The 72,089-nt window shown below is 38.9% G+C and overlaps 2 protein-coding genes across 2 annotated transcripts in view; one reads left to right on the forward strand and one right to left on the reverse strand.

Moving 5' to 3' along the window:
* Positions 1-20,974: 20,974 nt before the first annotated feature.
* KLHL42 (kelch like family member 42) lies at positions 20,975-49,616 on the reverse strand. The gene is made up of 3 exons (XM_043969057.1): positions 48,545-49,616; positions 36,221-36,414; positions 20,975-23,540 (listed from the first exon to the last, which is right to left on the reverse strand). Exons 1-3 carry the CDS (start codon positions 49,408-49,410, stop codon positions 23,089-23,091), a joined length of 1,512 nt encoding a protein of 503 aa, XP_043824992.1. The 5' UTR covers positions 49,411-49,616; the 3' UTR covers positions 20,975-23,088.
* A 17,492-nt stretch (positions 49,617-67,108) lies between these two features.
* Positions 67,109-72,089, forward strand: part of MANSC4 (MANSC domain containing 4) — a 9,484-nt gene continuing 4,503 nt past the window's right edge. Inside the window, exons 1-2 of the mRNA XM_043965152.1 lie at positions 67,109-67,403; positions 70,677-70,811. Coding sequence (XP_043821087.1) covers positions 67,172-67,403; positions 70,677-70,811 — 367 coding nt within the window. The 5' untranslated portion in view covers positions 67,109-67,171. The remainder of the gene's footprint in view (positions 67,404-70,676; positions 70,812-72,089) is intronic.

The raw sequence follows: 72,089 nt of genomic DNA on the forward strand, positions 1-72,089 counted from the left end.
TGGGTTCCGGAGGCTGGTGCCTTTTTCACTGACCCTGGACAAATCACTTAATCTCTCTTCACCTCAGTTTCCTCATCTGTAACATAGTATCTCCCTCCCATGGTTGTTGTGAGAATAAAATGAGATAATTGTAAAGTTCTTAGTGCATTTCAGTTGTGTCTAACTCTTCATGACTCCATTTGGAGGTTCTTGTGGCCAAGATACTAGAGTGGTTTGCCATTTCCTTCTCCACCTCCTTTTTCACATGAAGAAACTGAGGCAAACAGGGTTAAGTAATCACAGAGCTGGTGTGTCTGAGGGCAGATTTGTACTCAGAAAGAGGATTCTTCCCAGCTCCAGGCCCAGCATTCTATCCACTAAGGCACTTGGCTGCTCTATTTAAATGTTAGCTATTATTATTATTTCCACATTTCTACCAGTGATGTTTCACTGCCACCAGCTTGTATTCTTTTCAATTCCAGAGAAAGTAGAAAGATACCTAGGAGTCCTTCTAGGAAACTTAAGTCCATGTATATGTGAACCACATGTGCCCCTTTTCTGTCTGACCTCCCAAATCTGATTTTAAGCATTTATATATTTATTTTAAGTCTTGAGGGATCTATTCTCCCTTTTAAAGGACAGTAAAAGGGTAGATAGCCCCGATATAAGAATTGGTCAGGAATCAATTAATCGTTGATAATTCCTGGCAACCCAGAACAAGTCAAGGAATACATGCCTTATCAGAGACATCAATGCCAGAACTAAGTGTAGCAGATATAGCCCATGCACATCTTGATTATTGTCATCAGTTCTGGGAACTGAATTTTAGGAAGGACACTGATAAACTAGAAAGGACAGGAAGAACGAGGCTGTCATGTAAGAATCAGCTGAAGGATGTTTAGTCTGAAGAAGAGAAGACTCCAAACAACATGAGAGTTTGTCAAGTATTTGAAAGACTGACATATGGAAGAAGGATTAAATTTGTTTTTCTTGGCCATGGAAGGCAAAACTAGGTGCAGAGTGTGAAAGTTACAGAGACACATTTAGGACTGGTATGGAGGAGGGGGAAATCTTCCTAATGATTAAAGCTGTCCCAAAGTAGAGTGGGCTACCTTGGGGCATTGTGGGAAGCCTATCTCTCAGTGAGAATCTACATACAAGCACAGGTTAGAGGAGCACTTCATACAGGGGATTGTTTTTCAAGTATGAGTTGGACTAGATTGTTTCTGAGGTCCTTTCTAACTCTAAAATCTTATGATTCTGGGACATTTTACACCTTATATAGGGAATTCCACACATAGTCACTTGGGCACACCTTCCATATTTCTATGTTGACACACACAAACATGAAATTTATACATATATACATATGCAAATATATGTAAATAAACATAGCCATACATCAATTTCTAGCTCCATTCTGAGCTAAGTAACTTTTTGTTACTCAGTTGTTTGATTTCTACAAAAAAGAAATTACTTCCTACCTCTCTTGTCATGAATAAAGCATATTATTCATTTGTAAGTATGGTCTAATGAAAAGAACACTGGACCTGAGTCAGGAGAATCTTGACACAAATATTTACTATCTGGGAGAGCGAATGCACATCACTTAATTTCTTCAAGCATCAGTTTCCTCATTGGTAAAAGGGAAATAATATAATATTTCTGATATGTACCTCATAATGTTGTTATAAGGACAGAACTTTGCAGATCTTAAGTGTGTTATTATTTTATCTTACTCTAACCTTGTTTGTCTTTATTCTGGTATAAGGGGAAAAAAGACTAACTGGCTTCCCTGGATTCCTTTAAAACTCAGCAAAATCCTCCCCTTGTGTAAGAGCCTTTCCTGATCCCCCTGAATGTTAGTGTCTTCCCTCTGTTGATTATCTCCAATTTATCCTATATATATCTTGTTTGTACAAAGTTGTTTGCATGTTATTTCCCACATCAGAGGGTTCACTCCCTGAGGACAGAAACTAGTTGTTTGTTTGAGGGTCTTTTTGTGTCTTTCTTGGTATTCCCAGCACCTAGCATAGTGCCTGGCATGAGAAGGTACTTAGTTGATTGATTAATTGTTCCTCTCACATATAGTGAGTGCTTTAGATGTTTAAAAATAAATAAAACTCCTCAGATTTGCCTATACCTTCTTTTTTGTTTGTTTGTTTTGGTTTGGTTTTTTGTGAGGCAATTGGGGTTAAGTGACTTGCCCAGGGTCACACAGCCAGTAAGTGTTAAGTGTCTGAGGCCGGATTTGAACTCAGGTACTCCTGACTCCAGGGCCGGTGCTCTATCCACTGCGCCATCTAGCTGCCCCCTTGCCTATACCTTCTTACCTGGTTGAAGATAATGTGACCTCTATTATGCTAATAATACCCTAGAAAGAATTTAGGTCCCTCAACTCTGTTGCTGTGAATCTCCTTTGCATGAGGGTAGACCATTCCCTCCTTCCTCAAGAAGGAATCCTAATTTTAAGGACATTGACACTTTGTAGCATGTCTAAAGGGGAGTGACAAGAAAGCATTTGAAATCCTTTTTTAAGGACTGATTGAGGGAAATAGGGATAGTGAGGCTAAGGAAGAATGACTTAGAGGGCACATGATAGCTATCTTCAAGTATGTGAAGACTTGTCATATAGAAACCATGTTTGACCTCTAGGTAGAAAACTAGGACAAAAAGGTGGAAGTTAAGGGGAGTGGATTTTAGTTTAATATAATGAAAACCTTCCTAATACTTATAGCTGTCAGAAAGTGAAACGCTCTACTTTTTGACATAGTGAGTTCTCCATCAGTGGAAATTTTTTAACAGAGGTCGACTGTTATAGAGGATGATGTAGAAAGAAATGCTTAATGAATGCTTATTGATTAACTGATTGAACTAACAAACATCTGAGATTCCTTCCAATTCTGTGATTGTTTATGTGCTATATTTCCCCAAAAGATTATCTTTTTTAATCAAGAAACTATTTTTTCTTTCTTTGATTTTTCTCTTAGCTAATTTCCAATCCTTTGAAATTCAAAGCCTGTGTAAATCCTACTTTGAATCAAATACAAAGATTATTAACCAGCCTAGCAGATTTCCTGCTTACTTCTGAACCCAGCCCTGTCCAGGGGAAGGGGAAGGGGAATAAGCATTACTAAGCATCTGCTATGTGACAAGCACTGTGCTAAGCACTCTACATATTATTTCATTTGATCTTAATCCAAAGTCTTATTCAAACTGGGTTTGATCTTAGGGGCTGACCAAATAAAGGTAATTCTTTCTCTTTACCTCATTTCCCCCAACTGGGTGCTCCAGGAAAAGACCAAAAGTTACCCATGTCATGTATTTCATATCTCAGTTTCCCCAAATAGGGATAATAGGGTCCCTAACTCTTAGTAGCCAAGATACTATGCATAAAGGTATAGATTTTGTTTCACATACACATATGCACAGTCTCTGTCTCTCTCTGTTTCTCTGTCTCTGTCTCTCTCACACACGCACACACACCACAGAAAATCTATAATATGCAAAGTATTACCCAGAGTCCATGAACAAATACAAAAATATTTAATGTATTTTTCAGTACTTAATGTACCAAATTACCCATTAGACTCCTTTAGCAAGGAAAACTTAGAAGGAAGTTTAGAGGTTCTCAAATCTTAATTCCTTCACTTTGGAAAGGACACTGAGACCCAGAGAAGTTTGCCAAAATTTGCTCCAAATTCACATAACTAGTAGGGAACCTGGGGAGGAGGTTGAATTTATAATCTAGAAGGGAAAACAAAGATCTCGGAAAAGCCTTGAGCCCTGCCCTCACCACCAGAAGCAACTCTAAATTGGGCCTTAGAAAAGAGTTCTCTTCATTATCTGCCTCCTCTACCAGTTTTAACTTTAACTCTCAGTGTTTAAATTTCATTATATTCTTATACTCATTAGACAGCTATACTCTTTTTGTTGTTGTTGTTGTTGTGAGGCAATTGGGGTTAGTCCCTGGGCAAGTCACCCAGGGTCACACAGCTAGTAAGTGTTAAGTGCCTAAGGCCGGATTTGAACTCAGGTCCTCTTGAATCCAGGGCTGGTGCTCTATCCACTGTACCACCTAGCTGCACCAGACAGCTATACTCTTGACTACTTCCTCTGGGACTTTGCCTCTCCCTACCAACTTCAATCTCTCCTTCTTGACTGGTTTCTTCCTCTCTACTGTTCCCACAGACTGCTTTCCTCTGGATTTCTCCAAGATTTTTCTGATATTGACATAATTTAAATAAGTCAAAAGTTTTCCCTTTGAGATATCTATTGTATATGTCTTGCATTAAATAGCTTATTTACATGTCTTCCCCATTAGAATGTATACTTCCTGAGACCAGGGACTGTTTTTCACCTCAAACGTAAACTTTGTACCTAGGTTTTATCTTGCTGTGGAATTTTCCTTATTTACTTATTCATCTGTTGGTTGGTTGATTCTAGGTTCATTTATTTATTTATTTGGGTTATGCAAACAAATATCTATTTATTTATATTTACTTATTTTATTATCACAAATCATAAATAAACATTTATTGGAAGAGAGAGATTTAGGCTCATTTGGCTCTCTTTCTCCAAACAGGAATGCTTAGTTAGTAACAAATTGTTTCTGACAGACATTAAGTAAAAATACAGAGGACCAATTTTCTTCCACAAGATACCAAAAAGCCAACTTTCCCCAATCCCATACTCCTCCATTTCTATTAATGCCACTCCTAGTTTCTCATCTTTGACTCCTTTTCCTCCACTCCTTTCATGATGTCTCCCAGACTTATGCCTTCCTGTTCAGACTCACTACCACCTAGTCCACACCCTTATGAATTTCCCGCAGCTGCTAATATGCCTTCCCTAACTTTCATCCACTTTTATCGACTATATGTGTGTGTGTGCATACATAAATACATACATACACACACACACACACACACAGAGGAGATATATATATATATATATATATATATATATACACGTGTGTGTATGTGTATATATCTCCTCTGTGTGTGTGTATCTCAGATGTTACCTATTTACATGTTGTCTTTCCCATGCGAATTTATACTCCTTGACAGCAGAAGCTGTTTTTGTCTTTCTTTGTATCCCCAGGATTTTGCAGTGTCTGCCACATAGTGAGTGCTTAATAAATGCTTGTTGATTGGTTGATACCTATGGAAACTCTATGTGGGGGCAGCCGGGTGGTGCAGTAGATAGAATGCCGACTCTGGAGTCAGGAGTACCTGAGTTCAGATCCGGCCTCAGACACTTACCACTTACTAGCTGTGTGACCCTGGGCAAGTCACTTAACCCCAATTGCCTCACCAAAAAAAAAAAAAAAAAAAGGAAGAAAAAAAAAAAGAAACTCTATGTGTCCGAATCCTCCTAGAAGCCTGTGCCCTCCTCAGTCCCATCCCAACCAAAAAGGACAGGAATCGAAAAGCCTGGCCCTGGCTTTGCCTCCTATACAGGTTAGAGCAGGATTTCCTCTTCTAGTCCCAGACCCTCACTCCTTCCTTGTTCTAACTCTCTCCTTTGAAAGTATGAGGGTCCAGAAGGAATGTGGATGGGAAATGCTCAGACACCAGCACCAAACCATGCTAGAGATTATAAATGCTCCATCTAGAAAGAAAAGGTTGTGGACATGATTTTCAGATTTTCAGCCTTTTTATGAGATCTACCAGACTGTTAATAAGAAAAGTAAAATCAAAGCTGGCTCAATATTGCCCCCAGGTGATTGTTATAAATATCCAATGCCAGAGGAAAAAAGGATTCCATAATTTACCACCAGAGGAGTTCTACCTTTGCATTTTAAATTGCACATGATGAAATGCACTTATCTGAGGTCAACCACAAATGTTTATAGGAAAAGACAATAAAGATGAAAGTCAGCCAAAAGATAATCAGAGAATAGATTGTTAAAGGTCTGCTTGAGTCAGCAAACATGTAATTTCAAGGGAAAGAAAGTTAGAGAAATACAAGCAGAGCTTCTCCAAAATCCTTCCAAACACAGCCAGAATTCCTTTGTTTTACATTAGGAGTCCGAAGCTAGCGGGCAACCTTTATATCCCCAAACACCACTGTCTTCTCAGCTTTTCACAACTACCATGGTCTCAAAAAAGCCTCTTCTTCCTCCTTCCCAACTTCTCAACCATTCTCATGCTGGTCTGAGTAAATCCTTCACAGTCTCAAGGTCTTGGCTAAGAGACTGAGCAACAAATCCAAGTCTCCTTGAGTTTAGCTAATCCTTCAGGTCTGGGGGAAAGAGGGACCTGATCCAGAGATTGTTATATGAGGACTACTGTAATCGATTCCTTCCTCATCGGTCTTTCTGTCTCCCTACATCAATTTCACTCACTGCAGGATTAATCTTAATACTTCCTTCTACCATGCTACTCCCCTACTCAAGCACCTACAACAGTACCCTATTTCCTATAGCATTAACTCTAAATGCCACTGCCTTGCTTTCAAATATTTCCATAATCTGGCCCCACCTTATCTTTCCAACCTCATTTTTTGCTACTTATCAATGTCAAGACCAGTTGAACCAGTCTCCCTCCTGTCTGCTCTAAGCCCCAAACATATTTCGACCTACATGTTTAACTCATGCTATTTACTTCCCCCAAATTGGCAAGTCCTCTGTCCTCTTCCTTTATCTATCTCATACTCATCCTTCACAACAAATCTCACCTCTTTTGTGAAGCTTTCACTGACTATCCCACTTTATATTCCTGCCCCTTCTCTAACTCCACATAGATTTATCATCTATAATGACTAATTAGCATGTTTGATATTGTCATGTTCTCTAATTTTTCATACTACACAATTTGGTTTTCTGTTATAAAAGTATATGTAATACTGTCATAGTTCACTATTATTCACTAATGATCTTGTGTTATATGACTTGTTTGCCCAGCTAGAGAATTTATTCATGGGCAGAACCTATTTTATATTCAATTTTGGGAGAGAAGAACGTGAAAGGGGATTGAAAGAAATGGGAGAAAGAGAAAAATCTGTGTTCAAATGCAAGGTATAGAGAAAAGAAGAGCTGCAACAGAGAGGAAACAGGTTATTTCATTTATAAGATCACAAGTGTCAGGCATACCTCCTTTCTTTTACCACCTTATTTGCAAAAATTTGTAATGAAAGCAAAGAGAGAAAAGAATACAAGAGGACTGTATATAGGGAAATGAGTAATTAACAATCAAACCGAATGTGAATGGGATAAACTCACCCATAAAAAAAGAAGAGGATAATAGAATGGATTAGTAAACAATAAACATTTATTAAATACCTACTATGTGCAGGGCACTATGCTGGGGGGAGTAACATGAAAAGAAACAAAAAGGCAAAAGATAATCTCTGTCCTCAAAAATTTATATTCAATAAAGGCCCCCTAAAGAAAGAAAAAGTAGGGCAGCTAGGTGGCACAACTGATAAAGTACTGGCCCTAGATTCAGGAGGACCTGAGTTCAAATCTGGCCTCAGACACACTAGCTATGTGACCTTGGGCAAGTCACTTAACCCTCATTGCCCCACAAAAAAAAAAGAAAGAAAGAAAAAGTAATTGAAAATTAAATAATATAAATCTAAAGAATTGGTAGGTCAAAGAACAAAGTATAAAACAATAGAAAAGTTTAACAAAGAAAATTATAATAATAAGACACCATAATAAAATTTATGTGATTCAACTAAAGCAATTCTGAGGGAGAAACTTCATATCTCTAAATGCTTTCATCAATAAAAGAAAGAATAAATAAGTAAATTAGGCATGCAATTAAAATAACATGAATAACAACTCATCAAAAATCCCACACAAAGTAACAAAATGAAAACTCTAAGAAATTTTAAAGGGGTAATTAAATTTAAAAGCAAGACCATTGCATTGATAAATAAAACCAGGAGCTGGTCTTATAAAGAGAAAAATTAATACAATAGATAAAGAGTTAGCTAATCTGATCTAAAGAAAGAAGAAAAAAGAAAAAAAGAAAGAAGAAAATGAAATAAAGGAAATGATCAGAAACTTCTGCCTAATTACATGCTAACAAAACATAACTTATAGGAAATAGATGAATATTTATAAAAGTATAAGATAATACATTCAAAGAATAATTAGTTCCAATGTTACATAAATAGATGGCAGAAAGATCTTCTAATTTATTTTTATCATACAAATATGGTCTTAAAATCTAAATCAGGAAGAACAAATCAGATCAATTATCCCTAATGAGTAGTGATATTAAAAAACTGTAAATAAAATACAGGCAATTAGACCACAACAACATATTAGAAAGATTTTACACTATGACTAGATTGGGTTTATAACAGGAATGCAGGTTTGGTAAAGCTCAAGAAAGACTATAAATATAAATGTAATAAACCATGTTAATAATATAAATAATAAAAGCCATATGATTAGATCAATAAATACTGAAAAGATTTTTGACAAAACCCCACACCTGCTTCTATTAAAAACTCCAGAAATAGGAATCAATTGACTTTTTCTCATTATAGTAAATAATATCTATCTAAATCCAAAAGCAACCATTATATATAATAAAGAAAAGTTAAAGGTCTTTCCAGCAAATCAGAGATAAAACATGAATGTCCATTATCACCACTACTATTTAGCACAGTATTAGAAATGCTAGTTATAGGGATAAGACAAGGGGGAAAAACTGAGGGGATAAACAGAGGCAGAGGAAACAAATTATCATTTTTTGCAGATGATTCAATGGTTTGCTTAAAGAACCTTAAGAGAGTCAATTTAAAAAAATTGAAATAACCAATAACCTCAGCAAAGTTGCAGGTTATAAAATAAAGCCATATAAATCATCAGAATTTTTATACATAAGAAACTCAGCAGAAATAGATAAATTCAATTCAAAATAACTACAGAAGCTATAAAATACATGAGAGTATATCTACTAATATTCACCCAGGGACTGTATGAATCCAACTATAAAATACTCTTGGTGAACAGATTTTAAGAAACATTAGTTGCTCAGTGGTAAATCTGAACTAATATAATTTAAATGACAATACTATTTAAATTAATTTATTCATTCCATATTATACCAATCAAACTACCAAAGGAATATTTTATGAAGCTAAAAAAAAATACTGGAATTCTATGGAAGAACAAAGGATCAAGAATCTTCGGAAAAATAATTTTTAAAAAATGAGAAAGAAGGGGAGTCCCTCAGGGGAATCTAATGCAAAAACTACAAAGCAGTAGTCATTAAACAATTTGGAAATGGTTTAAAAAAAAGACAGTTCGATCCATGAAACATCTTAGACACACAACATTCAATAAACCTAAACACCCAGTTACTGGTGAACTGATGCAATATATCACAAAAACTCCTGGGAAAAAAATGACAGCAGCCTGCCAAAAATTAGGTTTCAACTAACACTTCACACCATATTCCAAGATATGCTCAAAATGGATTCTATTACCTTTGTATAAAAGGTCACATAATAAACAAATTAGAGGAGAAAAAAATAAAATACTTTCCAGTTATATGGATAGGGGAAGAGTTCATGACTAAACAAGTGATAGAAAGGACCACACAAGATAAAATGGAAAACTTTGATTATATAAAATTCAAACGTTTTTCACAAACCAATCAAATATAGTTGAAATCATAAGGGAAATTGGTAAGTAGAACAAATCTTTGCCACAAGTTTCTCTAGAAAAAGGTCTCATTTCCAAGATATACAAGAAACCATAAGGAAATGATTCAAATTTATAAGAATAAAGGCTACTTTCCAATAGATAAATGGACAGAGTACATGAACAGTTTTCAAAGAGAAAAATCTAAGCTACCAACAACATATGAAAAATGCTCCAAATCACTAATAATTAGAGAAATGAAAATAAAAGCACTTTGAGGTTCAATGTCACCCCCCAACAGACTGTCAAACATGACAAATGAGGAAAGTGGCAAATATTGGAGGGGCAGTTACAAAGAAGTTTAACAGGTACATTAGTGCTCCGTTGGTGAAGTTGTGAATTGTTCAACCATTCTGAAAAAGCATGTTGGAACTAGACCCTAAAAATTATTACAATGTTTATACCCTTTAACTCAGCTATACCACTACTAGGCCTATATTCCAAAGAAATAAAAGAAAAAAGAAAAGAGCTTAAATGTACAAAAATATTCAAAGCAATTCTTTTCATAATACCCCCCAAATTTGAAACTAATGAAGTATCCTCCTATTGGGGAATAACTAAGCAAATTATGGTATATGAATGTAATGGAATATTATTATGCCAGAAGAAATAATGTAGTGGACAGTTTCAGAGGAAACTGAAAAGACTGCTATGAACAAAGCAAAGCAAGCGGAACTAGGAGACCAATTTTTAAAATAATATTATTATTGAGAAAAACAACTTTAAAAGACTTTGGAACTTTGATCGACACAATGATAAATTGCAAGTCCAAAATTAAAATACCACTCATTTTCCACAAGAGAGTCAACAAGACAAGTCAATTAACATTTATTAAGCTCTACTAAGAGTCAGGCACTATTCTGGAGATAGAGAAAAGCAAAAACAGTCCCTGTTCTCAAAGAACTCATACAATCTAATGAAGGAGAAAACATGCAAATAAAAATGTACAAACAAGATAAGTACAGGATAAATTGGAGATAATCTCAGAATGAAAGCATTAGTATGAAGAAGGATCAGGAAATGTTTCTTGCAGCAGGTGGAATTTCAATTTTAATTTTTAATTTTTTAACTTTTTTCTTGAGAGTATTTTATTTGATTTTTCCAATTACATGTAAAGGTTGTTCTCAACATTCAGTTTTGTAAGATTTTGAGATCCAAATTTTTCTCCCTTCTTCCCTTCCCTCCCCTCTCCCCAAGACAGCAAGCAATTAGATATATGTTTTATATATTTATAATCATATTATACATATTTCCATATTAATCATGTTGTAAAAGAAGAATAGGAACAAAAGGGAAAAAACATAAAAAAAATAAAAATAAACAAATAAAGTGAAAATAGTATGCTTTGATTTGCATTCAGACTCCATTGTTCTTTTTTTGCACGTGAAGAATATTTTCCATCATAAGTCTTTTGGAATTGCTAAAATTTTAATTTTTAAAAATATTTTTATTTATTCATATTTAACATTCCTTTTTTTAAAAAAAATTGCATTCCATATTCTCTCCCTCCTTCCAGTCCCTCTCCTGCCCATTGAGGAGGCAAGCAATATGATATTAATTATGTATGTGAAATCATACAAAACATATTTTATATTAGTTATGCTGCAAAAAAAAGAAAAAGAAATATTAAAAATTATACTTCATTCTGCACTCAGAATTCATCAGTTCTCTAGGGGTGGATAGCATTTTTCATCATGAGTCATTCAGAATTGTCTTAAATCATAATATTGATCAGAGTAGCTAAGTCTTTCACAGTTGATCATCATTACAATATTGTTATTACTGTGTACATTGTTCTAGTTCTGCTCACTTCAATTGGCATGAGTTCATATAACTCTTGCCAGTTTTTTTTTTCTGAAACTATCCTGTTCATCATTTCTAATAGCAAGATAGTGTTTCATCACAATCATATGCCACAACTTGTTCAACCATTTCCTAATTGATGGGTATCACCTCAATTTCCAATTCTTGGCCACCACAAAAAGAGTTGCTATAAACATTTTTCTACATCTAGACCCTTTTCCTTTTTCTTTGATCTCTTTGGGATACAAACCTGGTATTATTGGATCAAGAGGCATGCATTTATAGCCATTTGGCCATATTTCCAAATTGTTTTCCAGAAAAGCTAGACCAGTTCACAATTCTACCAACAGTGCATTAGTGTCCCAATTTTTCCACATTCCCTCTAGCATTTGTCGTTTTTCTTTTCTATCACATTAGCCTATCTGATAGGTATGAGATGGTAGCAGCAGGTGAAATTTTAGCTGAGCCTTGAAGGAATCCAAAGAACCCAGGAAGTAGAGATGAAAAAGGAGAGAATCCCATGCAGAGGGCACAGCCTTTGAAAATGCAGAGTGGAGGGGACAGCTAGGTGGCTCAGTGGATAAAGCATTGGCCCTGGATTCAGGAGGACCTGAGTTCAAATCCGGATTCTGACACTTGACACTTACTAGCTGTATGACCCTGAGCAAGTCACTTAACCCTCAATGCACCACAAGAGAAAGAGGGAAGGGAAGGGAAGGGAAGGGAAGGGAAGGGAAGGGAAGGGAAGGGAAGGGAAGGGAAGGGAAGGGAAGGGAAGGGAAGGGAAGGGAAGGGAAGGGAAGGGAAGGGAAGGGAAGGGAAGGGAAGGGAAGGGAAGGGAAGGGAAGGGAAGGGAAGGGAAGGGAAGGGAAGGGAAGGGAAGGGAAGGGAAGGGAAGGGAAGGGAAGGGAAGGGAAGGGAAGGGAAGGGAAGGGAAGGGAAGGGAAGGGAAGGGAAGGGAAGGGAAGGGAAGGGAAGGGAAGGGAAGGGAAGGGAAGGGAAGGGAAGGGAAGGGAAGGGAAGGGAAGGGAAGGGAAGGGAAGGGAAGGGAAGGGAAGGGAAGGGAAGGGAAGGGAAGGGAAGGGAAGGGAAGGGAAGGGAAGGGAAGGGAAGGGAAGGGAAGGGAAGGGAAGGGAAGGGAAGGGAAGGAAGGGAAGGGAAGGGAAGGGAAGGGAAGGGAAGGGAAGGGAAGGGAAGGGAAGGGAAGGGAAGGGAAGGGAAGGGAAGGGAAGGGAAGGGAAGGGAAGGGAAGGGAAGGGAAGGGAAGGGAAGGGAAGGGAAGGGAAGGGAAGGGAAGGGAAGGGAAGGGAAATGCAGAGTGGAGAGATGGAGTCTTGTGTGTGAGATGAGTGATGAAGTTAAAGATTATGAGTGTATGTATTGAGAGCTTAATTTTTTGTTTTTTATGCTGAATAGGATTGGCAGTACTGAGAGAGTTTAATTAACAAAAGAAAAAATAAAAACAAATAAGTATATTTCAGACAGAGATACACACAGAGACAGAGAAAAGAAGACAGAGACAGGCAGAGTTTGTTTCCTTGCAAAATGTGAGAAATGTACTTTTTTTGCACAAGACTCAGTTTTTCCACCTACTTCAATGACATATACAAAATACCAATTTTTTAAAACCAGCTTGATTCAGAGGAAAATGAATAGATCCAGTAGAACAATTTAGACAATTTTAACAACAATGGTATTTTGGAAAGACTTAAGACCTCTGATCAACAAAATGAATAGCACAGTTTCAGAACTCATGATGAAACATGCTACTAACCTTCTGACAAAGAAGTGATAGACTCAGTGTGAAGGTGAGACATATTCCTGAACATGGACAATGTCAGAATTTATTTTGCTTGACCATGAATATTTGTTACAAAAGTTTTGTTTTTCTTTCATCTTCCAGTTGGGGTGGGAAGAAGTGAGGAGAGAAAATAGATTTCCATTAATTGAAAAAATTTTTAAAAAATTTTAATTTAAAATGAAATGATAAAAACACCAGCCTGTTCTTTGCACCCATATTTAAACAGAAGAACAAGCCTGAGATTCTAAGAGATGCTGTTCAATCTTTGGTCAGCCAGTGTACCAACTTACCAGGTATCCATGTAGAAGAGATCTAATCTTTTACTTGTATAGCTGCCAATTATTCTGCCCACTTTTCCTGATGCTGTTTTTGCAATAATCCTTACTATAGCCAGTGAACTCATCAAGAACAGATAGGCACTCTGTGCCCTTATTTATCTTGGGTACAAACTCTGTTAGCCATTTTTATAAAGCCTCCTTGGCAGAATAAAAAGAACCATAATGATAGTTGAACAGTTCTGATTTCCCTTTCTCTTCTTTCACTGTCCCATTCACCTTGAACAGCAGTCCTATTTTTTTTTTTTGGTTCTCATCTTTTTTTAGTACAAATTAAAACATCTTTTTTGTTATTCTTCACTTTCTTCATCAGCCTCAGCACATTCTAAGCACATATCCTCAAACCATTTTTTCCCCAGGGCTGTACCACATATTCCTTTTCATCCTAGTCCATTACTTGTCCTTACTTCCATCTTCTGGTATACGTACTCTTGTTGATTTCTCCACTTCTTAAAGAATAAAATTATCATTAAGGCAAGCAAAGAAATTGTTAGCCAATATGCTCTGGCCAGAGAAAAAGCTCCAACAGATGTATGCATAATTGAAGTCCCCCATAACTACTATAGAATGGCACTAGGCCAAGAGTGTGATGTTTCCCAAACTCCTCATCTATTTCCTTTCTGTCCTGGTGGTCTGCAGTAGTCTCTGATGATAATGCTACTTCTGTTTCTGCCTCTGTTGATCTTCATCCAAATACTTTCCACACTAAGTTTCTCCCCCTCTTTCTCATATATCTTAATATGCCATACCATTCTGTTCCTTTTGAAAGTGGGATAGCCTTCCAGATTCATATTTCTACCAAGTTTCAAGGAAACCTACAAGGTCAAATTTGCCTCTTTCCATCAGGATCTCTAGTTTCCCTTGCTTCCTAACCATTCTTTGTGCATTGTGTAAAGAAAACTGATCCAGTAGGAGGTTTGGAGACTTTTTTTTGGGTTTTGTCTCCTATGAATCTCTAGGCATCTCTTCTGCTAGTCTCTTTCCTATAGTTTGGTTTTTCTCTACAGTATCCAACAAAGGCAGTTTCCAACCTCTCCCTTTTTTAACTTAAAACTCTTTTGATTAGATTTGCAAGAAACTTAGTCAATACCTTCTTACTGGTAGTTCTTATTGGGTATATCCCATCTCCAACAGGGAGCATGTCATTCATATATTTAAAGCCATATTTCAGAAATCCAAATCCTGTTCTCTGGTACTTTCTTCTTAACTAGCTGTTTGCTTCCCAAATGTATCTCTTTTTCTTCTGAAGTCCTTGCCTTTGATCAGTAGCAGTGATGAAATCTGCCCTAAGGTCTTCAATTTCTCTCATAGGACTTAATTTTTTTACACTATTTCCAGATTCCTTCAGGCTCTCACTTATGCCTATAGGAATTACAAGAAGTAGGATGTGGTTTGACAGAAGGCTTTTTTTGTTTTGTTTTTTGTGGGGAGGTTTTGAGACTGGTCTCCCTATCTCACCCAAATGAAAGCATAGCAGCCAGTGCCATTGTTCATCAGAACAGAAGCTTTGGCAGTTCCGGTTTCTAAGCTGAGCTGGTTTACCCCTTCCTTAGACAGCCTGGTGGCCCAATGCTCACCATATTGACCCTACCAAATGGACTTTAGCTCTACATTGCTCAAAACTCCCAAACTCAAGTAATCTGCTAGCCTCTGTCACCTTAGCAGCAGAAACTTACAGGCCTGAGCCCCAAAACCCAGCTAGTTTGCCAAGTCTTGAGAGTTTGTCTGTCACTAATGAGATAAATGCTCCTGGGAAAGCAACACATCTCATTATTATTACTGGTTTGCTGTTGTTGTTGTTTTTTTTAACAGCTTCCTCAATATCTTCAGTACATAGAGTGAATGAAACCAACAACCACAGAGTTGGCTTTGTCCTAAGACATATTAAGTCTTTCACTCATAGGATTTATATGATAGACTTTTTTTGGTAAATTACATAACCATTAAGTAAAAGATCACATTGAGGGTCAGAAATATGATAAAAATTGACTAAATTGGCTTGTAGGATAATAATAAAACTGACATTTTTGTGATGCTTTAATTTTTGTAAAACTGTTCCTGCCCTCAAAGATCTGACATTCTACTGGCAGTAAACAATGTATTAATAAACAAGTAAATACAACACTAGATAATTTGGGGTGATGGAACACCAATAGCTAGAAGGATATTGAAGGAGGTGGCATTTGAACTGAATCCTGGGGGAGGCCAGGAGTTCCAAGAAAGGGAAATGAGCAGTCTAGGTATAGGGGATACCATGGAGGTATGAACTGAAACATCTTACATTGAAAACAGTAAGTAGTCAGTCAACTAGCATTTATTAAGCACCTACTATTATGTGTCAGAGCCAATTTGCCCATAAAGTAAACCATTTTGGAAAGATAGGCTAGAAACAGATTTTGAAGGATTTTATATACCAAACGGAGGAATTGATATTTGAATCAAGAGGCACAAAGAACTACTTAAGTTTCTTTAGCAAGGGTATGATGTGGCCAGACCTTTGCTTCAGGAATATCATTTTAGCAGTTGTATAGATAATAAACTGAGAGAACAGCTGGAGGAAGGGAAAACAAACAGAAGTTTCCTGCAGTTGTCCAGGTGAGAAATGATCAGGGCCTATACTAAAGTAGTGGCCATCAGAATGGAGAGATGCTATCCTAAGGCCAAGAGGTGCCATGGAGGTATAATCAACAGAGGTACTCCCACAATTGTCTGAGTGGATGCCTGGCTTCTGGTTTCAGAATCGTTATCTCAGGAATGCTGCAAACTACAGGTGCTCAGGGGGAAAGAAACCTGCATTTCACTTGAAAGCCATAAATCACAGGTGTGACTACTCATGCAGAAAAGCAGAATTCATCTACCCTGCTCCCCCAGCCACATGGAAAGCGTTAAACTTCACCACATTATTCAGGCAGGCCGAGTCAAAATAGGCCCTATTTAATGTAACAGAGCCCATTTAAATGAGCAACCCTGTGTAGTAGGTTTATAAAGTTTCTTAAACAAGCTTCAGTACCCTACCCACCCCCCATCCTTTCAGCGAACACATTTCTTGGCTCCCAAAATAATTGCCTTTTAGAGTGTTAGGTAAAACAAGACAGGCAAACACACTCTGCCCCGTCTACCAGACAGATTTAAAAGGAAAAATACCTCCGACCACAAACCACCTGAGCTACAGTGCTTCTCTCTGGCCTCTAGTCCTTCCAACTAGCAGAACTTGGACCTGTGGAAGAGACTGGACACTGAGAGGTGCCCACAGACATGTTGTTTGTAGACTCACAGGCTGAGGACTGGGAGGGACCTCAGAGGCCATCTAGCGTAGCCCACACCTGAACAGAAATCCCTTATACAACCGAGCTCCACAATCATCATGCTGGCTCCTCTCTTTCTCCCAAACTATGATCTTACTTTCCTTTCACAGTGCTCTGTCAAGAACCCAGAATGACTTAGGACATTTATTTTGGGGTATGTAGATAACTTAAGAAAAGTGTACTGTACTTCTCCCTCAGAAAGCAGTAAATTTTTTTAACTTTGTATGCCTGGACAAAGTTTTAACTCATCAGAACATCGACCTGTGCTCCAAGTATTAGCAGAGGAACCCCCAGAGTTCCAAAGTCATAACATGTGCCTCTCTCTCCATTGATAGCCTCTCCTACATTGATCTAACGTGTCACCCTTTGATTCAAAGCCTTCCAAGGTAGTTTTCCAGTGTTCAATGTTCAAGTTTCCCTACCAATACAAGTTCTTGTGGAAACTAAATAAAAAAAGGAAGGGAAGGGAGACTGTGCATGCCTGAAAGCAAATTAAGGTTTAAATAACTGAAAGTGGCCTTGTAGAAACTCAGGTTATTGTATCAACTCCTTGGAACCACTACATTTCCATATTCAAAGGACAGAAAAGGATGATTGTATGTAAAACCACTTCCTGGAGAGTAGTAAGAGCTTAATAAATGCACTTGTTCATACATTTAAAAAACTTAACTTTGTTGACTGGCTGCAGTGGGAAGAGAGCCCTTTCCCTTATTAAAGGAAGCCAGATAATTGACTCAGAGTTTATCAGAGTTTTTAAAAATTTTTATGTTAAAATTAACATAATAGTACCACCATCACTCTAACTTACCTGTATCTCCTCCTGAACTGTTTTCTTGATGACTGCTTTGAAATCTGGTACTACTAGGTCCCCTTCCTTCTGACTTTTTTTTCTATTATCTCCTTTGAAATTCTTGATATTTTGTTCTTCCAGATAAATTACGCTATGATTTTGTCTAGTTCAATAGGCATTGACCTTACAATTTAGGAAGTATTGTCATTTTTATTGTATTACCAAGGCCCAACAAAGAATAATTAATTACTCTACAATTATCTATCTTCCTTTTGTACAGGAAATACCACACCACAGTTCACCCTGTGATCCCTTCATCAGATGAAAATCCTATAATTGGATTAAAAAGGTTCTAGCTTCAGTGGCTAACCAAACAAACCCATGAGAACTTTAAAGAAAAGGAGAAATTTTAGCAGTTTTTCAGTTAAGCAGTGGATGTATTTAAGAGTTAAGGATTTCAGTTTCAAGCATATTAACTAGACCCCTAAGAAGGAATAATTTGCGGGGAAAGGGGAACAAGAGAGGGAAGGAAAGTTTCTCTCCCCCTCTTCCTTCCTCTCCCTCTCTCCCTCTCCTTCCCTCTTTCAAGAGTAGGCTATAAATGGGAGTCTCCAATAAGTTAAATTGATGCAACTTTTTTCCCAAAAATGGATAAATATATCATTTCTTGAAAATTCAGTTTTGTAACTAATACATATTTTACACATACTAAAACTTTTTATTTAAAGGAACTATGTAGTAAAACCTTTTTCACATCGAAAAAATCCTTTTATAATATAAACAATTCCCCTCATCCTCCCTGTGATTGTTTTGTGAATTTATAATGACATGGGTTTTTTTTTTAAGTTTTGTTTTTATATTACCTAGTGAGTGAACGAACCATCCCTGATAACAAAGATTTTTTTAAAAAAGGAAAAACTTAACTTTAGCAAAACTAACCAATGTATCAACCCAGTCCAGCATTATATGAAATGTTACATCAAGTAACTTCTTCCTCTGCCAAGAAGAGAGGAACAGTTACTGTTACACCTTTTCTTTGGAACCAAGGTTGATCATTATAATCACACAAAATTCAGTTTTGAATGTTTGTTATTTCAATTTTCCTTGTTTGTAGTCATTCTACATATTGTTTCCCTGATTGTGCTTCACTTTGCACTAGTTCATGTAAGTTTTCCCATGCTTCTCTACAATATTCATATTTGTCATTTTTCCAGTGCAATAATATTCTACCACATTCATTTATTCAGTGTAGTGCCTGGAATGTAGTAGCTGCTTAATAAACATTTCTTGTCGATAAATTGTCAACAAATGGACATTTTTTGACTCAATTTTTCTTAGTCATTCCACTAATAAATGGGCATTTTTTTCATTTCCAACATTTTGCTATCATAGACAGTGCTCCTATAAATATTTTAGTGTATGTGAGGACTTTTTTCTATTTCTGACCTCCTCAAGCTATACACCAAGCATTGGTATCTATGGATCAAAAGATACATACATTTTAGTAATTTTCTAAGCATCACTTTCCAAAACCACTGGATCAATTCATAATTCTAACAATAGTACATGCTTATCATTTTCACAAACTTTTCCACCGACTATTTCCATCTTCTATCATTTTTGCCAATTTGTTAGGTATAAAGTGAAACTTCAAAGCTGTTTTAATTTGCATTTTCTTTTTATTAGTAATTTGGAGCAATCTTTCATATAATCATTGATAGTTTGCAATTCTTCTGAAAACCATTCATTTACATCCTTTGTCTAGTTATCCATAGGGAATAGTTTTTGGTCTTATGGATGTGTGTTTGTTCTCTATAGATCCTGGTTGTCAGCCCCTTATCAGAGCTGTTTGATGTAAAAATTCCCCTGACATTATTTCCTATCTTATTCTAATTATATTGATTTTGTTCATATAAAAGCTTTTCTATTTCATGCACTAGAATATATTTTGTGGTGGCCTCTACCTCTGTTTTGTTAAAAATTTCCTTCCTAGCCACAGCTGTGAAAGGTATCTGATCTAGTTCTCTTCTACTTTATTTATAACCATTTTGAACTTATTGTGGTAAACTTTTTCTGGCCTAAAATTAATTTTTTGCCAGACTACTTCCAACTTTCCCAGTAGTTATCAAATGGAGAATTCTTCCCCAATTTATGTTCTCTGGTTTATCAAAACTGGGTTGAGTTCAATTGTTTCTGATTCTTCCTTACCACGTCTGTTCTACTGACCTACTTTTCTATTTTTTAACTAGTACCACAGTTGTTGGGGTTTTTTAATTATCAGTGCTGCTTTATAGTACAATTTGTGATTTGGAAGTGCTATTTCCCATTCATTTTTAGTTTAAAAAGAATTTCGCTTGAAATTCTAAACCTTTTGTTCCTCAAAATGAAGTTTATTTTCTTTTTTTTAAGTTAATTTTCTTTAACCGTATCAAGTATCCCCTTGGTATTCTGATGGCTATAGCACTGTATCTGTAAATTAATTTAAACTGCTTGGTCATTTTTATTATATTGCTGCAGTCCAGCCATGAACACTAATATCTCTCCACTTAAGTCATATTTTATTTCTCAAAAGATTAATTGTATCTGTACAGGTCTCAAGTGTACCCTGGTAGATAGACTCCGAAATATTTTACAGATATAATCAAGTTTTCTTAAAGTAAGCCACAGCTGTTGGAACGATTTCATCTGTAAAGGCAAGGGATAGTGGTTAGCCATACAATCACTGTACCATTAATTTATTGCTTCCCTTAGAGAGTGTCAAAGGACAATCTTACTGAAGTCTTTTAGTCAATCAAAATCCAGTTTACATTAAAAAAAAGTATGTGTGGTCTAATTTTTAAGAATGTTGAGCTATCCTTGGCTGAAGCTTGAACTTATAATTGAATTCTCACAGGAAAAATAAATGTCTGTCTAGGAATCTGATTAAATTAAGATATGTTCCATCTGAGATAACCATGGCAAGAATTTAGCACCTTTCCTATTACTGCAAACACCACTAGAGACTTATTTTTATGCAACTGCTTCCTCTCTAGTTTTCAATGGCACATGTGTTTTGCAGCTGTCCTCACTTTAGCCAAGAATAAAGAATCAATTAAGACAAAAAGGTCAAATCATCAAGCTGCCTGAATTACACATCTGGGCTGGTTTTTTAAAAAACCTTTAAAATAAGAACCACATCAAATACAGTAAATAAAACGATAAGATTTCGAGGCAAGTTTTTCCTATTTGCAGTCCCCCCCCTTTAAGTTTAAGGGTAAAGTTCAAACACACAAACCCTTCTTTTATAAATCCACTTTTATTTTATAATAAAAAAATCACTTTATGATACATTTTATCTGATAAGCAAGATTTTACTATGTGAATTAAACCAAAAATTACATCATTTTAAATAGAATTCATAGTTGTAAAAAAAAAAAGAAAGAAAAGAAAAGAAACAAGAAAGGCCCAAAGAATAGAGCTAAGAATTTTAGAGGCAGGCTTTTAAGTGGACTGGATGTTTGAGGGACTGAATGAATTTTTGTTGTTGAGTCATTTTGGTCATGGCTGACTCTCTATGACTCCATTTGGGGTTTTCTTGGAAAATAAGGTGGAATGGTTTGCCATTTCTTTCTGCAACTATATGAATTCATCTTTCACTTAAGCTGCTTGATTGGCTGGGACTATTTCTTTTTTGTCTTTGTATTCCTAGAACTTAATAAAGCCCCCTCATACAAAGGAGGCAATTAATAATTTCTTATTGAATGGAATTATTTAAATAGAATGGTTAGAATGTCAAAATCATTGTTATTCATAGATACTAATAATATTTCAGATACCTTAAGAAGGATTTAAATATTATGTCATTTGTGTTACTTATTGACTTTGGTCCTTAATCAAGCAAAAAACATGAAGCTAGTCATTGTTGGTTAGTCCCATTCCTTAATATATATTGGATAAAAAATACTTTCAGGATATGTTCCCCTGAGGTTTAAAAAAAGTTGTTCGTTCTCTCTCTCTCTCTCTCTCTCTCTCTCTCTCTCTCTCTCTCTCTCTCTCTCTCTCATTTTCAAGTACTTAGTTCAAGTAAGCCTCCACTAAAGTTCTACTCTGATAACCCATGTTGCCATGACCCCGGGTTCTAGGAAGCAATATCAGAAAGGTTCAAACTCTGGTAGATCCTATCCCGCAGAAAAGGCTCTGGACACAGGCATGGCAGTGCCCCAAAAAAGGGCTGTATTATGTCAAGTACAATTAATGTCTTCAGCTGTGTAAATATATGAAAAGTACCATCTATATTTTCCTGATCATCACAGACAAGAACATGCCCCCATCCCATTTCCAAAAAGCAAATCCTACTAAAGTGCAATGATTTAATGATCTAAGCTAGTTATTCTGCCTTTTAACTAATCCCTGAACTTTTCATCTTTTAACAGTGATACTTAACTGATTTGCAAACTTGGTAGAGAAACAAATGTAAAGCTATTATTGGCCATGAAGAATGATGCCCCCATGGCATCCTTTAATGAAGTCTGAATCTAAAGTTCTTGGCACCTATTTGTGACTGATAGGAATGTTGCTCTCCCCCCAGGGGCCCCTTATAATGCCGGGAAACCCTTTTCTGGGGTAAATGATTTTTTAAACTTAGGCTGTGGCACTTCCTCCTTTATGGATATGTTCAGGCAAAGGCTGTCCCAATTGTCCCCAAACTTTGAGTCAACTGTCTTTCCCTCTTCTTCCTATTCCTTAACAAAAGGAATAAATACCACTTAATAACTGAGTCTTAGAATGAGTCTCTAGACAGGAGACCTCCTGGAATCTTTCCCCCTCCTCAGTCAATAAGCATTTATTAAGTGCCTACTATGTACCAGGCACTGTGAAATCTCTGCCCTCAAGGAGCTCACTGTCTAACTAGGGCACTGTTTCACTTTTTTATTATATTCCCAGATGCCAGCACAGGGCCTGGCACATAGTAAGTATTTTAAAAATGCTTCTTTACTGATAAAGAGAGTGCCTAAAACATCTCCAACTCGCTCCAGAATTCCCGGGATGGTCCCACAGCTTTGAGTACCAGGCAGGCAGATATGTGTCTGTAGCCTAACATTCAGCCCAGTTAAGTTCAGAGTTACTCATATTTTGCCATTTATGCTATTGAGAAACTGGTGATAATTTTTTTGGCCAAAGCAACTAATGGAAATGTATTTACTAAAATGTGGATTATCAGTGTCGGTGGAGAGAGTACCAACATCATTAAAGTCACAAATCTCTCAAAGTAGAGAAATAAGTTCAAGTAGTGAGGTTATTCATAAATGCTAAATATGTAGTCTAACACAGCTTGCATTATCCCCTTGGGCCAATGCCAATCATCCTTATAATGTGATTTTACTTTTTCTAATTAGGTTCTTAGAATATTCTAAAACACTTAAGTGCAGTCATATTTCTGTTTCACTTGGCAAATAAAGAGAACAAATCAATAAGTTCTGTCCAAAAGCCGGAAAACGCCTAAATGGCTCCCAACTCTCTGAAAAGATATTATACTTGAGAAAAACCCTGTGTTCCAAGCTAGTTGACAGAGTAATGTCTCTGCTCATAATATAGATTCCATCATTGTGAAGTGTGCAAGTCAAGTTAAGACCTGATTTGGATGTGTTCTCCTTGAGACAGAGCCATTCCCGGGTAATTGTATTGTAAGACTGCACTGTTAACAGATCCTCACTTTGGTTGGTCCTTTTGTTGGGTCCAAGTTCATGGAGATAACCTCCCACCAAGTAGATGGTCTCCTCCACAGATAGCATCTGTTGTTTACGAATGTGGACATCACATACTTCAAAGATAGTCCAAGCATCAGAAGAGGGGCAGTACTGCAAAATGTTCATATTCCTGTCTAAAATAAAAGAATGAAGAAAACTGTAAATATTATAGATATTTCTCACTCTCCACAACGCATCCCCATCTCTCTGTACTGATGCATTTTAAAGTATTAGAATAACAGTACAAACCTAGGAAGTTCATTATTGAGTCTACATAACTCCAGCTAAAAAGGATGAGGAAACTCCATTTCCCTCTCAAAACTAGACAAATATATAAGAAAGATAAAGGAAATTATAGACTAGAATAGAATTGTTTGGAAGAAATTAGATTTGACTAATGATTTATGGTGACTAACAAATAGAAGTATTTTTAAAATATATATTTCTCAGAAACCCATAATATCTTTACAAAAACTGATCACATTGAAGTATAAAAGCAAATGCAAAAAGGCATGAATAAAATATATTCTTTATAGACAATAAAAATAGCAATTAATAAAGGGGATGTGAACAAAAGATACAAATCTAAATGGAGACTAATGACATCCTGAAGAGTGAATAGGTGACAAAGAATATTATATTAAAGACAATTTAATTATGAAAAAATATACCAAAACTTATTGTTCATAACTAAAGCAGTCCTCAGAAGAAAATCTTTCTTTGAAAACTTATATTTACACAATAGAAGAGAGTATCAATTAACCCCAGCATATGATTTTAAAGAATAGAAAAATGAATTAGCAACCCTAAGATAATCACAAAGGAAAGAATTTTGAAAATCAGAAAAGTAGAGAAACTTGAAATGAAAAGGACTACCCAAAAAAGTTATGATTAAGAAAGAAGACAAATTACAAAATAAAAAATGAGAATGTGAATTCAGAGCAGAAAAATAAAGAGATTATCAGAGTTATACATATAATTATATACCAGCAAAATTCAAAATTCAAAGGAAAATGTTAAATATACATAAAATACCCAAAGTAACAAACCAAGAAATAGACATCTTAACCCAAGCTCAGAAAAAGAAATAAAACAAGCCATTTATGAATTACCAAAGGCAAAAACTCTGAACCAGATGGATTTACAAGTAGTTCAACATTAATTAGCAAGCATAATTCATGATATAATCCACAAAAATAACAAAAACCATATGATTATTTTAATAGATGCAAGAAAAGCCTTTGATAAAATACAGTACTCATGTTAAAAGCCCTAAAAAGCATAAACATAGAAGGGACCTTCTTTAATATGATCAAAAGCATATATGTATATGCATATACATATATATGTATGTATATATATATATATATATAAAATGCCAAGAGCTAACAATATTTGTAATGCAGAAACACTCAATATTTCCCCAGTACAAAGTGGCAAAGGATGCCTCTACTCAGCACTAATATTGTACATAGTTATAGAAATATTGAAGATACAAACATTGCATAAAATTATTCTTATTTACAGATGATATGACATGAGGGTATATTTTGAAAATATTATCAGGGAGAAACTAGATTCAATAAAGCAGCTGAATATAAAATAATTCCATAAAGTTTTTGGCATTTCTGTACAGTACAAACAAGAATTACAAACAAACTGTGGTAGGGCCTAATTGGACTTATTAATGTTAAATAACAGCTAGGTGGCAAAGCAGATAGAATCATGGGTCTGGAGTCAAGAAGACATCTTCCTGAACTCAAATCTGACCTCAGACACTTTAGTAGCTGTGTGACCCTAGACAAGTCACTTAACCCTGTTGGCCTCAGTTTTTTCATCTGTAAAATGATCTAGGGGGCGGCTAGGTGGCGCAGTGGATAGAGCACTGGCCCTGGATTCAGGAGTACCTGAGTTCAAATTTCGTCCTCAGACACTTGACACTTACTAGCTGTGTGACCCTGGGCAAGTCACTTAACCCCCATTGCCCTGCCAAAAAAAAAAAAAAATGATCTGGAGAAGGAAATGGTAAACCATTCCAGTATCTTTGCTAAGAAAATCCAAAATGGGGTCACAGAGAATCAGACATGACTAAAACAACTCAATAACATTATTAAGTAACACCTTTGTGTTGCTCAAAGAGCTCTAAGACCAATTTCTTCTTTTTTTCAAGGTGCAGATAATTAGTTAATTGCAGCTACTTAGTCCAGAACACCAACACCAAAATCTCCTCAATGTTGGAAATCCCCTCAATCCTGGAGCTTCATCAATTACTCCACCCCCTAGGAGTCTGAGCCATTAGTCAGAGCCCAGTGCTAGCTAAATGGAATAGGGGAGTGGCACTGGGTTGGAGGGAGAAGAGCAACCTGAGGACAATTGCATTGATATTCCAGGCCCTGCACAGACAGCTAGGGTACAACCACTTACTGCACTAACACCAGCCACCCTGCTCCCTTTATTTGTGAGAGTATCGACCTGTCTCAGAATGAAAATAAGTTTAAATGAGCAATCTGAAATGACTGTGCTTGTTAGACTGACCTGACTTTGTGAAATGAATAGCCACACACCTATTGTTCAGACTTAGATATTTGAGAAGAACTTCCATGCCAAGGACAAAAGATACCAGGGATTCCATTTTTTTTCTATTCATTAAGAACATAATCAATACAAAAATTCCAACATTTTATATATAAAAAGAGGATTTTATTTTGAAATGATGGGCTTCTGTTACAAACTATTATAATATTCTGCTTTTAAAAACTATTTAATTTATAGCAGCTCTTTTTGTAGTGGCTAAGAATGCCCATCAATGGCTAAACAAGTCATTATTGTGGTTATCATTATTGTGGTATAAGACATGACAAGCAGGAAGATTTCAGAAAGGCCTGGAAAGACTTGTTTGAACTGATATATAAAAGTGAGCAGAGGGGGCAGCTAGGTGGCACAGTGGATAAAGCACCGGCCCTGCATTCAGGAGTACCTGAGTTCAAATCTGGCCTCAGACACTTGACACTTACTAGCTGTGTGACCTTGGGCAAGTCACTTAACCCTCACTGCCCTGCCCCGCCCCAAAAAAGAAAAGTGAGCAGAATCAAGAGAACATTGTGCACAGAGACAGCAATATTGTTTGATGAAGAATTGTGAATAATTTAACTATTCTCAACAGTACAATGATCCAAGACAATCCCAAAGGACTATTGATTAAACACATTATCTACGTACAAAGAAATCTTGAACTGATATTGATGGAACACAGACTGAAGCATGCTATTTTTCACTTTCTTTCTTTTTTTTTCTTTTATTCATTTTCTTATACAAAATGACTACGGTAATGTTTTGCATAATCACATATGTATAACACATATTTATTGCTTACTGCCTCAGGGATGGGGGAGGGGAAGGAGGCAAGGAGGGATAAAAATTGGAGCTCAAAATTATAAATAAAGATGTTCATTATTTTAAAAAATAACAAAATAAAAACTATTTTAAAAGTAATAAAATTAGGGGCAATGAGGTGGTACAGCGGATAGAGTACCAGCCCTGGAGTCAGGAGGACCTGAGTTCAAATTCAGCCTCAGACACTTAACATTGACTAGCTGTGTGACCCTGGGCAAGTCTCTTAACCCCAACTGCCTCACAAAAAAAAAAAAAGTAATAAAATTGCCATGTGTTCCTTTCTCAATTTTTGAGGGTTTTTCCTGAGTATTTTTTTCTTCTGTATTGATGCTCTTTTCCTTCATTTTCTTTTGCACCCCTCTTAATTCCCACTAACCCACCAACCCCCACAGAAGCCCTTCCTTGTCTCAAGTAAGATCAGTCAAGCAAAAGAGATCAATGCATTGAGAATATGTGAAAATGGATGCCTCATTCTGCATCCTGACTGGTCACTGCAAGGCTCAAAGTTCTGAATTCCTTCAAAGATACTATCAAAGATACTATGTTATGGTTGTCCTCCTCTAATCTTTTCTCCTGATTCTACTTATTGCATTCTCCATGAGCTCATATGTCTTTCCAACTTGTTCTTTTTTTTTTTTTGGTGGCAATCGGTTAAGTGACTTGCCCAAGGTCACACAGCTAGTCAATGTCTGAGGCCAGATTTGAACTCAGGTCCTCTGGACTCCAGGGTCGGTACTCTAACCCCCCCTCCCCAACTTGCTCTTATCCTCATATCCTCTTTGTTTTACTTTTTTTGTTGTTTATTCTTTGTTTTTTTAACATTCTTAGGGGAATGGCTCTTCATAAATTTGATTCAGCTCTATACTCAGTATATATTTGAGAAATGAGTCCTTAATCAGGGAAACATGCTATAAATTTTTTTGATATTACTTCATTGTCTATGGTACCTTTTAACAAAATGTAGTTTCCCCTATTATTTCTTTTATTTACATCTATTTTTGCTTTGTCTGAAATCATGATTGCTACCTTTGCCTTTTGCATATAAGATTCTGCTCCAACCCTTTATTTTAACTATGTGTTTTTTCAGTTTCAAGTGTGTCTCTTGTAAAGAACCTATTGTTGGATTCCAGTTTCCAATCCATTCTGCTCTCTGCTTCTGTTTTATGGGTGAGCTCATCCCACTCGCATTCACAGTTATAATTATTAACAGTGTATGTTCCCCCTATCTTCTGTTTCTTGCTGTCTCTTTTTATCCTGTCCCTCTTCAAAAGTCTATTTTGCTTCTAATCACTGACTCCCTTAATCTGCCCTCTTTTTTTTATCACCACCACCCCTTCTTTGCCCCCTTTCTCTTATCCCCATCTCCTCCTACTTCCCTATTGGGTAGGTTACATTTCTATACACAACAGAGTGTGTGTATGTGTGTGTGCATGTCTGTGTGTGTGCATGTGTGTATACACTTTCTTTTTTGAATGAATTCCAATGAGAGTGAGGTTCGAGCATTGCCTGCCACCCTGTCTTTGCATGTCCCCTTCCATTGTAAAAGCTCTTCCTTGAGTATCTCTTTTATGTGAGAAAAATTTCCCCTTCTGACTCTCCCTTCTCCCAATGCATGCTTCTTTCTCATCCTTTAATATTTTTTTTTTTTTGGAGATGACTCCAACACAATCAACTCACACCCATGCCCTCTGTCTTATATAAACTCCTCTTAACTGTCCTAATGATGATAAAGTTTTTGGGAGTTACATGTATCATCTTCACATAGGAATGTAAACAGTTTAAGTTTATTGAGTCCCTTATGATTACTCTTTCATGTTTACTTTTTTATTCTTCTCTTGAGTCTTGTGTTGGAATGTCAAATTTTCTATTCAGCTCTGATCTTTTCATCAGGAATACTTGGAAGTCCTCCATTTTTTATATATCCATTTTTTTCCCCTGAAGGATTATACTCAGCTTAGCAGGATAAGTGATTCTTAATTGAAATCCTAGCTCCTTTGCCTTCCAGAATAACATATTCCAAGCCCTCCACTCCTTTAACACGGAAGCCACTAAATCTTGTGTGATCCTGACTAGCTGCTCTTTGACCTGGAAATTCTGGAATTTGGATATAATATTCCTGGGAGTTTTCATTTTGAGATCTCTTTGAGGAGGTGATCAATAGATTCTTTCAATTTTTATTTTACCCTCTGGATCTAAGAGATTCAGTTGAAATGTAGTATCTAGACTCTGTGTGGGGGGGGGGAGCAACTGGGGTTAAGTGACTTGCCTAGGGTCACACAGCTAGTAATTGTTAAGTGTCTGAGGCTGCATTTGAACTCAGGTCCTCCTGAATCCAGGACCAGTGCTCTATCCACTGCACCATCTAGCTGCCCCAATACTCTTTTTTTAAATCATAACTTTCAAGTAGTTCAACAATTCTTAAATTATTTCTTCTCTATTCTCCAGGTCAGATGTTTTTCCAATGAAATATTTAACATTTTCTTCTATTTTTTTTCATTCTTTTGACTGTGTTCTATTATTTCTCGATGTTTCAGAGTCATTAGTTTTAACTTGCCTAATTCTAATTTTTAAGGAATTATTTTCTCCAGTGAGATCTTTTACCTCTTTTCCCATTTGGCCTATTCTGCTTTTTAAGTTCTTTTCCTCAGTGAATTTTTGTGCATCTTTTACTATACATCAATTATGGTTTTTAAGGTGTTATTTTCTTCTGAGTTTTTTATGCTTCTTTTACCAAGATGTTAATTCTCTTTTCATAATTTTCTCACATAAATCTCATTTCTTTTCCCAATTTTTCTTTTACCATTCATCTCTTTAGCTCTTCCAGGAATTCTTGTTAGGCTTGGGGCCAATTAGCATTTTTCTTTGAGGCTTTGTTTGTAGCTGTTTTCACACTGTTGTCCTTTGAATTTATGTTTTGGTCTTCTCTGCCACAGTAGTAGATTTTTGTGGTCAATTTCTTTTTTGTTGTTGTTATTTGCTTATTTTTCCAACTTATTTATTGACTTTCAACTTTATGTTAAAGTTGGGCTCAGTTCACCCAGGAAATCACTCTCCTAAGCTTCAGGCTTTTTTGTGCTGCTATTTTCAGAGATAGTTCTTGAGATCTGCAAGTGTTTGGTGCTTTCAAGGGAGCATGATACTGGGAGAGATGTGGTCACCACTCCCCTGGTCTACCCTATGGCCTTTACCTAGGAAGGGCTCCTAATCCTCTGTAGCTATAAGCACTAGTGATCTCTTTGCCTTGGAACTGTGACAAGGGCTCCTATTCCCTCATAACTGACTCCCAGCACTCCATTCTACCCTGGAACTCTATACACAATAGAGTTGCCAATCAGTTCCAGTCATTCCCAATATCAGCAAAGCATCCCCTGTAATCTCTTTCTGACCAGTTGTCCATCCCCCTTACCATCTCTGGACTGAGAGTTCCCAAAGTTGCTGCTGCTGCAGCCACTATTCTACCACCACATGTGTGTCCTCCAGACAGGCCTCCACTCCAGTGTCAGAGACTTCTCCTTTGACCTCAACTGTTCTTTGGCCAGAAAAATGTCTCACCCTGACTTTTTGTTGGCTCTGCCACAAAATTTTATTTGAAGTAGTATTTTAAAGCTGTTTGGGGAGGAATATTAGGAGACTTCAGCTCATTGATATTGAGTACTAATTACTAGTGGTTGATATCAGGGGAAACATGTTGGAATAAGGGATGGAGTCAATAGCATTAGAAGAACCTTACTACCTCTAAGAGTACTCTCAGACCCCTAAAGGGGAAACATATGCAGCTGCACTCTGGGAACATGATCTGCCAGTGGAGTTGGGGTCAATCTCACCAAGACACCTGGCCAGGAAAACTGCAAGCAGCAGCCACATATCCCTAGAACTTTACCTCCTGATGAAAGCTAATCCACATTTGCACAGCTCTAATTGCTATGAAGTACTCTTTAAACTGAACCTAAATCTGCTCTCTAGAATTCTACTCACTACTCCTAGCTCTGCCCCGTGGGGCAAGCAGGAAAAAAAAATCTAATCTCTCTTCTGCACAATACCTCTTCAATTACTTGAAGACAGCTATTATATTAGGGGCAGTTACATGATGCAGTAGATAGAGCGCCAGACCTGGAGTCAGGAGGACCAGAGTTCAAATCTAGCCTCAGACACTTACTAGCTATGTGACCCTGGGCAAGTCACTTAACCATGTTTACCGATGTTTCCTCACCTGTTAAATAAGTTGGAGAAGGAAATGGCAAACCACTCCAGTACCTTAGTCAAGAAAACCCTAAATGGAGTCACAAAGAGTTGGACATGACTAAACAACAAAAAGCCACCATATCAGTTTTGTGTAAGTCTTCTTGGATAAGTAGACTTCTCTAAGACAAGCTGAATACTTGGACATAGTTCTTCTAAAATAGCATGTTCCCATAATGGGAACAGCGTGCAAAGCATGGCTTCTGTTGGTTTAGAGGAAAAGCACTAGATTAGAAATCAGAAGACCTAACTTTTACTAAACTGACTTTGAAATTTTGAATATGTCCCTTAACCTCATATGAGATATATGTTGCAAGGAAAAGACATGTTATAAAAAAGAAATCAATCATAAGTACTTATACACGTAGGACGCTTTGGCTGAAAAATCAGAGAAAGGCTCCATGACCCTAAAGATACAATGGCAAAACAGATGGTAATACAACTACTTTAATGCTATTTCCACTGATAAGACTGTATCATTTTCTGATGTTGAACCATCTAACCAGGACCTCTGAAGGCAGAACTTTCTTGTCTGGGTCTTCAGTTACTGTGGCTACTAAAGAGGCAGAAGCTAGAACACTTTCTAAAGCTGCCAAATCATATATCCTCAAGGGCTGATTCTCTGAACAGTGTCTATCAGGGCCAGCCTGGGAGCAGGGCCAGAGGTCTTGGGCAGGGGATAAGAGGAGGAGAGACTGCCATTCCCAGCACTCTTGGGCTCAGGGTCCTTGGCTGTCAACCTTTGAATCTAAGGAGAAGCAGTAGTAAAGTGGTGGAGCTATGCCCACCAACATTAGGTGAACCCCCACATTCTGTCCTAGACTCTCTTTTCTCCTTTTTCTGTACTCTCTCTTAGTGACATCAGCTCCCAGGGGCTTAATGATAATCTCTATGCAAACTATTCCCAAATTTGTATTTCTATTCCTAGAATCTCTCCAGAGCTCCAATGCCATATTCCAATGACCTTCCCTATCTCCATCATGGACATCACCACCCTTCCAGTCACATGAGTTCATAACCTCAGGGCACTCCTGGTATCTTCCCTCTCTTTCAACCCACATAATCAGTCAGCTACCAAGTCCCGTCAATTCTACCACCATAACATCTCTTGTATCAGTTTCTTTCTCACTACCCATATGGCCACCATTCCCCTGCTCAATAAATGCCACTGGCTCCCTACTTCCTCTAGGATGAAATACAAATTCTTCTGTTTTGGCATTAAAATTTCTCCACAACCTTGCTCCAACTTATTTTCCACTCATGTTATACTAATTAGTCCCCTTCATGCATTCCATGGTCCAGCCAAATTGACCTCCTTACTGATCCTCATTTACACAATGCTCCATTTTCTGTCTCCATACTTTTGCACTGGCTGTCTCCCATGTCTGGAAAGCACTGGTGCATACCCACTTTACCTCTGTCTCTCAGAATCACTAGCTTCCTTCAAAACTCAGATCAAGGGGCAGCTAGGTGGTGCAGTGGATAGAGCACTGGCCCTAGAGTCAGGAGGACCTGAGTTCAAATCCAAGCTCAGACACTTGACATTTACTAGCTGTGTGGCCCTGGGCAAGTCACTTAACCCTAGTTGCCTCACCAAAAAAAAAAAAAAAAATCACATATTTTAAAAGATGGGATATACTGATTATTATTTACTCACCCAGTTTTAAGAAGGTAGCAGGACAGGAACCAAACTTCCAGATCCTGATATTTTTACTCTAATAATGAAGAACTACTTTAATAATTAATAAGTCTTGGTTAAATGCACATAATTACCAGATCTGCTAGAAAGAGTAACCAAGCAAAGGGGATTTCTGAAGGAATATAAGAGAATACCCCACCCTGTCATCTTTACAAACTCATTTTCAAACCCCCACATATTTATCCACAGCACCAAACCAGTCCACAATGGGTGTTCTGGTTTGGAATTTCCAAAACCAAAATCATAGTGGGTGGCCCAGGGGAAGCTAAAGGTACATTGGCAGAAGCAGTGTGAAGCTAGAAACACACTAGCAAGTGTTTTCCAGGTCAAATTTAAAGGACATTTGCTCAGCCAAGGTGGTGGAAAAAAAAGAAAGAAAGAAAAGAAATTTCTCAGTGGATCACTTGCCTAGTTTTAGTGCCAGCCTGTCATCTTATATTTTTATAGACATGTTTAGCAAAAAGAAAGAAGAGTATTTGACATCACTTTAGGAAAATGTAGATTAAGTGTCAATGTTTGCATTCTTCCAATTCACATATGATGCATTGCTGGCTGGTACCCAGCTTGAAAGGAATTAGAATTCTTGGAAATTCACTTACATGGATGATTCTGAGTATTCCCTTTCCCATGAAAACACATTTGCAGGAACCCTTTGGGAGTGATGGACTGTTTTTAGAATACAGAGATGACTACTGCAACCTTAACCCCTAACTAAACTAGAGCGAGTAAAACGAGTGAGTCCTGGGCATCATGTTTTAGAATTAAACATAAAGGAAAAATTGGGAATTTTCTTCTCTACAGCACAAAGACACACTCCTAATGCAACACCTGGAATAGCTTCACAAAAGGAAGGGACCACACTGTTGATAAACTAGAGAGGAAACAATTTTACTGCTAATATGCAGCCTTTGACGCCCACCTCCCTACAGTACACAAATACATACACACACATCCCACTCTTCCCCCCAAGACACACAAACATTTGCATATTCACACAACTAAACCATTTTAAGCTCTTCCAGGAATCCTTACTTCAGAGGATTACTTCTCCACAACCAAGAAATGTCAATTCAACTCAGAAAAGAAGCTCACAAAATAGACATTTTTTTACTCTAAAAAAAAAAACAAAAAACCCCAACCACTTTCCTTTTTGAGGAAAGCAGCACAATTTATCCCACCTATTTGGTGAAAACACAAATACACAGAAAACAGTATCCCACACACAGAAGGCTGAAGAATACTTGCTGACTACCCATTGGGAACTGCAATGTTAACTAAAAGTCACTCATTTCACTTCAGTGTTGTCACACACAACCAAGACAAGCCATTTCTGTTCCATCTATTCTATAATTCAACATTTAAGAAGGTATTCTGTTCTCTCTTGCTGATTTTGTCAAGTGTGACCTACCTCTATGACCAAGAGTCTGAATGCCCTACCAGTCTATTGGCACATTTTTAATGAGCTTTGTCTTCCAATGGCATGGAACCAAAATACTCCCTTTGTCAGAGAAGCAATCAATTTCATATTTTCCTTTCATCTTCCATCTGAAAAGCAGTTTTACGTTCTGTACCCAAGTTCCTAAGGGTGAATATCACCTACAAGGGTCTGCCCTGGGACCTCTTTTCTTCTTATTCTTCCTCTAGGAGACTTTGTCTGCCTCCATGAGTTTAATTATCACCTAATGCTGATGATTCCCAGATCTTTCAATCATTCCCTACTCTTTCTCCTGAGTTCAACTACTGTCAGCAATTGCTCACTAGACATTTTGAACTGGACGTTCCATAGGCTTCCCCAGCCCCCCCCCCAACCTGGGGCAATAGAGGTTAAGTTCCATAGGCATTTTAAATTCAACATTGTCTAAAACAAAACATTATCTTTCCTCCAAATCCACCCTTCTTTGGAACCTTCCTATTTCTGTCAAAGGAACACCATTGTTTCAGTCACTCAGGTTCTCAACTCATTGTCATCTTCAATTCTTCACTCTCCCACAGCTCGAATATCCAATCAGCTGCCAAGTCCAGTCCATTGTACCTCCACAGCATCTCCCACATTCATCCCCTTCTCTCTATTCACCCTAATTAAGGTCTTCATGGCCTCTCACCTGGATTACTGCAATAGCCTCCTAATTGGTTTCCCTACGTTGTCTCTCTTCTCTGCAATCTACCTTCCATACAGTCGCTAAAATGATTCCCTAAAGCACAAGAATGAACATGTCTCTCCCCTTCTCAAGAAATTCCAGTATTTCCCTATTTCTACTAGGATCAACTATAAATCCCTCAGTTTAGCATTTAAAGCCCTTCACAACTTGACTCTGACCTAGTTCAGCTAAAGGGCCACTTTCTTTATGAAGCCTTTCTCAATTCCCTTCAATGGCTACTGCCTCTTCCTCACATTACCTTGTATGTATTTTGTATATATTTGTGATATGTACATATTATAACCACCAATAGAATGTAAATTTCTTGGGCCTTCTTGAGGACTGTTTCCTTTTTTGTCTTTGCTAGCCCAGCATCTAGCACAGTGCCCAGAACAGAGTGGATAAATGCTTGATGATTGACGTTGTACCCTAAATTCCTAACTGGCTTGATATTGGCATAACCATCCCCCATTCCTAGAATATCCTTCTTCCTCATCTCTACCTTAAATAATCCCTCTCTCTTCCTTCATGATTCAACTCAATCACCTTCTACACGAAGCCCTTTCTAATCCCTCCAGCTGCTAGTGTTCTTTCTTCCTCCCAAACTACCTTGTATTTAAGTGTTATTAATATGGTTCAGTCATTTTTCAGTCATGCCCAATTCTTCATGACCCCATTTGGGGTTTTCTTGGCAAAGATACTGGAGTGGTTTGTCATTTCCTTTTCTATTTCATTTTACAGATGAAGGAAACTAAGGCAAACAGGGTTATGTGATCTGCCCAGGATCACATAGGTAGTGTCTGAGGATGGATTTGAAGTCAGGTCTTCCTGATTCCAGGCCTAGTGATCTATATTCACTGGGCCACTTAGCTGCCCAATCATATTATTCTACTAATGCACATATTTCCATTAGACTGAAACCAATAATCACATTTTACATAATTATAACTTAAATGATACAAATTCACATATATGCAACCAATTCACAGGATTCATTATTTTCACTAATAGAAACCAAACTGTATGTACTGACAAAGTGTCCAGAGGCAGTAGGCATAAAGCATGGCTTCCCCAACAGGTCCCCCATTAATGCCCAGCTTGTTCTAGAGAATCACTGACCCTATTTATAGGGGTTCCATCACCACCTTGCCCTAGCTAGACTAACCCTATTTCAGTCTTTGCATTCCCATGACCTAAAAGTGTGACTGGCACACAGTAGGTACCTAATAAATATTTTTTGACTGGCAAGCAAACATTTGGACACTTCTTGCTGGCATCTTCTCTAAGCCACAGGTTCTTACACATGATTTTTTTTTTTTTTTACCACCTGGCTCACTTGACTTACCTCTGGTAGTGTATCCTCCTATGACATAAATTTTTCCCTTACACTCACAGGCAGAGAATTCAGCCAAAGGATTTGGTAACGGGGCCACAAAATTCCACCAGTCCTGCTCAGGATTGTAACATTCAACATTGGAAACAGATTGCCCACCAATGGCATACAGTTTCCCACTCACAGCCAGAAGCTTGAAGCTGGACCTAAAAGAGAGATGAAAGACCTGTGACACACAAGAACATATGTATGCCTAAGATGGTATCTGAATTTAAGCTCCTCTTGGGAGCTTAAAGGATCTTTTTCTGTGATGGATTGAGGGTAATTCTAACTCAAAAGGGATATGTGAACTGGCTGATATCTTTAAGCTCCTTTTCTGCCCTAAATTTCTACAGGAAAGGAATATCTTCAAAGTAATGTTTCTGAAAACATTTAATGAAAGATAACATTTGAGGGCATCATTTCGACAAATATTTATTGAACATTTTTATGTCTCCAGCATTCTTCTAGGATCATAGGGCCATAATGTCATAGATTTAGAGATGGAAATAATCTATTCTTTTACATTTTTACAAATAATTATAATAGCTAGCATTTATAATGCATCCATACCTATACAAAGAGGGAGGGAGGGAGGGAGGGAGGGAGGGAGAGAGAGAGAGAGAGAGAGAGAGAGAGAGAGAGAGAGAGAGAGAGAGAGAGAGAGAGAGGGAGAGAGAGAAAGAGAGAGGGAGGGAGGGAGGGAGAGAGAGAGAGAGAGAGAGAGAGAGAGAGAGAGAGAGAGAGAGAGAAAGAGAGAGGGAGAGAGAGAGAGAGGGAGAGAGAGGGAGAGGGAGAGAGAGGGAGAGAGAAAGAGACAGAAAGAGACAGAAAGAGACAGAAAGAGAGAGGGAGAGAGAGAGAGTGAGAGAGACAGAGAGAGAGAGGGAGAGAGAGAGAGAGAAAGTGCTTTACATATGTTAACTCATTTTATCCTTGCAAGAACCTGTAAGATAGGTGCTATTGTTACCCCCATTTTACAGATAAGGACACTTAAGTAGGTAAAGGATTTAAGTAACTTGCCCAGGGTCATTACACAGCTAATAAGTATGTGAGATAGTATTAGACCTCCAATCTCTCTGACTCCAAATCCCATGCTGTATCTATTGCACCACCTAGCTGCCTACCTGTCACCTACATGTCACCAAGTAATTAAGTGATTTCCCCAATGTCATTCAGACAGTTAGTAACAGAGTCCAGATCTGAACCCAGGTCTTCTGACTCTCAATTCAGCACTTTTCCTGCTCCACTGAAGACATGCTCTCATCAGCATTTACCATTTACTGAGCTAAGTTCTCCCCATTCACACTGGAGTGTGTTAGAAGGGAAGAATTTCCTTCCTCTCTCCTTCAAAACCAAACTCTTCATTCAGACTAGTTTAAATACAGAGATATAGATCACACTCATATGTGTAAACGTATGTATACACATATATACATACATGCATATACATAGCAGAACTAGCTATATACTAAGCAAGTGGGTAAAAGTGCACTGCTGAAAATTATAAAGTAGACTTAGAGGCAGTTAATATTGAAATGTAAATGGCGTTAAGTTTCCTAGAAATCAATGAAAAGCACATTCCCTTCATTGGGACTTGCATATTGTGTTTAAGACAACCCTGAGAACATTTTTGTATGTCATTAGACTTCACCTGGGTGGCTTAGTTAGTAGGGGGTCCGCTGGCATCATTTTGGTCATATTTTTCTGATGCCAGTGATTCATAAAACCTGATCATGATGTCATTTTTGTGCATGAAAAATAGAGAACTGAAAGAATTAAGGCAGTCTTGTAAATAAGCTTAAGATTTTACCAGCCCACAATTTGTTTTTACTCTCTGCTCCCCAAAGGTACACTGGCAGTAAAATAAATAAAATTAACAGACATTTTATTACTCATCCAGCAGAATCACTTGCCCTGGGCAAATAGGTGAGTAGTTATTTTCAAAGCTGAATTAAAAAGCAGCCAAAAAGTAAACAATCCTTCTACCTAGCCCCTAAAATGCTCAAGTGCACTTTGGCCTCTCATGAAATGCTTTTTCAAGTTGTCAAATTTGATTTAAGATGAACTTCACCTTATGAAAATAGTCCATGTAATTAAGCAATAATTCTCTAATGGGGAGAGTTAAGAGTTCCACTTGCTTGGAGTATGCTTAGGTTAATTTACTGAGCACTCTGACCCTAACACCAAACCCATTCCAGTGCACAACAGTGGGGGAAAATGAGAGATCCAACAGAATTCTCATTCCCCTGGGGTCTTAGACAATAAGGGGAGTACTCTACAGTGTGCTTGAATTTCTTTAGCACTATATCATTGAAGAGATATTTAACAAATGTTTTTAGCAATAACAGTGATGGTGATGACGTGGCAAGGTCAACGATCCCAAGAATAAAGAATTAAAAAGCATCGTGTTTGCCTCATTCATAACTCTGATGAACACAATGAACATAATTTCAAGGAACTAAAAATTACCTCCTGACAGCTGATGGACTAAATGAGACACATTTCTAGACACAGCCGTTGTGGAAATTTATTTGCTTGACTATGCAGATTTATTTAAAGGGTTTTATTTTTCTTTCTTGGAGGGAAGGGGGGAGGAGAAGTAGGGAGAGAAAACAAATGCTTGTAAACTGAAAAACAGAAAATTTACTCTTGAAAAAAGTAGTGTGTTCTTAGTTACCAGAAGATCCTGACAAACACAGTGAAAAGGATAGTGACCGTGCTTTTCAAGTATCATTTGAAATAACTAAATATGTTTAACTGGGAGAAGATTTAAGTGGCACATGGCTGCCTTCCATTATCTGAGGGGCCATCAAGTGGAAAAGGCATCTGATCTGGCCCCAGGGAGCTGAAACCAGGAGCTGAAGGAGGAAGTTCCAGAGGGACAGATTTTAGCTGGATGGAAGTGAGTTTTCTAACAATCAGAGCTGTCTCAGGAGACAGTAGGATCCCCCTAACAGAAGTGTTCCGGTTAGGGCTGGACACTTCCTGGCTGGTAATGTTGCAGAAGGGATTCCAGATCAAGTCTAAATTAAGTTAAGACAAGATGATTGGAAGTTGGAGAGGGGTTTCCAGCTCTGAGATTCTGTGAAAAAAGATTCTGTGTGAAAGCTTATCTTATGTGGAAACAATACCATATGTGAAGGTTATTCCCAATTAAAGTAGTAAGGAGGAAGGCGAACGACGGACCATGGGGTTCACCAAGCAAACACAAAACAGCCTAGTGATAACCTTAACTTTTCTGAGTTCAGATCCACATTCAGGCCACTAGGCGGCGCTGCCTACCTGTTATCCAGAGCTTCCTCCTAGAGCAGAGAAATTAATTCTTTGCAAAGGAAGCAATGCACTTAACATGCTGATGATTTTGAGCTTGAATTTATATAGGGCAGAAACTTTTATTCAATGTTAGTTATACAATACATTTGTGTTTGATTGAGGGTCTTTCTTTTCTTCTTTTACATCATGGTCCTCCCCCCTCCAAGCAATCCAAACAAATCAACGCATTGGCCATGCCTGGAAAAGTGCGCCTCATACCACCTTTTTTTTCCAGGGTGCAAAGGGCTTCATGAAAGCCACCTTATTTTATGTCCAAACCAACCCGGGTAGAAACAAGCTACCTTGTTATTTTAAGATTCCTGGGAGTTCTGCAATGTGTTCAATCCCTGGGGGAAATCAGCGACTTTGAGTTCAATAACCGTATTGTCAGATTCAAGGTCAAACACCAGTGGAGCCCAAGGAGAGCACTTTCGCTCTAGACTAAGATAGTTTATTATAAAGTACTATGTGATTTCTTGCTTATTTGAATTATTGACCCTCTTTGATTACAACATCATAATCACTCAAGGTTCCAAGTTCTATTCAATATATAACATGTGGGGCTTAATTATCAAGAAAATACCCTGTGACCCATTAACTTTGCTGAAGGTGTGTGGCTAATGTGTGGTAGTACAACTCTAGACTCAAAACATCTGACACTATTTAATCTTTTTTTTTTTAATTGCTTCAACTGAGATGTATTAGCATTAGCATCTAAGTTTAAAGAGAATTCTTCAAAGGCTCTAATTTGTAGTCTGACAGAATGAAACCAGGTGTTTTCCAACTAGGACCTGCCCAAGAACTTTTAAGAGTACAAAGGACTACGGGCCTCCCCACCCCTGCCACACTCACACCCTCTAGCTCCCAGGTTAGGGACTATGGCAGTGCTCAAGGTGGAGAAATGTCTCTGGTGACTTGAATTCTCTCACGTCTGAGCATGAGCCAAAGGCAGGCCTTTTTTTTTTTCTCTTGCCTGCCCTCTCTTACTCCATCAATCTCATGTACCCTTCACTTCTCTCCATTATTTTATTTCTATTTTTCCTACTTTTCCCCCTCTTCCTGGGGCAGAGATACCTGGGCTTGGAGCAGAGACCTAGGCCGGTGAACCTTAAATTGCTCAGTACCAGAGGAAGCTGAGACACTTGGAGATCCAGCCACCAGGAAAACCACCCTCAGAGGGAAGGGAATGCAACTAGGAAAAATCAGGAAAGAAAGAATGAAATAACCAAAGATTTCAGGAAGAAGAAAACTCAAAAACCTTAAAAAAAAAAAAAGCTGATAAATAGAAAGGAAAAACATTAACAACGGAAGGAAATAGTCTCCTGATCTAGGAAATGAGTTCAGAAATCTATGAATAAATATTACAAAACAAAGGGAAATGATCCTACACTTGAAGAGACAAGGACCCTTGGAAACTTGAGGAGAAGAAGGGACCTCAACAGAAATGAGAATTATAAAAGCAGAATTTATGATCCGCAGAGTAAAAATAATTGGCAGTATAGAAAAACTTGAACCTACAATGGTTAATCAAACCAAAGAAACAAAAGAGAGAACAATTGATTGGGAATGCAAATACAGAGAAAGTGAAAGGCAATCTAGAAGAAAAGAAAGGGAAAAAATAATAATATTTTTAAATATGCTCACTATGCAAGCAAAATATAATGATCTCAAAGACAGGATGTAGAGAGACCACCTAAGGTTCATGAGTCTCCCAGAAGAACATGACAGGACAAAAAACCTTAACACCATAATTCAGCAAATAATAAAAGAGAATTGTCCAGAACTTCTGAACACAGAAAATGAAATACCAACTCTAAGAATCATATATGACCTCCAGAAAAAAAAACCCAAGCCTGCAAACTCCAAGACATATAGTAGTTAAATTTAACAATTCAATTCAGATACAAGTTTTGCAAGAAAGTTCTTCAAATATAAAGGAAAGGATATTCAAATGATACAAAACTACTCTGCACCTACCAGAAAATGCAGTAGGGAATGGAATAATGTGTTTTGAAGAGCAACAGAACCCAGGGTGACTACCCATAAATAAGCATTTGAAACACTTTAAGAAAACCAGTCCTGAAAACATTTATTTCTCAAAGACCCCAGACAACCCAAGTGAATTGATGGAGCAGCTAAGGACAGCAATAGAGTAACATCAGAGATACAAGTGACTTCTTTCTAAATGTACACAAAGAGACAGGGGTGAAGGCAGCAGTCAGGTGGAGATAACAAGTAGAGAGGCAGGCCTGGGACAATATAAACAGAACCTCTCTACAGGTGAGAATTTTTTTTTTTTGATGGGGCTACATTATAAAATGGGAGGGAGCATGAAAGGGAGGAAAAAAGCAAGGGATAGGGGGAAGAGTTATGTGCCTGGGTCAAATCAATGGTTAGCAATGAAGGGAAGATTACTCCTATGGACTCTCAAGAAGAGAAAAGCCTTGAAGGCAGTGGGTAAGGATGAAGAGAAATGATTTTAAAAGGGGAGGGGAGAGGGCAGCTAGGTGGCGCAGTGGATAGAGCACCGGCCCTGGAGTCAGGAGTACCTGAGTTCAAATCCGGCCTCAGACACTTAACACTTACTAGCTGTGTGACCCTGGGCAAGTCACTTAACCCCAATTGCCTATCTAAAAAAAAAAAAAAAGAAAAGAAAGAGGGGAGGGGAGGGGGAGGGGAGGGGAGGGGGAGGGGAGGGGAGGGAAGAGAGAGGTCTTGCTCTGGTGGTGACAGGAGGCTGCACTAAGCCCATTCCTACGGGCTCCTATGGCGGGGGTTTTTTGTTTGTTGTTGTTTTGTTTTGGGGTTTTTTGCAGGACAATGAGGGCTAAGTGACTTGCCCAGGGTCACACAGCTAGTAAGTGTCAAGTGTCTGAGGCCAGATTTGAACTCAGGTCCTTCTGAATTCAGGGCCGGTACTTTATCCACTGCGTCACCTAGCTGCCCCCCCTTTGTTCTTAATGAAGGGAGATGAATACCTTGTGCTGGGTACTGTCTAGATTTGGTACTTGAAAAGACAACCCTTCCTACCACAGGAGGCAGGAAGGGGGAGGGAGGGAAAGTTGGAATTCCTGGGGGCAACTGGCACCTGGGAGAATGGAAGGGTATGGAGCCAGGGAGATTTTGAGGCAAATGAGGAAAGAAGGTAACCAGGGGAAGGATACAGAAAAGAGGTAGGCTGAATAATCAGGATATTGGGGGTGTAGGTCCTACCATAGGGCAATGTCCTTTCTGTCACCTACAGGAATCTGTATTGCCCTGGGAGTGAGACACAATGAAAGGGGGGGGGGGATTCTATGGGGTAAGCAACAACTGTTGTGGCAACAACTGCCTGGAGGGGAGAGCCTAGAAGGGGTATCTCAGAAACTCTTGTTGCAGGAGGAATATAGAAAATACAGAGAAACTAGATAATGATAGGGGGCATGAAGCAGAGAATGAGGGTCTGGAGTAGACAGGAGATGGAGAATGAAGAAAGTGTGAGAAATCCTCTTTGGAAAGAGGCACAAAAAGTGAAATTGAAAAACTAAGACCAAGAAGGGGAAGAGAGGAAGGGGAATCTACTTGAAGGGGAAAAGAGGGGGGAAATCAAATAACCAGATAAAAACAGGAATGAAAAAAGAATAAGCAAAACTCCAAAAGGAAAAGGGAAACAAATGAGAGATCAGGAGTGGGGGGAAGAGAGCTAGTGAGAATAAGGCCACCTTAATAATGATTGAGCTAAAGTTTCTGAAGAGACATAGAGAAAAAAAATCATAACCTGAAAAAATCTTTTTAGAAACAAATGAAGGAAAATATAAACTAATTCTCATAACTTTAAATGTGATTGAATAATACAATCCACTAAAATAAAGTGACAGATTAGATTTTTTTAAAAGACACTATAATCTGTTGCTTACAAAAAACACATTTTAAAAAACAAAAGCATACCACAAAACAAGACTGAATTTTGCATCAAACGAATCCCAAAAAAGCAAGAGCTGCAATTATGCTATCAAACAAAACAAAAACAAACATTAAAAAAATTAAAAGGAATAAACAAGGAAACTACATTATATTGACAGGAACCACAGACAACAAACCAATATCAGTAATAAATGTATATGCTACAAATTCCTTAGCATTTAAATTCATAAAGAAAACATTAACCAAACTAGAAGATGTAAACAGTAACATGACAGAAGACTTCAATATAGCTCTCTCAGTTTTGGATACCTACCAGAAAGATAAACAAAAAGAAAGGAATAATTTGCTAGAGAAATAAGAGCTAAAAGACTTATGATATCTTCTAAATGGGACTGCAAAAGAATATAAATATTTCTCAGAAGTACATGGAACTTTTATCAAAACTGGCATTGTATTAGAGCATAGAAATATTTCAAACAAATGTAAAAAGGCATAACCCAACAAAAAGAGTCATTGGTTCAGGGACCAAAAACAAAAGACAGCCCCAAAAGAAGACAATAAGTGTATCAAAGAACACATGACAGGAATAATTAAAGATTATGTGAAAGAAAATTTAAATGATGAAACAACACACCAAAATTTCTGAGATGCAGCTAAAGCAGTACTTACAAGGAAAATTGCATATCTATAAACATATATTAACAAGAATTAAGAATTAAGAAGAGATTAATGAACTGAATATGCATTTTAATTAGACGACAAACCTAAAATAAGCTTTAAAAGATATTAAAAATTAGAAGAGAAACAATTTTTAAAACATAGAAATGATAAAACTAAAAACTGGCTCTTTGAAAAGATTAATGAAACTGATAAACCTGATAAATCTGATTTTTAAAATCTGATTTTTAAAATGGAAGCTAGTCGGCCCTGGATTCAGGAGGACCTGGGTTCAAATCTGGCCTCAGACACTTAACATTTATTAGCTGTGTGACCCTGGGCAAGTCACTTAACTCCAATTGCCTCACAAAAAAAAAAAAAAGATGGTAGGAAATTAAATCAATAAAATAGCAAATAATCAAGATGAGATCACAACAAAACCAGAAGAAATAAAAAGAATAATCAGAATACATTATACACAGTTATATGCTAATAAAACTGAGAACACAAAATAGAGGAATAGCTTCAAAAATATAAATACTCAAACAATCAGAAGATCAGTTAAAGATCTTAAATAACCCAATATCAAAAAAAGGAAATAGGGGAAGCTAGGTGGCGCAGTGGATAAAGCACCAGCCCTGAATTCAGGAGGACATGAGTTCAAATCCAGCCTCAGACACTTGACACTTACTAGCTGTGTGACCCTGGGCAAGTCACTTAACCCTCACTGCCCTGCAAAAAACAAAAAACAAAAGGAAATAGATCTCACCATAAAGGAACTAGTGAAGAAACAAACTAATTCAGACAATAACTACATCAAAGTTACAGGCTACAAAATCAACCCTCAAAAATCAACAGCTTTCCTATATAATAATAACGAAACACAAGAAACAAAAATTCAAAAGGAAATCTAATCCTAAATAACTAAATGCATAAAATCTCATTCTAAATACAAAATGCATAAAATATCTGGGGATTTGATCTACCAAAGTATATAAAAGACATGTATAGATTCAATTACAAAGTGCTCCTTGCAAAGAAGTGGAAATTGAGGGGATGCCCATCAATTGGGGAATGGCTAAACAGGTTGTGGTATATGAATGTAATGGAATACTATTGTGCTATAAGAAACAATGAGCAGGCAGATTTCAGAAAAACCTAGAAAGACTTACATGAACTAATGCTGAGTGAAGTGAGTAGAACCAGGAGAATATTGTACACAGTAACAGCAACACTGTGTGATGATCAACTATGATAGACTTAGCTCTTCTCAGCAATACAATGACCCAAGCCAATTCCAAAAAACTCATGATAGAAAATGTTTTCCACATCCAGAAAAAGAACTATGGAATCTGAATGCAGATTGAAGAATGCTATGTTCACTTTTTGTTGTTGTTGTTTTCTTTCTTCTTTCTTGTGGTTTTTCCCTTTTGTTCTGATTCTTCTTTCACAATATGACTAAGATGGAAATGTTTAATATGACTGTACTATATAACCTATATCAAATTGCTTGCTGTCTTGCCGAGGGGAGAGGGAAGGGAGAGGAGAAAAATTTGGAACCCAAAATGTTACAAAAATGAACAATGAAAACTCTCTTTACATGTAACTGGAAAAAATAAAGTAATTGTTTTAAAAGAGTAACTTAAATAGCTGGAGGAATATTCAGTACTCATGGCCAGGCTGTGCCAATATAATAAAAATGGCAAAACTGCCCTAAGTTAATTTATACTTTTAATGCTATACCAATCAAGTAACCAAGGGTATACTTTATAGAATTTTATAAAATAATAACAAAATTCATTTAGAAAAAGAAAAGAGGGGGCAGCTAGGTGACGCAGTGGAAAGAGCACTAGCCCTGGATTCAGGAGGACCTGAGTTCAAATCCGGCCTCAGACACTTATTAGCTGTGTGGCCCTGGGAAAGTCACTTAACCCTCATTGCCCCGCAAAAAGAAAAAGAAAAAAAAAGAAAAAGAAAAAGAAAAAAGAACTAGAATATCAAGAAAAATGATGGAAAAAAAGGAGTGATGAAGGGGAACTAGCACTTCCTGACCTCAAACTAATATTATAAAGTAACATTCATCAATACCATTTGGTATTAGTTTAAAAATTGAGAGAAAGATGAAAAGAACTCTATAACCCAAATAAAGTAGAACACATAAATTACCTTGGGAAAAAATCCTTATTTGATAAAAATTGCTGGACAAACTGGAAAGCAGTCTAGCAAAAATTAGTCTTAGACCAACACTTTTATAACATATTCTACAATATATTTGAAGTGCGTATACAACATTATACCGTTAAAAAACCTAGAAGAGAAGCAGATCATATAACTCTCACAGTTGTGGGCAGATGTATTCTGAATTAAACAACAGACAAAAGCAATTACAAAAGATAAAATGGATAACTTTGATCACATGAAACTGAAAAGCTTCTGCACAAACAAAATTAATGCACCTAAAATAAGAAAAGAAGAAGTCGAATTGGGGAAAAATATTTGTACCAAATTTTTCTGATTAAGGGTTTGGTATTGAAGGTACTTAAATAATAAATATATGAGTCTAACAGCCATTCTCCAATAAGTGGTCAAAGGCTATGAACAAACAGTTCTCAAAAAAAAAAAATGCAAAGTGTTCACCACCACATGAATGAATGCCCCCAAATCATTAATGAGAAAAATGCAAATCAAAACCACTATGAGGTTTTATCTCACACCCTGTAAATTAGCAAAAAAAAAAAAAAATTAAAGGCAATAGTAAATGTTGAAGGAGTTATACAGACTAATATTGTTAGTGGAGCTGTGAAATGGTACAACCATTTTGAAAAGTAATTTAGAGTTATGCAAATAAAGTGACTAAAATGTCTATAGCCTCTGAACCAGAGACTCCATTGCTGTGTTTATTTCCCAAGAAAGTCATTACAAAAAGAAAGTCTTTACATAGACCAAAATATTTATAAAAGTATTTTTCATGATAGCAAAAAATTGGAAATAAATTCCTATTGATGGGGGAAAGGCTAAATAAATTGTGGTACATGAATGTAATGGAATATTAAAGAAATTACATATGATGAATACAATGAAGTATGTTAAGATCTATAAGAACTAGGTTCTGGAGGCAGAGCCAAGATGGTGGAGTGAAACCAGGAAGCTGCCTGAGCTCTCCCAAATTTCTCCTCTGGGAGGAGAAAGAGGAAACATAATGGGGATAACTATAATGGTGTAAAAAACAGAAGACATCAATAAAAACTTAATTTTTTAAGATAACAGGGGTAACACTAATAAAATTCTAATAAGATTCTAACTTATTTCCTAGTAAGTATTGTGGCATATGTGGGGCAACTAGATGGCACAGTGAATAGACTACTGGGCTTGAAAGTCAGGAACATCTTCCTGAGTTCAACTAGCTGTGGGACCCTAGCCAAGTCACTCAACCCTGTTTGCTTCAGTTTCCTCATCTGTAAAATGAGCTGTAAAAGGAAATGACAAAACACTCCAGTATCTTTGCCAAGAAAATTCCAAATGGAGTCATTTAGAGTCAGATATGACCAAACAACAGTGTGGTATATAATAAGAATTAGATGACCTGAATGTGAATCTCCAATGCCACTTACTACCATACCTGTATGACTAACCTTAGGCAACTCACTAAACTTGTCTGGGACCTAGTTGCCACATCTATAAAATGGACTTGTTCGTTTTACTTCTAGTCCTTTCTATCCCACTGGAGGATGACTCTACCCTCAGGCTTACTCACTAATTGGTGAGTCCCAGCCAGGAAGCACCACTTAATGAAAAATCCAGCCCCACTACTGACTTCACTTCTTGCTCCACCTCCTTCCCTTCCCTCTCCTACTGCTCCTGGTCCCCCATCCCCTACAGCTCCTCTTTTATGTTTTGCCTTCCTCCATTAGGTTGTAAACTCCTTGAAGGCAAGGATTGTGCTCTCATACCTAACATCTAAATGTATGAGCCTAGTATGTTAAGGCCTTAAAAGGAGCCTGCTCAGTGTAAGAAGCAATCCCTAACAAATTTCAGGTAAATAATAACTGATTAAGCTGGTCGTGTGTGGCTGCAGTAACTGTGAGAACCTAAATCAAAGAAAAAACTAAACTTTTTTCATGAAATGCCTTCTTGGAAAGTGTAGCTAGGTGCTTCCTTATTGCATAAAGAGTCCAAGGAACATTAAGGGTCCTACAGTCTAGCCGTTTAGCTCATAATGCTCTACACCCCCAGGCTTGTTCCTCCTCAAATTAAGGGAATAATCCTAATCTTCAAGGCCTATGAACAAAGTGCCAAGCACAGCAGAGAATAATTGAGTTGATGCAATGTCCTGAGGGGGACATCTCCAGATTATCACCATTCTTTGCAGTGTCACCAAGGTCTAAGAAGAGTTTTCTAGAAACATCTGGATGTGGTGCTTACCTCTTTTGGTTCATCGAAGCCACCTGACTCCACTCGTTTTTGCAAGGGTTATAGCAGTGGGCAGCAGAGATCTCCTGGCTGGTGATCCTATACCCTCCCACTATGAAAAGGTAGTTGTCCAGGATGGCAGACCCATAACCCCTGACGTTTACCAGATCAGGTGGCAGCTGGTTGGCCAAAGGCAACCACCGCAAAGCGGCCTCATCATATCTAAGCATTGACCTCGGCTCTCCCTGGTGGGGGTGCGGGGCCAGGGGCCCCCCTAAGAAGTCTCCCAGAGCTATGAGTACAGCTTTCCCTTTCATCCTGCCCTCCCTCAGCTTCTGCTTGAGATTGGCCTCCCCTGGAGCCTGTGGAGAAGTGACCAAAAGGTGGAACTGGGGGATGCGAAGCACCTGGTGGTAGTGGGCAGCCATGAAGTTCAGGCAGGCCCCCTGGAGGTCTTGCAGCCCATACACCTGGGCCAGACGGTGCAGCTCCAGGCAGTTGTTCAATCGCACCTGGGACAGCAGCAGCTGCAGCAAAGGGGTGACCTGCAGGAAGGAGGCCACTTCCACCAACTCCTCCAGCAAACTGCCCTCCTCTACCTCTTCCTCCTCTCCACCCCCCTTCTCTCCCTGAGGGCCCAGAGACCAGCCAGACCCAGTTCCTCCAGTGTTGATGAAATCCAGCACAAGCTGCAGGCCCGGGCCGCTGAGCCCCCGCAGCTGCTGCACTTCGGGGCCCCCCGAGTCTGGTCCCCCAGTTTCCCGCATGCCCGAGCGGTACAAGGCACGAAAGTAATCGCTCTGCTCGATAAGCTTCTTCTTGCTCACGGGGTAGCAGCGGCCCTCCAGCAAGATCTGCACCGTCTCCTCCGCAGACATGGCCGAGGCACCCGCAGCGGGGCGGGGGGAAAAGGGGGTAGGGGTCCCCGTAAGCCCCGGGCGACGGCCCTACCCCCACCCCCCACCTGCCCGGTTCCGGGTTCGGCGCGGGGAGGGCTCGGGAGTGCCCTGGCTCCGCCCGAGAGGGGAGGAGAAAAGGTGCAGCTCTTCTACTAGGGTCAAGCCGGAGGATCCGCAACAGCCCCTCCTTCTCTCCTCCTCCACGTCCTACTCCTCCCCCTGCTCCCCCTGCTCCCCCTGCTCCTCCCGCTCCTTCTTCCCCTTCTCCTGCTCCTCCTCCCCCTGCTCCTCCTTCCCTTGCTCCTGCCCCTCCTACTTCTGTTCCTCCTCCCCCTGCTCCCCTTGCTCCTCCCCTTGCCTCCTCCCACTCCTCTCTTCTCCTCCCCCTCCTCTTGCTCGGCCTCCTTGCTGCTCCTGCGGCTTGCTCGCTCTCCGCCCCCAACAGTCTCCTCGCTCCCTAGAAGGTCAGGTTCAGCTCGCGCCACTGGCCCCCAGGTTCCCAACATCCTTCCTCTACCCCCTCCCCCCAGCTCCACCTGCACCCTGGCTGACAGAACCCCCGAAAACTCTGGACCTTCCCACGTGGGACCGGGCTTTCCTAGGCAAGGGAAGCAGGCCTTCCAGGCGAGCCTCCATCTCCGAAGCCGCATCCAGGCGCCGTTAGCCAGCGCCCCGGAGAAAACCATAATATTAGGCTGGGAGCCGCCCGCCGGGCTCTGTGGCATCTGCAGCTAGTCTTGGGGGCCGGCCCGGGCAGACGTGCTTGCTTGCTCAGTACGTGACTATGGTGTGCCCCCTAAAACCAACACTCTCTGCTGGGCTGAAGAGAGAAAGAAGGTCTGTGGAATATTGAAGGGGCAAGCATCTTTCTTTCTTTTTTTTTTTTTTAAGCATCTTTCTTACAGAAGTAAAAAGGAGGAAGGGGCAGAACGGAAAAGGGAGGTGGGCGAGACAGTAAACCGAACGTAAGCCTTGAAGTGGGACCTTGTGCCATAGGATTTGGGTCCTTGAACACAGATTCTCGGAGGGGCCCATATAGTCCACTCTGTGCCCTCACAGGAATCCCCTCCAGGATCCTGTAAGACCTCCACAGAAGCCCCAAGTCACCATCCAGCCTTTGCTGAGGATCTCTAGTGAAGTGCAAACCGTTTCCTCCGCAGGCAGCCAGTTCCTTGTTAGGAAAGTTCTAACAGTTTAAAATATTTTTCCTTAGATGGGGCTGAAATCTCTCTCTGCAACTTCCACCCTTACCCAGCCGGCCTCAGACCCAGCAGAGAGAATCTGATCCCTTTTCCACATGACACTTCAAACACTTTAAAGACCAGTGTCTTCTCCAGACTTCCCCAGTTTCTTCAAATAATCCTTAATCACCTTCACAGTCCGGGTTGTCCCCCTTGCCTGTCAATTTCCTTCCCCAAATACATCACCCAGAACTGTCCACAACAGATGTGACCAAAGGAGGCAGAGCACAGTACAACTAAAGGACTCTTACCTTTCTATCCCTTGATATTAGAACCCCTAGGGGAGGGGGCAAAGACAGATGTCTCTCTTGATGCAGATTATTTGGGTTTATTAGATTACTGTTTATCACCTTAGATTATTTTGTCTGCTGTATTGCATTGTTTGTGTTGCATAAATTTTATAAATCAATTATATGTGATACTCTGCCTTCTGGCTGACCTCAGAATAAAGGCTGTCACCGGGACACAGGACACACCCCGGGTGCCTGTAGCATTCAGACATTTACCCAAAGTCATGAAAGCAGGGAATTTTTACCTTGACACTGTGAACTCTTTTTTAAAAATTAATAAGCATTTTTCCCTTAACACAGTATTAATTAAAAATGATTACAGGGGGCAGCTAGGTGGCCCAGTGGATAGAGCACTGGCCCTGGATTCAGGAGTACCTGAGTTCAAATACAGCTTCAGACACTTAACACTTACTAGCTGTGTGACCCCGGGCAAGTCACTTAACCCCAATTGCCTCACCAAAAAACAAAAAAAGATTTCACATGAAATGGCAAATCTATTATGTACAACTTGCTATTCCTTTTAAACAAAACTGTTGTGTTGAAAATAATTACTATAGGGCACAGCTAGGTGGCACAGTGGATAAAGCACCAGCCCTGAATTTAGAAGGACCTGAGTTCAAATCCGGCCTCAGACATTTGACACTTACTAGCTGTGTGACCCTGGGCAAGTCACGTAACCCTCATTGCCCTGCCAAAAAAAAAGAAAGAAAGAAAATAATTACTATAGACACCAGTTTGGGGTAAGCATATTATTAATTTATCAATATTATACCAGGAAAGGATTGACCCCGTGTATCCCGAACTTCTCATGGTCTCAGGCCACATGGTAGAGAAAGAAGGGAGAGAGCTTCTGCATGGCAGTTAGCATGAACAGGAGAAAAGCCCCAAAAGACCCATGTGGTCTCCCAAAGAGACAGCATGTGGTCTCAAGGAACTGAGAGACAGAAAGACAGAGACAGAGACAGACAGAGAGAGAGAATGAGAACACGCTCACTGTTTCTTAGAGCACAGTAGTATTCCATTGATGTAGGAGGTTAATAGAAAAAAAGGGTTAATAGAAAAGCCTAAGACCCAAGCTCTAATTCAGATATGAGCTCAAGTCAGGATGCTAGGTTCTTTTACCCACAGAAATCAGTACCCATAATGGGAACAGAGGGAGAGAGTCCATAATGACCTTAAATAAATTGACAGGCTATAGAAACTTAGACTAGGAATAAATGAAAAATGAAGGTGTTTTGAAACTAGCCATGGGAATCAGAAAGAGACATGCCCAGAAAAGGCCAAATTTGTCCCCAGATTCACCTTATGACGCGTGAATCCCAAAATCACACCTCCACTGAAAAAGGTACCCGCCTCCGGGGTTGGCTTAGGACCCCAGGAACTCCAAATTAGGATAAGCCCTCCCCTGTACCTCCAAAAGGTGGAGAATATTATAATGTATTATTATTTGTGTGTGTGTTTGTTTTTTTGTTTTTTGTGAGGCAATTGGGGTTAAGTGACTTGCCCAGGGTCACACAGCTAGTAAGTGTCAAGTATCTGAGGCCGGATTTGAACTCAGGTACTCCTGACTCCAGGGCTGGTGCTCTATCCACTGCGCCACCTAGCTGCCCCCTATAATGTATTATAATGAGTAGGACAGGCCCTCCCCTGTACCTCCCCAAGGTGGAGATGATTATGAGACTGATAAATCAATGTATCTATACTATAAATATAACTGTCTTTTCTTTCACTATTCAAGAGATACTGTTCCACCATTCTGGTTCTCTCCCTGTGGTCAATCACAGTATTGCAATAAAACTTGGGAAACTGAGTCACTGAGTCTTGTAATTCTTTTGGGATGACTCATGATCAATTTGACCCCAAATTCCATCCCACATCACCATCACACTCATATACAAGAATTTGGGGCACTCTGTACTCTAAGAAAGAGACAGTCCCTCTTGCTGAGCCCTAACAATGGCTAACAAGAAGCATGGAGCTGGGGTAAAGTGTTAACATCTGACTCTGTCTCCTGTGCATCAAGACTTGTGGATTTCTGCTAAAGATGATAGTAATTATTGTTAATAATAGCATTTATGTAATGCTTTAGGATTTGCAAAGCATTGTACATGTTTTATGTAATTTAATCTTCACAACAACCCCATGGGGTAGGTGCTATTATTAACCCCACTTTACAGTAAGGAAACTGAGGCAGACAGAGGTTTAAGGGTCTAGGGTCACACAGCTAGTAAATGTCTGAGGCTGGATTTGAACTCAGATGTTCCTGATTCTAGGTCTCTGACTCTAGCCACTAGCCATCTAGCTGCCCAATCACCTGACTGGAAGATGATGAGTGACAATCCTCTCCCACCTCCCAACCCATAGGAGTACTTGGGTGACACTCCACCCCATTCTTTGCTTGCTAAAAGCTTAAATAGACTGCTGAATGATGTCTTCTTGATGTGGAAGTAGAATTTTAACAGCAGAAGGCCTAGGTGCAACAATTGATGCAAAAAGTGTTATAATTTTTTTTAAGTGTTACAGATTTGGGCCTTTGGCCTTTATTTGGGTTTTGGGTTTTTTTTGTTTTTTTGCGGGGCAATTGGGGTTAAGTGACTTGCCCAGAATCACACAGCTAGTAAGTGTCAAGTGTCTGAGGCCAGATTTGAACTCAGGTACTCCTGAATCCAGGGCCAGTGCTTTATCCACTGCACCACCTAGCCGCCCCCATAATTTTATTTTGAAGTAAACATTTTCCATGTTTAACACAATTGTTCATGTATAAACTATTGCTGTCTTTGGGAGAGGGGAGGGTAAGGAAGAGGGAAAAAAATTTGGAATTCAAAATCTTATAAAAATGAATGTTGAAAACTATCTTTACATGTAACTGCAGGGAAGAAATAAATATTTTCATCCTATCTCTATTTCCCTTGCCTTATGGATAAAAGAAATGTACTATATCAATTGGAACATCTTGGTCCTTCAAGATGTTCCTAAAAGAAGAGCTTTTTTTTTTTCCCTTTTGGGGCAATGAGGGTTAAGTGACTTGCCCAGGGTCACACAGCTAGTAAGAATCAAATGTCTGAGGCATATTTGAACTCAGGTCTTCCTGAATCCAGGGCTGGTGCTTTATCCACTGTGCCACCTAGCTTCCCCCTAGATCTTTCTTTTTTTTTTTTTTTAGTGAGGCAATTGGGGTTAAGTGACTTGCCCAGGGTCACACAGCTAGTAAGAATCAAATGTCTGAGGCATATTTGAACTCAGGTCTTCCTGAATCCAGGGCTGGTGCTTTATCCACTGCGCCACCTAGCTGCCCCTAGATCTTTCTTAAAGGAGAAAAAAACCTTTCCTTTGGCTGCCAGCCAAAAAGGTCTATGCTCACGTTTTGGTCAGTGGTATAACCAATCAAATGCCAATGATATTCCAGTTGTTTGACATTTTTAAAAAATATGTTTGTGACCATCAGATCAAAGTTTCTTGAGGTAGCAAATGGGAAGAGATGTTTTCCCCTTTAAAGAGACAAGAGATGCTATGTAGTCTGGGAAAAGAGACCCCTCTGGGTCTCCATAGGAGAAAGAAGATGCAAAACAAACATCATGCTTTAGATTAGTAAGAGACTGCCACATATTATCATTATTTCATTGCCTTGAATCAGGCCACATGTGCATGAACACCCTTTTTACAAGCAACAGCTGGAAACTTTTCTTGCTACGTATATCTTCATCAAAAAATCATAGACAAAAATGTTAGTGCTGAACCTTAGAAATCATCTAGCCACAGGATCATAGTTTAGGGCTGGAAAAAGCCGTGTAGGTCAGTTAATCTAACCCCTTCATTTTATAAATGAGGAAATAGAAGTCAGGTGATTTGCCCAAATTCATACAGGTAGCAATTAGCCATGCTGGAATCTAACTTCAGGTTTCTGTCTCTAAATCCACCAATCTTTCCATGGAACTACCCTGACATCTTAAATCCAAATTTCTCATTTTACAGATCAAGAAACAGCTTCAGAGAGGTAAGGTTAAACCCAAGGTCATCTAGGTAGAGTCAGTATTCAATCTTGTCTTTCTGACTCCAAGCCCAGATTACTGAAGCCTTCCAATATGAGTCCGCCCAATCAGTCATCATATCCGTCAGTATGAAGAGAGTTTGGGATGACATGATGTAAAAGAAGCTGATTGTGAATTTGGAAAAAGCATCTTCTCTCCCAAAAAAAGCAACCTTAGGGCAGCTAGGTGGCGCAATGGATAGAGCACCAGCACTGGAGTCAGGAGTACCTGAGTTCAAATCCGGCCTCAGACACATAACACTTACTAGCTATTCTTCAAACAGATTTTAGGGGCAGCTAGGTGGTGCAGTGGATCAAGCACTGACCCTGGATTCAGGAGGATCTGAGTTCAAATTTGACTTTAGATACTTGACACTTACTAACCCTGTGACCCTGGGCAATTCACTTAACCCTCATTGCCCTGCAAAAAAAAAAAAATTAAGATTTTAGGACCTCTGGGTTGAGAAATTCCCCAACAAAACTGAATATCTGGTCCTTGTTCCTCAAAAATGTTTAGCTCATCTCACAAAAGTTTGAGACAGGTTGTATCAGAGTCTGTAGTCCCATAAAACATGTAAATTTATTCCTAGATGTGTGCTGGTGTTGTAGGGGGGAGGTAGAAGTTTCTTTTTTCAGGTAATAATATGCCTCAAAACTCCTTTCCGGCTTGAGCAGCCTACATTCTCATAGGAAATGTCCAAGAATGCAGCTAAGGGGCAGCTAGGTGGCGAAGTGGATAGAGCACCGGCCCTGGAGTCAGGAGTACCTGAGTTCAAATGCGGCCTCAGACACTTAACACTTACTAGCTGTGTGACCCTGGGCAAGTCACTTAACCCCAATTGCCTCACTTTAAAAAAAAAAAAAGAAAAGAAAGAATGCCGCTAAGCTGGAGATGATATAATGCCCTGGATGCCAGGACTTAGCTTTGCCTCTGTGCCTTCTTTTTCCTCCGTTTCTCTACATGGAAGATGTATATTTTACATATGATCATAACTTTGTGTGTGAATTTAAATAATGCAGCCACTTCACAGGATGCATTACTTGCACTAATAAATGACCTTTAGTCCCAAAACTATACAAAATATTCATTCAGAAACCCACAGGCAATAAGAAAGGGGGGTTTCTAGTGCCAGCACAGGTCAACAGGATGGTAGCCTCTCAACATGGCAGGCCCTTAGGATACTAAGGCAGTGAGAGCAGAGGGCTCTCCTGAAAAACCTTCAGGGTGATTGAAAACCTACATGAGGGATAACAAAAGCATCATGGAGTACAAGCAATAAGTTTAGGTAAGGCAAAGCCTAGACTGAGATAGACCAGGTGCTAGTCAGATAAAGTCATTTAGCATTTATAAAGCATCTACTGTGGGGGCAGGTAGGTGGCGCAGTGGATAGAGCACCAGCCCTGGAGTCAGGAGTACCTGAGTTCAAATCCGGCCTCAGACACTTAACACGTACTAGCTGTGTGACCCTGGGCAAGTCACTTAACCCCAGTTGCCTCACTTAAAAAAAAAAAAAAGCATCTACTGTGTACTAGGCATTGTGCTAGGTCCTGGGGGCCTGAGGGCCCTAACACTGTCCTAAAACTCCATAAAGGATCCTGAAGATCCAGCACTATGAACCTAAAAAATCCAAGGTGGGTAGGGTTCAATGACTAACCGCAGGAGGTAGAGTGCAGGGCAGGAAAACAGGCAATCCAAGTGGAGGTGAAGCATAAAGCTCATTTCAGGAGTAAACAAGAAGACAAAGACCACTATAAAGAATTTTAATAGGTCCAGAGATACCCAAAAATCCAACCTTGAAGGAGAGAGTAATTCCATTTTATCCTAGAGGCAATAGTCACTGAAGCTTCTTGAGTAGGGAAATGACATAGTTAGACCTGTAATTAACCTGAGGAACCTCAAGGATTAAAAAAAAGAGAGGCATATGTGTGTATTCATTATCGTAGTATAATACCAGGTTACCCTTTAGGACTACATACTTCAACCTCTCCCAGATAAAAAGTATTAGTTAACAAAGTTTAAATAGGGACATCAGAAAGTAGTAAACTCTCTCTGTTCCTTTAGAATCTCTCATTAATGGAAGCTTTTGTTCCCTGACCATCATAGATACATCCCAGATTGTTGTTTTCTAGCCTATTTTAAAGGGACCAAGAGTCACAGTGAATTAATTTGTGTTAGAAAAGCAGTAACCTAGGATTATCTGAGCAAGATCAACCTGGACAAGGGTGTTTGTCCAACAGTATCCCTGGCACTTCATGCTTTTTGTCATTTGACATGATGATCACATCATTTAGGAATGGAAGGCTCTTAAATGATCGAATTGTTTATAAAACTCTTACAATTGGTTTTCTGTTGAGGTAGGATTGGGAAGTCAAAACACACAGAAGCAGCACTCTTCTCTATCCTCAGCTGGCCTATTTAGCAAAATTAATAGATTAATTCCCTTTGTGACAATTTTACGTAAATATTTCTAGAGAAATCTTCTAAAAAATGGGGGTCTTAACCATTCTTAGTACAAAAACCTTACAAAAGCTGAGGCCCAACCTGGACTTGACCCTCTGGCTAAAATCAAAAGACAAGGGGCAGCTAGGTGGCACAGTGGATAAAGCACTGGCCCTGAATTCAGGAGTACCTGAGTTCAAATCCAGCCTCAGACACTTGACACTTACTAGCTGTGTGACCCTGGGCAAGTCACTTAACCCCCATTGCCCCGCAAAAAAAAAAAAAGACAAGCTCACATTTAAAGGACAAAAGTCTGAAAGAAGCAACAGAGATAACTGTAAGTTATGGCTTCTTTATATTCTGTCTCTATGCATTTGTACTGGCTGCGCCTCCAGTCTGGAATTGTCTTATTCCTCATCTCCATCCTCTGGCTTTTCTGGCTTTCTTTAAGTAACAGATAAAAATCCCACTTTCTGCAAGAAGTCTTTAATACTATAGGAATTTCTTTCCCGAGATTATTTCCAATTTATCCTCAATATAATCTTGTTTATACATAATTGTTTTCATGTTGCTTCTCCATTATATTGTGAAGTCCTTGAGAACAGGGACTAGGGTTGCCTTTCTTTGAATAATAATAACAATGATATTATTATTTATTAAGCACCATGTGCCAGGCACCATGCTAAGTACTTTACAGCTGTTATCTCATTTGTTCTTCACAACTACCCTTCAAGATAGGTACTATTATAATCCCCATTTTACAGTTGAGGAAACTGAGGTAAACAAAGGTTAAAATTATTTGGCTAAGGTCGTACAACTAGTAAGTTTCTGAGGCCAGATTTAAACTCAGTTCCGTCTGACTTCAGGCCCAGCAATCAACTGCACCACCTAGCTTTGTATCCCAGTGTCTGCCACATTGTAAAAGCTCAACAGATGCTTGTTGTTTTGACTTAAACTTTTCTGGAAGGTTGACACTTAAAACCATCAATGTATACACCGATTTTTAGGATTATTGAATACTGGGGGGAGGGGCAATGAGGGTTAAGTGACTTGCCCAGCTAGTAAGTGTCAAGGTCAGATTTGAACTCAGGTCCTCCTGAATCCAGGGCTGGTGCTTTATCTACTGCGCCACCTAGGTGCCCCTTGAAGAGTCATTTTATATTTCACCTTGGCTCTGAACTGTCCTAATAATTCTTTTAAGTTTATGTTTTCTCAGGAAAGGGCTTATGGAGTGGAGGAAGAGATGGAGGAGGAGCAGGGCAGTGAATGAACTTTACACTCATCAGAATAGGCTCAAAGACCTTAACACACACACCCAATTGGGTCGAGTAATCTATTTAATCTGGGCAGTAAATGAGCCTAACACTCAACAGAATTGGCTCTAAAACCTTAATCTCATCAGAATTGGCTCAAGGAGGGAATAACACACACACTCCATTGGGTGGAGTAATCTCTCTAACCCTGCAGGAAAATAGGAGGGGAAGGGGATAAAGAGAGAGGGGCAGGGGGCAGCTAGGTGGCACAGTGGATAAAGCACTGGCCTTGGATTCAGGAAGACCTGAGTTCAAATCTGGCCTCAGACACTTGATACTTACTAGCTGTGTGACCCTGGGCAAGTCACTTCAACCCTCATTGCCCTGCAAAAAACAACAACAACAATAAAACAAGAGAGAGGGGCAAAAGAAGGAAGGACAGAGCGGAGGAGGGGATAAACAGAAGCAAATCCTTTTTGAAGAGGGATAGGGTAAAAGAAGATAGATAATAAGTATAATGGGGAAGGGAATAGGATGGAGGGAAACAGTTAACAGTAATAATGAAAAAGAGAAAAGGGGAAAAAATTGTACAAAAAATATTTATAGCAACAATTTATGGTGGCTAATAATTGGGAATCAAGGGAATGTCCATCAATTGAGGAATGATGGAAGAAGCTGTGGTATATGATTGTAATGGAATAATATTGTGCTATAAGAAATGACAGTCAGGGGGCAGCTAGGTGGCGCAGTGGATAGAGCACTGGCCCTGGAGTCAGGAGTACCTGAGTTCAAATGCAGCCTCAGACACTTAACATTTACTAGCTGTGTGACCCTGGGCAAGTCACTTAACCCCAATTGCCTCACAAAAAAAAAAAAAAAAAGAAATGACAGTCAGGATGATTCCAGAAAAACCTGGAAAGACTCATATGAACTAATGTATAATGAAGTGAGAACTGGGAGGACATTGTGCATAGTGACAACAGTATTGTTTGATGAGCAATTGTGAATGACTTAACTACTCTCAGCAATACAATGATCCAAGACAATCCCAAGGGAAGCATACTATCCACTCCCATAAAAAGAACTGATAAAAAGAGCACTTGTGGATTGTACATATATAACCTATATCAGATTGGTCGCTGTCTTGTGGAGGGGGGAGTAAAGGGAGGGAGGGAGGGAGAAAAATGTGGACCTCTAAATCTTATGAAAATGAATTTTGAAAACTACCCTTAAATGTACCTCAAAAAAATAAAATAAATGTTTGTTGCCCCCCCCCAACAGCTTGTGTTTTCTGGCAAGGCTGGCTACCCTACACCACTATAAATGGACCCAGGAACTCTGGACCTCTTAAATTTAAAAGTTTGTCTCCCAGGCTTCCTTCTTGGAATCAGGAAAGAAAACTGAAGAAGGCAGGGATCTAAGGCCCAGGCTGCTATGTCCTTCTATTTCTACATTTCTTCCAAGAAGTGGACCAGAAGGGGATTGCTTCATTATCTCTAAGCACAAGCCCTTCAGCATCCAGCCCCCAAGTGTTCTGAAAATTGTTTCATGGAATGCTTCCTAGAAACCTTAGGACCCATTCTCAGCCATGATCTGTGAAGCTCCTAGACCATAGAGGGGAAGAAAATTAATTACAACTTAAATGTACAACAGGTATTAACTAATCATGATCCCAAACTAGTGGCTTTAATTTGTGATTCTCCAACAACAGGAAGAACCAATATGATGATATAACTGATAAACTACTAAAAGGCACCCAAGATGAAAAGATGAAACTGGGCAAAACAATGGGGGGAAAAATAAAGCCCCTGTTCAACTTGTAGTACTTATTACCAGAATATTCTGATCACATCTTGGTCATTAGGTCATCATCAGTCTCCTGATTTTGTACCTCCCTCTCCCAGAATTTTTCTACCCATACCTGATTTGTCTGACCCACATGGAGTCTTTGCTGGGGAGAGGATGTCTATTCAAATAACTATAAAACGAAAACTTCCATGACAATATATGAGAGGCACAAATTGTTTTGATAGAGGAAAACATTGCCAACTGGGGAGTGAGAGAATTCCTGAAGCAGAGGACTGTTGCTTGGGGCCTTAAAGGCTAGATAGGAATTCAACAGACAAAGGAGTGGTCAGATAGGGTATTATATGCACAAGGTATGAGCAAACTACGAGGTGTTTTCATGGGAGAGAAACTAGTCCAGCTTGATTGGAAGAGTACATGTATGGGAGCAACATGAAATAAGGCTGAAAATAATCTGGTAGTACCAGGGTACCTTGTATAATAGGCTTGTTTTTTATCCTTTCTCAAAGAGGACCAGTGGCATCATGGCATGATATCTTGACTGATGGGTGAATTGGATTTAAGTGAGTCAGAGTTGTACAAAGTCATCAGACTCACTCTTCCAGAGTCATCTAAGTCCAATAGCAAGACAAAATTCAGAAGACTAGCAATGGTCTAGGATGTAGTGGATGACCTTGGCATTTTCAATGTCTGACCCAAGCTCTAAGTACTCTACAGGGTCTGCTCCAGTTGCCTTCACGGTCATTGGAGCAAATTATTCTCAATCTACCTATTTCACCGGGAAAGTCTTCACGTTCTTGGCTAGACATCCCTCTAACTCACCAATGGGTCTGAAGCCTGTCAGTTACCCTCAACCTTGTTTAGCCCATCTACCTTAGACAGTTTTGTGGGGTGTGGCCCAGCTTTTTGGAGCCCCAGGTAAGAGTTGGGGGAAAGGTAGATCCTAAAGGTGGATAACACCTGAAAAGGGCTAGACAAGCCCTCCCAGCAGAGGTTCTGGTCCTCCCTTAATATCCCATCCATCCTAACCCTAAATATGTTTCCTCAGCTATAAAATGGAGACAAATAATTGCAGCTACCTCCCAGAGCTGTTGTGAGGTTCAAATGAGATCATAGGTATATAAAGGCTAGCTCATTTTACTGCTAATCTTTTTCCCTCTCTTTTTTACTTTTTGCTCTAAAGGACGACTCTCTGGGTCATTTGGAAAGGAAGGTGAAGGGAAATTGCCCAAAGAGGTGAAGAAAGTAGGAACCAGACAGGAATGGAGGATGAATGAACAGGAAAATATGGCAGAACTACATACAAATAACTACTCCTTACTGCTTATGAGATTCTAGCCAAGTGCCTTCCCTTCTCCCATCCTGATCCTGTCCCATCTCCCCAGAATGGAAAGAGTTGATCAGGAGATCCAACTCTGAGGTCCTCTGAAGTTCTAAGTCGCATGATCACTGGACCCCAGAGATAGAAGGGACCTCATGCCTGGCAAGTTGGCACCTGGCTTTGGCTGGGGAGGGGCAGCCCGTTAACCATATCTGGAACAGCTGGTTGTTTTTCCACCCAACCTCACTCTGTCTCTTTGCTGCTGCTCCCCCTGGCTCATGGCTCAGTGCATACCTGAGGCCAAGCAGAGCCTCACTGACCCCTGGGTGTGCCACAAAATATATATCATTCAAAGATTTCAAATCCTCGAAATCACCTCTTATAACCCTGGAAGTGTTCTCTCTCTCTCTCTCCATCAAGAGCATTCCTGATTATGCCCAAAGGGCGATAAAGCTGTGCATACCCTTTGACCCAGCAATACCACTTTTAGGTCTTTTTCCCAAAGAAATCATGGAAAGGGGAAAGGGACCCACATGTACAAAAATATTTACAGTTGCTCTTTACGTGGTAGCAAGGAATTGGAAGTTGAGGGGGTGCCCATCAATTGGGGAATGGCTGGACAAGTTGTGGTGTATGAATACAATGGAATACTATTATGCTGTAAGAAATGATGAGCAGGAGGAGTTCAGAGAAATCTGGAGGGTCTTACGTGAGCTGATGATGAGTGAGATGAGCAGAACCAGAAGAACATTGTACACAGTATCATCAACATTGAGTGTTGATCTACTGTGATGGACTATATTCTTCTCACCAATGCAATAGTATAGAAGAGTTCCAGGGAATTCATGATAGAAGAGGATCTCCAAATCCAAGAAAAAAAAAAAAAAAGAACTGTGGAGTATAGATGCTGAATGAACCATACTATTTCTTTTGTTTTTGGTGCTGTTGGTTTTTTTTTTCTATTTTGAGGTTTTTCATCATTGCTCTGATTTTTTCTCTTATAACAGGACTAATGCAGAAATAGGATTAATGTTATTATGTATATATATGTGTGTGTATATGTATATTTATATGTATATGTATATAGATATATAGATATAACCTATATCAGATTACCTGCTGTCTAGGGGAGGGGGGAGGGAGGGGAGGGAGGGAGAAAAATCTGAAATTGTAAAGCTTGTATAAACAAAAGTTGAGAACTATCTTTACATGTAATGAAAAAAATAAAATACCTTATATGTTAAAAAAAAAAAAAAGAGCATTCCTGGCTCTATCTTAGACACCTCAAACTGAGTATCCAGTAGACCTCTCAAACTCAACATGTCCAAAATTTAACTTATTATTTTCCCCTCAATCCTCCCCCACCTCCTACTTTCCATATTACTGTGGAGGTCAACACTATCCTTCCAGACTTAGGGGACTCCTGGACTCTTCACTCTCTCTCTCAACCTCCCCTCCTCCTGATCCATTATGGTACCAATGCCTGTTGATTTCATCTCTGCAACATCTCTGGTCAATTTTAGGGATAGAGGAGTACTGTGACCAGACCAATGCATAAAGAAGACTAGTTGGATAGGGGAGATATTGAAGGCAAAAAAGTTTATTAGGATGTGATTGAAAGTATATAGTTATGACTTATTGGGTGCAATATGGTACAGTGGTTAGAGCCCTGGGCCTGGAATCAGGAAGACCTTAGTTCAAATCTAGCCTCAGACACTGTATGACCCTGGGCAAGTCACTTAACCTCTACCTGCCTCAGTTTCCTCAACTGTGAAATAGCACCTACCTCACAAGGGATGTTGTGATGATCAAATGAGATAATATTTGTAAAGCACTTAGTTCAATATCTGGCACATTGTAGGCACTAAATAAATGCTTATTTACCTCCTTCTTACCTTCCTTCTATCCATCTATCCCTTTTTCCTTCCTTCCTTTTCTTCCTTCCTCCCTCCCTCCCTTCTTTCCTTCCTTCCTTCCTTCTCTCCTTCCTTCCCTCCTTCCTAGGACCTGTATTAGTGTGGTGGCAGAAAGCATAAAGAGAATCATATAAGAGATATCCCAAAGGTAGAATTGAGAGGACTTTAACACTGGATATGAGGAATGAGGGAAAAGGAAGAGTCAAAGAGAACAGGAAGATTTTGACCACAGGGGTCTAGTGAATGGTGGTGGCAAAAGTAGTGAAAGCAGCAGGAGGAAAGGTTTGGGGAAAAGATAAGCTCTTGGGTCTCTGAACCTTGAATAGGACAATCACCCGAAATGTCTAAATTAGAATGGTACAAAGGCCGAGGAGAAAATGGAATTTTTGAAAACTGTGTTAGAGAGAGTGTCTCTTCATAGTCCACATTTCAAGTGTTTTGCCAAAAATTATAGTTCTATATTTTGTCCTTTGAAAAGGAATTTTTATGACAACTTTATTTCTGAGTTTGTTTTTAAACACAGAAATTACATAGTTTCATACTATTAAAGCATATCATATGGGACTGTTAAAGTCAATTACATGTAACACTCAGTCTTAAAATTTTCCCTTTTGGCTTAAGTTTATAGACTTCACCCAGGCAAAACTTCCATTGACTTCAGTCATCTGAATGTTTCATTTCATTTATACCAGCCTCTGCAACTCAAACTACGTGCACTGCAAAATTTAGTTTCCTTGGTTAACATTTCTCACAGAAGTCCAGTCTGTTGGATACTATTTTGGATTTTATATTTAACTATGGAGACCTTGGGTTTTTAGCCCAAATCTCCCACTCAGGTTCTAAGTGACCTTGGACAGAGTCTTCAGCTGCAAAATGAAGCTAATTGCAAGCTGCACTTTTCCCAGAGGTAAATCGTGATGATTAATGAGGCAATAGTCTTCTGAGCTTTGAATTCCTCCCAAGAAGACTCTGTATAAATATCAGGAATGTTATTACAGCAAAATAACAAACAGCAATTTGCAGTCTGAATATATTTGTCAGGATTCATGAAGTATGGTGAGGAAGCTTTCCAGATTTGCAGTCAGAGAACACAGCTCAGATTCTGACTCGGCCACTTAAATACTGTACCTGTATGACCTTCTTCACCTCTCTAGGCCTGAGTTCTTCATCCGCAAAATGAAAGGGTGAGACTAAATTCCTTCTCAGGCCTCTTCTGACTCTGTTCGTGACCTTGAGATCCAATAGCTGCATACAATTGTTTGTGCTGAGTCGCATTTGTGTCCCAGTTTCTTCATTTTGTCACATATCATTACTAAGTATTGCTGCTTTGTTTGATAATTTGTCATGAGACTGGATGTGCCCATTATACCTGTACATAACTGAAATCTTTATTCTTAATGCCCACACCCCAGTCCAGTTGCATTCCTTCCTTTTCAAAGTAGCTGGTCGTAAGGGATGAGATATGACCATGGCTGATAGTATTTACTATATTTTTAATCATGACTCTGGTCTTTGAAACTTCCAGAGTCCATCAAAAATAGCTTTCTATTCTTTTTTTATACCTGTTACACCTCTAAGGGGTTAATAACCCAGAGCCCTCTCTCTACTCTAGGAAGGTTTTGGATTGTTCCATTGTCCTTTCAGGGAAGCTGAGAACTTTGAAGAATGATTTCTTAAATTAATAGAAACTGTGTATCTTTTTTTATAAAGAGAGAAACTACTTTTAGTATAAGTATTTTTAGTCTTGGAAAAAATTATGTTAGCTATAAGAGTAAAGAGAAAACTGAAAGTCTGTTCTGGTAGAGAACAATGAACAATGGAGAGTCAATTTCGAATGTCAGCCTTTTCCCTTCCCTTTAGAAAATGCCATTTCCCTCTTCCCTTCTAACCGGTAGAAGAGTCTGACTTCTTCAGGTAAGGCAGGTTTGTTTAAAGTGTACGTTGGAATAAAAGGTCTATCTTACTGTTTTGATCTGGCTGTGCAAGTCCTATAAAGTTAGGCGATAGTGCATGATACAATACACATTTGCAGGAAAGTACAGTGTTTTGGGTTTTTTTCGGTTGTAATGATAAGAATCCGAGGAAACTTAAAAATAGGCATCTTTGTTGCTCATCTTTGCATTCAGAATCTACATGCTACACAATGTTAACTTGTCTATTGTTAGTAAACCGCAGGAAGAAGATGCTGTGAGGAATGATTTCTAAAAACTGATTGTTGGGTTCTGAATAAATGAATCACTAGACAGGAAGTTAAGAGAGAATACTACATCTGTACTCATAAAAATAAAGGCTGGGTGGCACTAATGAGATAATGCATGTGAAGTCTGTAAATCTTAAAGCACTAACGAAATGATCTATTACTCCAATTATAATCATTACTAGACATACTGGAAACTAACAAAGCAATTCTTTTAGTATTTTAGAGATCATCAGCTTTGGGGACCATGGGATAGGATGTAACTGAAGCCATAGTTAATAGGTAAGCATTTAAATAATAATTTAACTCCCCTGGCACCTGTGGCCTCCCATTCTTCAGTTAAGAATATACGGTGTTCCAACCAAAGTATAAGTGTTCACTAAAGAAAGGCATACTGTTCTCTTGTCTCCATCATCCAGCAGACACAGAAATCAGACTGACCACTGAGTGGGCATTAAGGAATCTGCCCTTCCCTTCAGTTTTTAAGGCAAATAACAACTCCTCTTTGTAGAACTGTGGATATCTCAGCAGGTTTGTTACATGAGGCTGGAGCACCATTTGCTTTTTGGTTTGTCATCTTGGCAAGAGCGAAGTTCACAACAAACTTTTTCATTCTTGGTTTGCATTTGTTGAACTAATTAAGATAGCAATGCTTTTTTTGGAGCAGAAAATAAATCCAAGTGCTGTAAGGGCAAACACTCATAAGGGAAGAGAAAGCAACAAATTCAAGGAAAGAAAACAGGCTGATAAGTCTGCCAAAAAGAAAAAAAAAAACACTAAAGACAAATAACAGTTCATCTGTTTTGTCTGAAGTGAAATCTCAGCAGGTCCGTTCTGTTATCTGAAGCTCAAGTCAAATGAAATATTGTGTTCAGAGAGAAGCTTTCCTATGTTCCCCATTTGTCCTTATATCTCCATAGTAAAGGTTTTGTGTGGCTGTTCAGTTTCAGGGACAGAGGGAGCACACAGGAGAAGCTCTATTTCTCTGTGACTGAGTCAAAAACAAGGCATCGAGAGAGCACTAAAGTGAAAACTATCCAGAAAGAGACAGCAGGAAAGCCACCATTTTCTTGGGAGAGAAAGAAAGAAAACCAAATACAAATCCCCAAACCGACTTAGCTTTCTGGCAGCTACACATCAAGAAAAGTCTGGTGGTCACACCACGCAAGAAATTCCTTCTTAAACAAAGACTTGTCACATCTTCCTATGCTGGAAAAAAGACTTGTCTTGAACTTTTCATATTGAGGAAATGCGTGGGTTGGTGGAGGCAGCAGCAGAGTTGCTGTTGGTCCTGAGTGTGCTGCGGCGATCAGATGCCCTCTGTTCACCCACTGTTTTTTACAAGAATTGCTGGATCCGACGCTTTCCAGGTTTCCTAATTGACCTGGAGGAATCTCAGAAGTTCGGAGCCCGGTTCCTAAAGTATTACTCAGAAAGCACAGGCCAGAAGTGTGGAAGGAACTGTTGTCTTATGAAGGATGGTAAGTGTTGTTAGTATATGTGAGCAGTGAAAATACATAGTTCCTCATAAACATAGTTTCTATATAGCTTATGAGGATTCTTAAAATTCTGGATTTTTTGGTTTTGGTTTTGGTTTTTTTGCGGGGCAATGGGGGTTAAGTGACTTGCCCAGGGTCACACAGCTAGTGTCAAGGGTCTGAGGTCAGATTTGAACTCAGGTCCTCCTGAATCCAGGGCCGGTGCACTATCCATTGCGCCACCTAGCTGCCCCCTCAAAGTCATTCTTTAAACAATATTGCTGTTACTGTATACAATGTTCTCTTGGTTCTGCTCACTTTGCTCTTCATCATTTCCTGTAAGTCTTTGCATGCCTTTCTAAGACCAATGCACTCATCATTTCTTATTTCAGGGTTTCTTAAATTTTTTCCACTTGCAACCCCTTTTTTTCCGTGACCCTCACATTCAGTTATGTGACCCCATATAGGGTCATGACCCACAGTTTAAGAAGTTTTGCCCTATAGCACAGTAGTATTCCATCACAATCATGCACAACTTGTTCAACCATTCCCCAAGTGATAGGGATCCCTGCAATTTCTAGTTCTTTGCTACCACAAAGAGAGCTGCTATAAACATCCCATTAACATTCAGTTATAATTACTATTTGTGAACTTTGCTCCATCTTATTTTATTCACTATTTTCTTTCTCAGCCTCCCACTCCCCACTTCCCCCAACCCTCCAAGATTCCCCCCTCCCCCATAATTCCACCCCCTACTGAAGATTTGTTAAGAATAAGGGTGTTATGGTGAATGGTCAGATTCAGCCTTCTCACCGCTGTCTATTATAATTATTACCCTAACCGCTGAGCAATGACCTTTCTTTTCTTTAAGCTCCCTCTTTTTCCAAATATAGTTTTTTAAAAAAACTCTTCTGTAATCATTTTCAATTATCTATCCTTGCTTCCATCTTCAACAAATGTCTTTTTTTTTTTTTTTAGTGAGGCAATTGGGGTTAAGTGACTTGCCCAAGGTCACACAGCTAGTAAGTGTTAAGTGTCTGAGGCCGGATTTGAACTCAGGTACTCCTGATTCCAGGGCTGGTGCTCTATCCACTGCGCCACCTAGCTGCCCCCAACAAATGTCTTTTTAAAATGTAAGTTGAACCGTAATTCCCTGTACATCTATATTTTTTCGTGAATTTTCCTCATCTTTTCTTCCTCCCCTGATTTCTCCTTCAGGATTTCATTCTAATGGCCTAATAAGGCCATTAGATTCTCTCTTTTATTTGAATGCTCTGAAACCTGCACTTCCCAAATCTGGAGTACATGTCATACTGTGTGCAGCTTTTCTCCTTTTCTCTATCATGCTCCACCACTAACCCCTACCACCACCCTGAGCAATAAGTTCTTCATTGGTTAGATTCAGATCTAGAATGACAGCTCTCCATTTCCTCTCCTCACCTTTTGAAAGTTGAAATTGTCATTAGTTCAGGTAATAAATTTAACAGGGTTTGTTTTTTGTTTATTTTGCTTTTGATAAAGAGATCTCTAGCAGATATTTGGATAGTTGGAGTCCTCCATCATTACAATGTCATGTTTCTGTAAGAGATTTGTTATCTGTTTCCTCAGCCCATCTAGTTTCTCCTTCTGTCCAGGTAGTGTGTAGTATACTCTAACAAGAATAAATCTTCTCTCTCTCTCTCTCTCTCTCTCTCTCTCTCTCTCTCTCTCTCTCTCTTTCTTCAGGTTCCTAGATATAGAGATGAAGATAGATATGTATGAATGTATATTCATCACATCCATGACATATATATGTATATATGTGTGTGTATGTGTATACATACACACGTACAGTGCTATTCCATTCCTTTTATCTGTTTTGCTCCTTTTGGAAAAAGTGTGCTCCTGAAGTGTGCTCTAGTCATGACTTCCATGTTCTATGAGATCAGACTTGCCTCCTGTGTTAAGACCTCTGGCTCACCCTGTTTATTATCCATACTTTGTGCATGGGTGATTAAATGCCACAGGAAGAAAATTGTATTACATTGAAAGGATGACAGTTTTTTCCCTCACAAGTGAAGTAGGTTGGAGCTTTAGGGATGACTCATTTAATGAATTTAGCCTGAAGAAGAAATTTTGGGGGGGGATATTATGGGCTGTCAAATGGAAGGCAGAACTAGGCACACTGGGTAGAAGTTGCAACGAGGTAAATTTAGGAATGATCAAATGAAAAACTTTCTCACATTTAATGCTACCCAAAGGTGAAATAGACTGATTCCAAAGGAATTAGGGTGCTTCCCAATGAAAGTCTTGAAACAAAATCTAGATGACCCCTTGTCAGGCATGTTGTATGGGGGATTTTTTGTCAAGTATGGGTTGAACTAGATGTCCAGTAAGAGCCCTTCTAACCATGAGGGTCTATGGCATTTTAAAAGAATACTTGTCCAAAGAAGGTAGACTCCCCACTGACTGAAATGAATTTTCTTGCATATCTATGCTTTGACATAATAGATTGAGTGATGGGCCTGGAGGCCCATGTGCAAATCCTCCCATTGACACTATCTGTGTGACTGTGAATGTGTCCCTTAATTTCTCTGAGCCCCAGTTTCTCCATATATAGAATAGGAAAATAACACCCTTCTACATCTATCACAATATTGTTATAAAGCTCAAATAAAATAATGTATGTAAATACTTTGCAAAATGGAACGTGTGTGTAAAAAGTGACAAATAGAAAGAATTCAGCTAAACGTGGAAAGATGTGTATTAACTGATGAAGAATTTTTTAAAAAGCAGAACCAAATGAAATAATATTTGTAAAGTGCTAAGCATTGTGACTGGCAAATAGTAGAGACTTACTCTATTTTGCTTCCTTCCTTTGGAAGGAAGAAAACAAGTCCTAAGACTTGTTCACCCAATGGGGAATGTTTTCTCTCTGAGCTTACTTAGAGAATTTCTCTAAAAGTTCCCTTAAAGTGATCTCAGGTAACAGGTGGTCAGATTTTGGATGTAGTAAGGACACTGAAAAAAAGTATATAGTCCAACCTACTCATTTTCCAGATAAGACATCTGAGCCTGAGAAGGTGAAGCAGCTAGCCATCTCGCAGGTCCATAGAAAGAATGGCTATGACAAAAATCAAATTCATTGTGTCATCAGAACTGAGATCTGTTTATGAGCTTATCCTCTGCAAATAGGCTTATCCTTTGTTCTTTGAAGCAGCATAAACAGGATTGAAGTCAAAGTTTTGTTGGCAATAAAAGAAAGTTTCAAATATTCAGTCTTTTTTTTTTTTATAGCTCCCTGCAATCTGGCTATTTTCTTCCATGATCCCATCCATGACAACGTCAACTGCCTTCATGTTTACTGTCCGACCCTGGAGAGCTGCATCTTACAGCCTAAGCGTAGTGCCATCCTGTACAACATCACAGCAGGTAAAGATTTGTAGGTATTTCTAGACTTTCAAAAACCCATTAGTGAGACCATAGTAGTAACTCACTGTGGCTGGTAGCAGGCTGTCCCTAAAACAGTTTTCAAGAAATTACTTTCCATAAAACAAGCATTGGCTATGAGGTGTCCAGGAAGGAAAATTAATGAATGAAAATTGCATTTAATCAAACACCTAAGTTCCCTTTAATCTGTCAAATATAATGATTAAGTGGGGCAGCTGGGTGGTGGAGTGGATGAAACACCAGCCCTGGATTCAGGAGTTCAAATCTGACCTCAGACACTTGACACTTACTAGCTATGTGACATTGGGCAAGTCACTTAATACTCATTGCCCTGCAAAAAACAAAAACAAAATTTAAAAAACCAAACTTCATGCCAGGTTAAAAGACCAAATCTTAAATCACTGAAGTATAACCTTGCATTCAGATAGCATCCTTGCTCCAAAGAGTGCAAAACACTTTAACATAATATCCTCGTCTATTTATGCTAAATGAATGAAACAAAATCCAAAGCTGACATTTTTATTACAGTAGATAAAGATTTTATTAACACCTTAATTTAGAAATCAGTTAATTTAGGTGGAGTGAAGTAAACCAGTTAGACCATCATTTAATTAAATTATTAAATGCAGTTTTAGTAATTAAAGTTTAAAAAACTGAACAGACATTCTGAGGAATGTAGAACACCCAAACCATAATTCTGGGAATGTAGGATGTTTGGGAATAGGGAATTCCATACCAGCTTTTCCCAAAATGTGCTTTGCCCCTCTGTTTGATGTAATGAAAACTCCATGGGAATATCTCAGTGCTAGGTTTCATGGTGGCTAAACCACCATGCTTCCTAAAGAAGCACTTATTGGGTAACCAGCCAAAGTGCATGCAGGCAACTAGATATGGCTGCAAAGATCTTTGTGGCACTCCACTGGAAACCTCCCATCAAACTAACACTGAACCATCCTCAACCAATCTGAGTCCATGCATTCAACCATTCTGGGTCTTTCTAATTATATTATCATCCAACCTGTATATACATAAAGGGGAGCCCAGAAAACTTTGGAGCAAAATAGAGAACATTTGCCTGCGTTCATTGAAAAAAAGTCTGCATATAAATATTTCAATATATCATTTCAATATTTATAGGAAGGAATGTAATAGAATCATCAATTTAGAAGTGGAAGGTATCTTATAGAACAAGTAATTCAACCCTTTCATTTTATAGATGAAGAAACTCAGGCCCAGAGAAAGTAAAATAACTTTCATTCT

The sequence above is a fragment of the Dromiciops gliroides genome, chromosome 5 (assembly GCF_019393635.1).
Source record: "Dromiciops gliroides isolate mDroGli1 chromosome 5, mDroGli1.pri, whole genome shotgun sequence".
In the NCBI taxonomy this organism is placed as follows: Eukaryota; Metazoa; Chordata; class Mammalia; order Microbiotheria; family Microbiotheriidae; genus Dromiciops; species Dromiciops gliroides.

Bases quoted from the DNA above. Each gene is read 5' to 3' on its own strand.
- KLHL42 (XM_043969057.1), bottom strand. From the start codon at position 49,410: ATGTCTGCGGAGGAGACGGTGCAGATCTTGCTGGAGGGCCGCTGCTAC. The intron at 36,415-48,544 runs GTAAGCACCACA...TCTCTCTTTTAG, and splicing joins GCTTCGATGAACCAAAAGAG to GTCCAGCTTCAAGCTTCTGG. The intron at 23,541-36,220 runs GTAAGTCAAGTG...CTTTTATTTTAG, and splicing joins AGGAGGATACACTACCAGAG to ACAGGAATATGAACATTTTG.